The 53,767-nt window shown below is 49.4% G+C and overlaps 2 protein-coding genes across 4 annotated transcripts; one reads left to right on the top strand and one right to left on the bottom strand.

Moving 5' to 3' along the window:
• Window positions 1–18,180: 18,180 nt before the first annotated feature.
• On the bottom strand, window positions 18,181–30,612 carry LOC117098385 (homeobox protein SEBOX-like). Of its 2 annotated transcripts, none has more exons than XM_033236884.1 (4): window positions 30,504–30,612; window positions 24,152–24,312; window positions 21,991–22,096; window positions 18,181–19,323 (listed from the first exon to the last, which is right to left on the bottom strand). In XM_033236884.1, exons 2-4 carry the CDS (start codon window positions 24,248–24,250, stop codon window positions 19,067–19,069), a joined length of 462 nt encoding a protein of 153 aa, XP_033092775.1. In that variant the 5' UTR covers window positions 24,251–24,312; window positions 30,504–30,612; the 3' UTR covers window positions 18,181–19,066. The 2 variants fall into 2 exon arrangements, with proteins under 2 accessions (XP_033092775.1, XP_033092774.1); XM_033236883.1 differs by lacking the exon at window positions 30,504–30,612 and adding an exon at window positions 25,273–25,383.
• A 6,529-nt stretch (window positions 30,613–37,141) lies between these two features.
• Window positions 37,142–50,222, top strand: LOC117098387 (putative serine protease 47). 2 transcript variants are annotated; one of them, XM_033236885.1, is made up of 6 exons: window positions 37,142–37,501; window positions 38,598–38,760; window positions 40,212–40,489; window positions 43,444–43,610; window positions 47,188–47,279; window positions 50,157–50,222. In XM_033236885.1, the coding sequence occupies exons 1-6, from the start codon at window positions 37,288–37,290 to the stop codon at window positions 50,176–50,178; spliced, it is 936 nt and encodes a 311-aa protein (XP_033092776.1). In that variant the 5' UTR covers window positions 37,142–37,287; the 3' UTR covers window positions 50,179–50,222. The 2 variants fall into 2 exon arrangements, with proteins under 2 accessions (XP_033092776.1, XP_033092777.1); XM_033236886.1 differs by having other exon boundaries at window positions 40,212–40,441.
• The last annotated feature ends 3,545 nt before the right edge of the window (window positions 50,223–53,767 follow it).

Consider the following 53,767-nt stretch of genomic DNA (forward strand, 5'->3'; position numbering starts at 1 on the left):
CAACAGGCTAACTGATATAAACAAGAGTTAAATTGCTACAGCACACTTCTCCCTTTGCAGGGCGCACTCACACAGGCCCACCCTCACTCACATTGGGACCTTGTAGACACATCAGTTCACCTAATGCGCACAATCTTGGGATCAAGGAGGAAACGAGGGCACCCAGAAAAAACCCCCACAGACAGGGGGAGCACATGCAGACAGACTCCCAACACAGGTAGTGGCCCCAGATGAGGATCAGTCTTTTCTCATCGACCTTATAACAAAGCCCTGTTGAGGCCAGGGGCGGTGGCTCATGAATATAATCCTAGTATTTGGGGAGGCTGAGCCGGTAGGATTGCTTGAGCCCAGGAGTTTGAGACCAGACTGGGCAACATAGGAAGACTCCAGTTTCTACAAAAAATAATTTTTAAAACTTAGCCAGGAATAGCGGCACGGGCCTGTTGTCCCAGCTGCTTGTGAGGCTGAGACGGAGGAAGATCACTTGAGCCATGATTGTGCCACTGCACTTCAGTCTGGGCAACAGAGCAAAACCCTGTCTCAAAATAGATAAAAACAAAATGACCTTATTCTAGGACCTGCTGCACTTTGTTACAATAGCCCAAGCAAACTGAGACACCATGTAAAGGCCAGTTTTCCTCTACAATAAAGAAGACAATACTGCACCTACCCCAGAGGTGACAACTGTAGGATTCCATTTGAAAGAGCAGGCAGGCTGGGCGCGGTGGATCACGCCTGTAATCCCAGCACTTTGGGAGGCCGAGGTGGGCAGATCATGAGGTCAGGAGTTTGAGACCAGCCTGGCCAACATGGTGAAATGCCATCTCTATTAAAAATACAAAAATTAGGCCGGGCGCGGTGGCTCAAGCCTGTAATCCCAGCACTTTGGGAGGCCGAGACGGGCGGATCACAAGGTCAGGAGATCGAGACCATCCTGGCTAACACGGTGAAACCCCATCTCTGCTAAAAAATACAAAAAACTAGCCGGGCGAGGTGGCGGCGCCTGTAGTCCCAGCTACTCGGGAGGCTGAGGCAGGAGAATGGCATGAACCCGGGAGGCGGAGCTTGCAGTGAGGTGAGATCCGGCCACTGCACTCCAGCCTGGGCGAAAGAGCGAGACTCCGTCTAAAAAAAAAAAAAAATACAAAAATTAGCTGGGCGTGCTGGCGGGCACCTGTAGTCTCAGCTACTCAGTAGGCTAAGGCAGGAGAATTGCTTGAACCCGGGAGGCGGAGGTTGCAGTGAGCCGAGATGGTGCCACTGCACTCCAGCTTGGGCGACAGAGCAACTCGATCTCAAAGAAAAAAAAAAAAAGAAAGAACAAGCAATTTTCACCTTACAGTAACCTGTGATTGAAGATCTCAGTTGCCCCTCTCAACAGATTTTCCTGTTTGATCCTTCAGTTCTTCTCTGCCCCTGACTGGAGACCAGACATAAGCACAAATCTGAGGGTTGAGCCCTTGGGTGGAGAGGAACCATTTCCTCACCCCCACCACCCTCTGTGCGCTACCACTTCCTTCCGCCAAGAATCATCCTGGCTGTGAGCTCCTTCCTTACTCATTATTTTTCTTCTTCCTTGCAACATGCAGAATTTCTCTCTCCTCATCCTGATGTTGATGAAAGGCAAGGCAATAGTCTTTGCTAATTTGAAGTGTGATGAAACATACCGAAGAAAAGAGTTCTGATAAACACTCTTTGCTAATTAAGTATTTGGAAATCTGCTTGTACCAAAAGAATGACATTCCTCCCTCTGCCTTTTATTTCCTCTAATAGAATTGTTTTCCTCCACAGGTTCTTTTTTCTTTCTTTCTTTCTTTTTTTTTTTTTTTAGACAGAGTCTTACTCTGTCACCAGGCTGGAGTGCCAGGCGTGAGCCACTGCTTCCAGCCAAGAGAGGTGCCTTCGTGATCATTAATTTCTCCACCTCACTTGGAAGATTGTTAGAAATCACAAATCAAGTTTGTAATGTCGTTACATAGCTTTCACTGAACATTTTAAATACTTAAACAAAAAATTCATGAGGATTGCACATAACCAAGCCCATCCTAAACTTTTTGAAGACTTCATTTGTCAATCCCCCCATAGTTAATATTGTATTTTTTCATGACTCCTCCTTTTAATCATTATACTGACTCATACCACTCAAAACTGCAGTTTAATTATATTAGTTTTCTCTAATATAAAATTAGTTACATATTTAATTAACTTCCTTTCTCCCAAAATAGCAACCATCCTCTTTGATTAACCTAGCTGAGTCATGCAAAACCTTATGCTTATCTTGCTGTCAATTACAAGCGTATTTTAGTTTTAGGCAGAAATAGGTCACATTGTACCATGCAAAAATTATGGAGTTAGGGCTGAGCACGGTGGTTCTCGCCTGTAATCCCAGCACTTTGGGAGGCTGAGGCGGGCGGATCAACTGAGGTCAAGAGTTCAAGACCAGCCTTGTCAATACAGTGAAACCCTGTCTCTACTAAATACAAAAATTAGCCGGGCATGATGGCAGGTGTCTGTAATCCCAGCTACTCGGGAGGCTGAGATGGGGAGAATCTCTTGAACCTGGGAGATATTGGTTGTGGTGAGCCAAGATCGTGCCACTGCACTCCAGCCTCGGCAGCTGAGTGAGACTCCATCTCAAAAAAGAGAAAAAGAAAAAGAAAATTACAGAGTTAGGAGGAAGGATGGCAGATGGTTAGGAAATTAATTTCACAAGTAAATGGATTCTCTATTGACTCTGACAGACAAAATGTAAGAACAAGAATGCAAAAGTAAGACTTTTTTTTTTTTTTTAGATGGAGTTCCACTCTTGTTGCCCAGGCTGGAGTGCAATGGCACAATCTCGGCTTACTGCAACCTCCACCTCCCGGGTTCAAGCGATTCTCCTGCCTCAGCCTCCCGAGTAGCTGGGATTACAAGGCATGCGCCACCATGCCGGCTAATTTTGTATTTTTAGTAGAGACAGGGTTTCTCCATGTTGGTCAGGCTGGTCTCGAACCCCCGACTTCAGGTGATCTGCCCGCCTTGGCCTCCCAAAGTGCTGGAATTACAGACGTGAGCCACCACGCTTGGCAGGAAGACTCTTTTATATTCCTAGACTTTTTTTGCATGTATGGATCACTTTGATAGCAAAAGGTCCCTTATTCGATAAAGACAGTTCATGACTATTTTATTCATTACCAGTTTATTTCATTTATAATTTTATTAGTTTTGAAATCTGGATGTCACAGATGAGGCTGTGTCATAACAGTTTAAGGTTAGAGTCCTCCTGCAAGGACAAGGATGTGAATGAGAGGTAAGGAGGGTTCCAGGTGCATTGGTGCCCACATAAAATAGCGAGCTAGGGACCTGGTGCAGTGGCTCATGCCTGTAATCCCAACACTTTGGGAGGCCGAGGTGGGCGGATCACCTGAGGTCGGGAGTTCGAGACCAGCCTGACCACATGGAGAAACTCCGTCTCTACTAAAAATAAAAAATTGGCCGGGCATGATGGCTCATGCCTGTAATCCCAGCTACTCTGGAGGCTAAGGCAGGAGAATCGCTTTAACCCAGGAGGCGGAGGTTGCGGTAGGCCGAGATCGCACCATTGCACTCCAGCCTGGGCAACAAGAGCGAAACTCCGTCTCAAAAAAGAAAAAAAAAAAAAAAAAAAGAAAGAAAAAGAAAAAGCGAGCTAGGACCAGGCAGCTTGAAACACAGCGGGAGCAGGGATCGCCCAGGCCAGAGGCGCTCCCACAGCGCCCCCTGGTGGCCTGCCTCTGGAGTAGAAGGATGAACTGTTCTCAGTAGTTCTGGAAATCTGGCCCCTGACCAGCAGCATCTGCATCACCGGGGAGCCTGTCAGAAATGCAAATTATGGCCAGGTGCGACGGCTCACGCCTGTAATTCCAACATTTTGAGAGGCTGAGGCGGGAGAATCGCTTGAGCCCAGAAGTTTGAGACCAGCCTGATTCACATAGCAAAACCCCATCTCTAACACCAGTGCACGTTCCAATTTGAGAACCACTGTTCTGTTCTGAACGTGAGCTGGAAATGTAGGTTGAGCCACAATGACTACAGCTGCAGCCAATACATAAAGTTACAAGAGAATACCAGCTTTTTAACCAGGCGCGGTGGCTCACGCCTGTAATCCTAGCACTTTGGGACGCCAAGGCAGGTGGATCACAAGGTCAGGAGATCAAGACCATCCTGGCTAACACAGTGAAACCCCATCTCTACAACAAAATACAAAAAACATGAGCCAGCATGGTGGCGGGCTCCTGTAGTCCCAGCTACTCAGGAGGCTGAGGCAGGAGAATTGCTTGAACCTGGGAGGCGGAGGTTGCAGTGAGCCAAGATTGCACCACAGCACTCTGGCCTGGGTGACAGAGCAAGACTCCATCTCAAAAACAAATAAATAAATAAAAATAAGAATAGCAGCTTTGTAAAGGAAAAATCATTTGGGATCCAGGTCTAAAAGCAATTCTCTAGGAGAGTGGGTCCTAACAGAGCAGACCCTGAGTACTGAAACTAACAGATGATGCTGTGTGTTGGGCTGCATAGTGCCTCTCAAATGTCATTATGTTGAAGTGCTAACCCCAAGAACCTCAGAAGGTGACTATATTTGGAGGAGGGGCCTTTACAGAGATAATCAATTTAAAATGAGGTCATATGGATATGGGGGCCCTAATCCAATCTGACTGGGTCCCATAAGAAAATGCTGGGTGCGGTGGCTCACGCTTGTAATCCCAGCACTTTGGGAGGCTGAGGCAGGCAGATCACCTGAGGTTGAGAGTTTGAGACCAGCCTGACCAACATGGAGAAACCCCTTCTCTACTAAAAATACAAAATTGGTCAGGCGCAGTTGCACATGCCTGTAATCCCAGCTACTCGGGAGGCTGAGGCAGGAGAATCGCTTGAAAGGTTGTGGTGAACCAAGATTGCGCCATTGCACTCCAGCCTGGGCAACAAGAGCAAAACTCCGTCTCAAAAAAAAAAAGAGAGAGAGAGAGATGAGGACATAGACCCACACAGTAGGGACAACCCTGTGAGGACACAGGGAGAAGACAGCTTCAGCCTTCTGCAAGCCAAAGAGAGAGGACTCAGGAGGAATCAACTCTGCCCACACCTTGATTTTGGACTTCCAGCCTCTAGAACATGAGAATATAAATATCTGTTCTTTAAGCCTCCTGTTGTGGCACTTTGTTACAGAAGCCCTAGCAAATTAACAAATGCATGCAACAATATTCCTCAACAATGCAAAAGTAGCTTTAAATAGGAATTTGTTAATCCCATCTTCAGGGTATCGTAAGGTCAAAATGTCTGCATTTAAACTGATGAATGCAATTTTCAAGGAGGGGCATCCCTTTTTTTTTTTTTTCTGTCACCCAGGCTGCAGTGGCGCGATCTCGGCTCACTGCAACCTCCACCTCCCGGGTTCACGCCATTCTCCTGCCTCAGCCTCCCAAGTAGCTGGGACTACAGGCACCCGCCACTATGCCTGGCTAATTTTTTTTTTTTGTATTTTTAGTAGAGACAGGGTTTCATCGTGTTAGCCAGGATGGTGTCGATCTCCTGACCTCATGATCCGCCTGCCTCGGCCTCCCAAAGTGCTGGGATTACAGGCGTGAGCCACTGTGCCCAGCGGGACATCACTTTCAAACAAGTGAGATTTGCAAGTTCCTCTACCCATTGCACGCTTCTCAAGATCAGAGTTAGGAAAGAGAAAGGGGTGCCCCCTCTTCGTGGCACACACAAATGACCCCAGGAATGATGCTAAGCAAATAGGCCCTCCCCATGGGGAAGCCCCTGCTGCTGACTCTGCCTCACGAGCGGCAGTGCCACAGAATTAGACTCTGACCATGCCGCTTTACAGTGGTGGGTCTTCCCTGTGCATTGACACACTCATCCCAAGTGAAATTGCTTATGGAGAAACAGCTCTTCTCTGGGTGCTAACTTCTATGGGGCAACTAATTAGTGCTACTGCTCAGCATAATAAAGAGATACATAAAATATTTGAGATGGGAAACGTGACCATGACATATCAAGGCTAAAGACAACAGCTGCTTCTTGGAGGGCCAGAGCCTTTGCCAAGTATCAAAAGGACTGGTCTGCGGCAGGAACTCGACTCCTCCCCTCCAGAACCCAGGCTCTCCACCACTTCCCAGTTCCCTCCCCAACTGCCAGAGTGCCACCTGCTGGGGGCTCAGAGGAATTGCCCTCTGCCCCCATGAATTGCCTTCTGCCAAATTTTGTCCCTTTCCTGGGAGCAGCCTGGATCAGATGGTTGCATGTGCCGCAAAGCCAGGAATTCAGAGAGGCCAATCTCCCCCAGAATCCATTCCAGACAGCCAGCTACGGAGAAGACATATTTCCTTGGGGTGGCACTGGATTGAAAGTCCTTCAGCCCGGGCGCAGTGGCTCACGCCTGTAATCCCAGCACTTTGGGAGGCCAAGGCGGGCGGATCACGAGGTCAGGAGATGGAGACCATCCTGGCTAACACGGTGAAACCCCGTCTCTACTAAAAATGCAAAAAATTAGCCGGGCGCGGCGGCGGGCAGGCGCACTTGGGAGGCTGAGGCAGGAGAATGGCGTGAACCCGGGAGGCGGAGCTTGCAGTGAGCCGAGATCGCGCCACTGCACTCCAGCCTGGGCGACTGAGCGAGACTCTGTCTTAAAAAAAAAAAAAAAAAAAGAAAGTCCCTCAAAAATGCTACATGAGAAGTGCCAAGTTGTGTTAAACAAGACTAGGATTTAGGGGCAGCAGGTAGTAAGCCAAGAGCCCCAGCCCGCCCCCTCCTCCTACTGCCCTTGCTTTCATAGGGAACATTTGCATTCTTCTCTGGAAGTGGAGAAAGTAATGCATAATAACTTTCTTTGACTGACAAGTATGTGTTTCTGCCAGGAGCTAACAGGCACTGGACTGAGACACAGGAAAGCTTGCAGCGAATCCTAACAGTTCACTTCCCTCTTACAATGTGAATTCATTCAAATTAGACCTTCGAGTGAAAGCCTCTTAATTAGATGATTTCCTAAGTCCCCATTGATGTCTCTTTTCCCATACAAAGGCATCTACAAATGACTGCCTATTTGGTCCTGAACTAGTGGCTTTGAGAAACAGGCTTCAGAGACAAGTGAAACAACCAAGTTAGCAGGCCATGCATCAGCTATTGACTGAATGAGTGCCTGGAAGTCACCTGAGGAGATATCATCGAACTACTGCTGCTCTTGCAGCCTATTATGCAGACAACAGGAGCAAAAGGCTGCAGGATCTGGAGCCATTTTCAAATAGTCTTCAATGATCACCAACATGTGATCCACAAGCAGGTCCCTTCCTCGTCCCCAGAACATATCTTACCTTTTATTATCACTTATGGATTTTGCATGAATTTGCATGAAGTCTCTCCCATTACTCCTCAAACCTAATAAAAAGTTTCCAAAGCCCTTTCTAAGCCCTGCAAATCAAAACAACTTTGACTTGGCCAGGTGCGGTGGCTCACGCCTGTAATCCCAGCACTTTGGGAGGCCGAGGCGGGAGGATCACCCGTAGTCAGGAGTTCGAGACCAGCCTGGCCAACATGGTGAAACCCTGTCTCTACTAAAAATACAAAAATTAGCCGGGCATGGTGGCCCGCGCCTGTAATCCTAGCTACTCGGGAGGCTGAGGCAGGAGAACCACTTGAACCCGGGAGGCAGAGGTTGTAGTGGTCCGAGATTGCGCCATTGCACTCCAGCTTGGGTAACAAGAGTGAAATTCCATCTCAAGAAAAGAAAAGAAAAAAGAAAGAGAATTTTTAATCAAACGATCTGGCTTATTATTTTTGAATATATTACTTAAGTCTTCCTTCAGGACCCAGACAAAATTCCCATGGGATACCCACACACACACGCCTTCCCCCTCCCCCGCCCCCCTACCAACAGCCAGCTTCTCCCCTTCCGGGCACACACAACGCACAGACCGTATTCTGCCCGTGTGTTCTTTGGCTTCATTTTCTCATACATAGATCAAGACCAGAACCAGCCGCTTGTTAAAGGATTTCAAGATGTTTAGCATATGCATGAGGAAGAAACTCCCAGGGCCTGGAAGATGACTAGATTGCCCATTTTCTTCTTACCTGTGTATTGAGTAATGGGCGGTGACTGCTTTCAGCCTGTAAGTAGGAAGTCAACTGATGCAAGATGACTCTTGAAATAAAAATAACTTTTAAAATGTATTTAAATTGCCCCTAGATCTCTTTACTCAATGTGTGTATTGGCCCATTTTGCATTGCTAAAGGAATTCTTCAGACTGGACAATTTCTAAAGAAAAGAGGTTTCTGGGCTCACAGTTCCGCAGGCTGCATGGTACCCGCATCTGCTCAGCCTCTGGGGAGGCCTCAGGACACTTTCACTCATGGCGGAAGATGAGCAGGGAGCAAGTGTGTCACATGACAAGAGAGGAAGCAAAAGAGATGCCAGGCTCTTTTAAACAGCCAGCTCTTGCATGAATTAATAGAGCAAGAATTGACCCATTACCACAGGAAGACCACCAAGCACTTCTGGAGGGGTCCACTCCTTTGACACCTCCCACCACGCCCCACCTCCAACTTTGAGGATTATATTTTAACGTGAAATGTGGAGGGGTCAAGGTCCAAACCATGTCACTCTGACTGGAAATTGAGCTCAGAACCAAGTACATTCTGTCAGGCCTCTGAGCCCAAGCCAAGCCATCGCATCCCCTGTGACTTGCACATATACGCCCAGATGGCCTGAAGTAACTGAAGAATCACAAAAGAAGTGAAAATGCCCTGCCCGGCCTTAACTGATGACATTCCACCACAAAAGAAGAAGTGAAAATGGCCAGTCCTTGCCTTAAGTGATGACATTTCCTAGTGAAAGTCCTTTTCCTGGCTCATCCTGGGTCAAAAAACTCCCCCACTGAGCATCTTGTGACCCCCACTCCTGCCCACCAGAGAACAACCCCCCTTTGACCGTAATTTTCCTTTACCTACCCAAATCCTATAAAATGGCCCCACCCTTATCTCCCTTCGCTGACTCTCAGCCCGCCTGCACCTAGGTGGTTAAAAAGCTGTATTGCTCCCACAAAGCCTGTTTGGTGGTCTCTTCACACGGACACACATGACACATTCTTTCTTTTATTTGCTTGCCACTGCTTCCATTTTGTTACAAAACAGCCCTTACAGAAAATCAAATTGGCCGGGCGTGGTGGCTCATGCCTGTAATCTCAACACTTTGAGAGGCTGAGGTGGGTGGATTGCCTAAGGCCAGGAGTTCGAGACCAGCCTGGCCAACATGGTGAAACCCCATCTCTACTAAAAATACAAAAAATGAGCCGAGTGTGATGGCATGTGCCTGTAGTCCCAGCTACTCAGGGGGCTGAGGTAGGAGAATCACTTGACCTGGGAGGTGAAGGTTGCAGTGAGCCCAGATCTCACCACTGCACTCCAGCCTGGTGACAGAGAAACTGTCTCAAATGTATATATGATATATATGTTACATACATGATATATGTTACACATATGAGATATATATCATATATATTTTATATGTTATATATGAGATGTGTTATATATATGCTATATATCAAACTGTCTTTTTAGAACTCGCAGTCTTTAGTTACAAAAGTGAGATTTCCAAATTTAAAGGCCGATCTTTAAAAAAAATCAGATCTGGGAGAGAAGTGGAGAAAACAATTGGGCTAACTCCCAGACATACATCTATTGTTTCTTGTGCTTGTCTTACAAAGGTGGGTCAGGTAAAACCAGAGGTGTTGATGTGGCGGGATTGACCACTGAGTTATTTGTGGTGAAGGAAACTGAAGCAATAAGAGGAAAGGCAAACCACTGATTTTTCTCTAAAACAAGACTCTTTCAAAAATGGAAACTCATTTCTTTGAAGAAGCTGCGGGATTTTTTTATTCTGCGCAAGCTCTGTGGGGTGCCTGGTTGAAGAGCCGCGCACATTGACTTGAGGGTTCAGCCTGGAAGGCCCGGTGAAGGGGCGCTCATTGCAGAGGAGATGGGGCAGTCGTCAGGAAACTTGGCTGCAGGTGAACAACGCCCCTGAGAACCATGAGAAGTCCCCCCAGACGCCCGGCTAAAAGACAATTAGCTGGGTTCAGAATAAACAAGTCGGTTCACACATAACTGTAAGTTCCTTGCCCGAAGGATTCATTTTCAAAGAGAAATGAGAGGCTCTTTCTTACCAGAAGGCTTTAAAACGGAGACCCAAGAATATGGCAACTGTGGCAGCAGCTTGGTTTTTCCGTCTTATAACATCTTTCGAAGAGAGAAAGAGAAGGCCGGGCGCGGTGGCTCACGCCTGTAATCCCAGCACTTTGGGAGGCCGAGACGGGTGGATCACGAGGTCAAGAGGTGAGACCAGCCAGGCCAACATGGTGAAACGCCGTCTCTACTAAAAGTACAAAAATTAGCCGGGCGTGGTGACGGGCGCCTGTAATCCCAGCTACTCAGGGGGCTGAAGCAAGAGAATTGCTTGAACCCGGGAGGCAGAAGTTGCAGTGAGCCGAGATTGCACCACTGCACTCCAGCCTGCAACACAGCAAGACTCCGCCTCATGAAAAAAAAAAAAAAAAAAAAAAAAAAAGAAAGAAAGAAAGAAAGAAAAAAAGGGGGAGTTGAAAATTGGGTACTCGGCCGGGCGCGGTGGCTCAAGCCTGTAATCCCAGCACTTTGGGAGGCCGAGACGGGCGGATCACGAGGTCATGAGATCGAGACCATCCTGGCTAACACGGTGAAATCCCGTCTCTACTAAAAAAAAATACAAAAAACTAGCCGGGCGAGGTGGCGGGCGCCTGTAGTCCCAGCTACTCCGGGGCTGAGGCAGGAGAATGGCGTGAACCCGGGAGGCGGAGCTTGCAGTGAGCTGAGATCCGGCCACTGCACTCCAGCCTGGGCGATAGAATGAGACTCCCTCTCAAAAAAAAAAAAAAAAAGAAAGAAAATTGGGTACTCATGGACATTAAGATGGCAACAATAGAAACTAGGCACTAGGACACTACGGCGGGGGTGCGGTGGCTCACGCCTGTAATCCCAGCACTTTGGGAGAACGAGGCAGGCGGATTACCTGAGCTCAGGAGTTCGAGAACAGTCTGGGCAACACGGCGAAACCCCATCTCTACTAAAATACAAAAAAATTAGCAAGGCATGGCGGTGTGCCCCTGTAGTCCCAGCTACTTGGGTGGCTGAGGCAGAATTGCTTCAACCCAGAGGCAGAGGTTGCAGTGAGCCAAGATCATGCCACTGCACTCCAGCCTGGGTGAAAGAATGAGACAGAAAAAAGAAAGAAAGAGAAAAAGAGAGAGAGAGAAGGGAGGAAGGGAGGAAGGGAGGGAGGAAGGAAGGAAGGAGGGAGAGAGGGAGGGAGGGAAGGAAGGAGGGAAGGAAGGAAGGAAGGAAGGAAGGAGGAGGGAGGGAGGGAGGGAGGGAGGGAAGGAAGGAAGGAAACAGGCACTACTAGAGAGGGGAGAAGGGGTAGGGGGTAAAAGCTAACTATTGGGTACTGTGATCAGTACCTGAGTGCTGGGATCAATCGTACCCCAAACTTCAGCATCACACAATATACCCAGGTAACAAACTTGCACAGGTACTCCCTGAATCGAAAATAAAAGATTTTTTAAAATAAAAAATAAAATGTCAGGTATGATTTGACAGTGTATCTACTACAAACTTCACAATGGAAATATGACAAACTTAGATATCTGGCGGATCCATTCTTCTTTACTTTGCTGGTCAGAATGAGAGCTAATGGGGTCAAGTGGTTGCAGGGGCCAAGGGAAAATTTCCCCTTCGCCCTCTGAAGATTTACTAAAAAAATCAACTCACAAAAGGCAGATTAATTGGAGAGAAGGCACAGAAGTTCATTGGTGTGCACAGGGGAGAACCACAGAGTGATTGCCTGGTATCTCAATGGGGTGCAAATGCTTATACACCCTACTGCTTAAGGGAAAGGGAGATGGGAAAGTGTCGATGATTTTAGGGGAATAGTAAATGACTTTTAGGGGAATTCAGTGGATATTTAAAACATACAATGGTAGCCAGGCACGGTGGCAGGCTCCTGTAATCCCTGCTACTCAGGAGGCTGAGGCAGGAGCTTGCAGTGAGCCGAGATCGCACCACTGCATGCCAGCCTGGGTGACAGAGAGAGATTCCATCGGAAGGAAGGAAGGAAGGAAGGAAGGAAGGAAGGAAGGAAGGAAGGAAGGAAGGAAGGAAGGAAGGAAAGGAGGGAGCGAGAGAGGAATTCCCATTACTATTGGTGCATCATAGACCATCCCCAAATTTAGTGGTGCAGGTATGCCACAATCATTTACTATACGCACAAATCCTATGACTCAATAATTTAAACTGAGCAGACCAGGGATGGCTTGTCTCTGTTCCACAGTGTCTGGGGCCTCAGCTAGGACAACTCAATGGCTGGGGCTGGATCATCCGGAATCACCTTCATTCACATATTAAGAATAGATAAGGCCGGGCGCGGTGGCTCAAGCCTGTAATCCCAGCACTTTGGGAGGCCGAGACGGGCGGATCACGAGGTCAGGAGATCGAGACCATCCTGGCTAACATGGTGAAACCCCATCTCTACTAAAATATATAAAAAACTAGCCAGGCAAGGTGGCGGGCGCCTGTAGTCCCAGCTACTCGGGAGGCTGAGGCAGGAGAATGGCGTGAACCCGGGATGCGGAGCTTGCAGTGAGCCGAGATCCGGCCACAGCACTCCAGCCTGGGCGACAGAGCGAGACTCCATCTCAAAAAAAAAAAAAAAAGAAAAAAAAAAAAAAAGAATAGATAAGGCGGGGTGTGGTGCCTCACCCCTGTAATTCCAGACCTTTGGGAGGCCGAGGTGGGCAGATCACCTGAGGTCACGAGTTCGAGACCAGCCTGGCCAACGTGATGAAATCCTGTTTATACTAAACATACAAAAATTAGCCGGGCGTGGCAGCAGGCTCCTGTAATCTTAGCTACTCGGCAGGCTGAGGCAGGGAGAATTGCTTGAATCTGGGAGGCAGAGGTTGCAGTGAGCCAAGATTTCCCTGTTGCACTCCAGCCTAGATGACAAAGTGAGATTCCGTCTCAAAAAAAAAAAAAAAAAAGAATTGATAGCCAGGCAAGGTGGCTCATGCCTATAATCCCAGCACTTTGGGAGGCCAAGGCAGGAGGATCGCTTAAGCCCAGGAGTTCGACACCAGCCTGGGCGACATGGCAAGAGCTCATCTCTATTTATTTAAAAAAAAAAAAAAAAAAAAAGAGGCCAGGCACAGTGGCTCACACCTGTAATCCCAGCACTTTGGGAGGCCAAGGTGAGTGGGAGGTCAGGAGTTCGAGACCAGCCTGGCCAACATGGTGAAACCCCCGACTCTACTAAAAATAGAAAAACTAGCCGGGCGTGGTGGTGGGCGCCTGCAATCCCAGCTACTCGGGAGCCTGAGGTGGTAGGAGAATCGCTTGAACCCGGGAGGCCAAGGTTGCAGTGAGCCGAGAACGCGCCACTGCACTCCATCCTGGGCAACAGAACAAGACTCTGTCTCAAAAATAAATACATAAATAAATAATAAATTAAATTAAAAGAATAAAAAACAATGATAATGCCTGTTGACCAGGGCTTCACTGGACTTTGGGCTGAAACAAGTACACAAGCCCCTCCATGTGGTGTCTCTGCATGGACTAGTTTGGGCTTCTTCATGACACAGCTTCCCAAGAAACCAGGTGGCAATAACCTTCTTTTATGACCTCATCTTAGAAGCTGCAGAGAATCAATCCTAATCAAAATCCCATGCAAATCTGAGGGAGAAAACAGAGACTCTAGTTTTCAAGTGTCCAAATTATTGCAAGAAGAAGGTATAGAGTTAGAGATATTGTAGTAGCCAACATTGGAAAAATCTAATATGCCCTTAACAGGAAATGAGAAAACAGCAATCAACTTTGAAAGCTGGAAAAACCAAGAAGAGTAGTGATTCATTTTGCAAACCTAAGAAAGATTTTTTTTTTTTTTTTTTTTTTTGAGACAGAGTCTCACTCTGTTGCCCAGACTTGGAGTGCAATGGCACAATCTCAGCTCACTGCAACCTCCACCTCCCAGGTTCAAGCGACTCACTTGCCTCAGCCTCCCAAGTAGCTGGGATTACAGGTGCGTGCCACCACACCTGGCTAATTTTTGTATTTTTAGTAGAGACAGGGGTTTTGCCATGTTGGCCAGGCTGGTCTCGAACTCCTGACCTCATGTAATCCACTTGCCTCAGCCTCCCAAAGTGTTGGGATTACAGGCGTGAGCTACCACTCCTGGCCTCTTCACTATTTAAAATTGTGTTCCTTTTAAAATTTAGAATAACTTTTTTTAGTAGGCTGGGTCTATCTGTGTTTTCCAGGCTGGGGTGTAGTGGTTATTCACAGGTGCCAGCAGAGTCCACTGCAGTCACCTCAAACTCCTCGGTTCAAATGGGCGCCTCAGCCTCCTAAGTAGTTGGGACTCCAGGTGCCTCCTGAGTAGCTGGGACTCCAGGTGAGCACCACTATGCCCACCTTTAGTATGATTTTTTTTTTCTTGAGATGGAGTTCCACTTTTGTTGCCCAGGCTGGAGTGCAATGGCACCATCTTGGCTCACCGCAACCTTCACCTCCTGGGTTCAAGCGATTCTCCTGCCTCAGCCTCCCAAGTAGCTGGGATTACAGGCATGCGCCACCATGCCCGGCTAATTGTGTATTTTTAAAAGAGTCAGGTTTTCTCCACGTTGGTCAGGCTGGTCTTGAACTCCCAACCTCAGGTGATCTGCCCGCTTTGGCCTCCCAAAGTGCTGGGATCAAAGGCATGAGCCACCACAACTGGCCTAGCATGATTCTTTCAATGTTTCTTGCCCATTTATAGATGTGCTTTCATTTTGAGGGGTGCTATTTATGGTGTCAAAAGACAAAATTACAACAAATTTAGTCAACTTTTATTTGAAATTCATAAATCGGGGCAGCCTCCATTCTACAAAATAGAACGAGAGATCCCACTGGGCAATGGAAGAACAGTGGGTTTTGTAAAGTGAGAACGGGGAAACAGAACAATAGGAAAACAAAAAAAAAAGCTGATTTGTTAACATCAGGTTACTTCCGGTTACTTTTTTGTAAGAGCTACAGCAGAGGAATCTTCCTTATTAAGCCAGACTCAGGAAGACTGGAAATCTCTTGTTTTCAGAAAAAACAATTGGCCTTTTGAGCATCTATTTGCTTGCATAGATCAGTTTCAGCCTAAAGTTTCAGTTCGATTATATGGCATTTAGCATGAGTTACTTCATATCAGTTTGGTTTGGTCTGCTGGGATCCAGTTCAGGAACTCAGTCTAAAACAATAGTTTTTCAGGACTTTTGTTTAACAGTCATTATCTTAGCTGGGCATGGTGGCTCATGCCTGTAATCCCAGCACTTTGGGAGGCTGAGGCAGGTGGATCACCTGAGGTCAGGAGTTCAAGACCAGCCTGGCCAACATGGTGAAACCCTGTCTTTACTAAAAATACAAAAATTACACAGGCGTGGTGGCATACATCTGTAATCCCAGCTACTCGGGAGGCTGAGGTAGGAGAATCGCTTGAACCTGGGAGGTGAAGGTTGCAGTGAGCCGAGATTGTGCCATTACACTCCAGCCTAGGCAACAAGAGTGAAACTCCGTCTCAGGAAAAAAAAAAAAAATCATTATCTGAACTTGCTAATTTATCTGCCATTGTAAATGTTTTAATTTTTTTTTCCAGCTTGTCATTTGCCTTTCTTTTTTTTTTTTTTTGAGACGGAGTCTTGCTCTGTTGCTCACACTGGAGTACAGTGGTGCGATCTCGGCTCACTGCAAACTCTGCCTCCCGGGTTCACGCCATTCTCCTGCCTCAGCCTCCCCAGTAGCTGGGACTACAGGCGCCCGCCACCACGCCCAGCTAATTTTTTGTGCTTTTAGTAGAGACGGGGTTTCACCGTGTTAGCCAGGATGGTCTCGATCTACTGACCTTGCGATCCACCTGTCTCGGCCTCCCAAAGTGCTGGGATTACAGGCGTGAGCCACCGCACCCGATGTCATTTGCCTTGCAAGTTCTATGTATCCCATCTTCCATTAACAGCAGAGTTGGCTCTTTTCTATTGTTTTTCTTATTTTTCTGCTTTTCTCTTTTTATGTATTTCTTTATGCTTTTATTACCCCCTAACTGAGCTGGTCACTCACAGGCCATCTTGTAGTTCAGAAACCAGGCTCCATGAGAGAAGAAAGCTGGCCCAGGTCCCTATGTCAAGAAAGTGTGGGAGCCAGAATTGAAACCCAGGCCTGTGGAGGGAAGAGCCTGCAAGGGCCCTTCTCAGATCAGACGACATCTCGGTTCAGAAAGAGCCTAGGAAGTAAAGGGTAGGCTTCAGGGGGCTGCTAAAGTTCCCAAAGGCCATGGAAGAGCAAGGTGACTGCTGCCCACTCCCGCTGCCGGGCAGCTCTGCTCTCATGCCTTCTTGTGGCATTGGCAATGACATATCCAGAACCTCTCCTCACTCAACAGATTCCTGAAAGTGATCACGGTACACTGTACTGTGGGACTCTGCCTTCCAGGATCTCACAGTCTGGTGGGAAATCCTATAGCCCGCTTCAGCTTAGACTGTCATTTTAGGAAGGTAAGTGGCCATAGATGTGCCGGAGCCGCAGCTCCAAAGATGTCTACTGATGAACACATGAGCCCTTTGGCATCAGAGCCTGCAGCACTGATGTGGGTCCAGTGTTGGACTTCAGGCTGTGTGGCCAGAGCCTGACAGCCAGGAGCCCCACCCCACCGACCAATCCCTGCATCAGACAAATGGGGAGGACAGATGGATTACATGTACAATTACATGTCAGTTACGTGCTCAATGCCCGAATGTGTCAGCTCTTTCCTAACTTCCCAGGTTGATAAGTAACCTGAGGATGAAACATGGGAGTATGGTGACTCACGCCTGTAATCCCAGCACTTTGGGAGGCAGAGGCAGGAGGATCACTTGAGTTTGAGATCAGCCTGGCCAATATGGCTAAACCCCGTCTCTACTAAAAATACAAAAATTAGCCTGGCGTGGTGGCACGTGCCTGTAATCCCAGCTACTCGGGAGGCTGAGGCAGGATAATCGCTTGAAATCGGGAGGCAGAGGTTGCAGTGAGCCGAGATCATGCCACTGCACTCCAGCCTGGGCGACACAGAGAGACTTGTCTCAAAACAACAACAACAAAAAAAAACCAAACAACAACAACAAAAAAACAGGCTGGGTGCAGTGGCTCATGCCTGTAATCCCAGCACTTTGTGAGATTGAGGCAGGTGGATCACCTGAGGTCAGAAGTTTGAGACCAGCCTGGCCAACATGATGAAACCCTGTCTCTACTAAAAATACAAAAATTAACCGGGTGTGGTGGCACACGCCCGTAATCCCAGCTACTTGGGAGGTTAAGGCAGGAGAATTGCTTGAACCTGGCAGGCGGAGGTTGCAGTGAGCCGAGATCGTGTCATTGCATTCCAATTGCATTCCAGCCTGGGTTACAAGAACGAGACTTTGCCTCAAAAACAAGACAAAACAAAACAAAAAATATGGTAGTGACAAGCATTTCTGTGGACAAGCAGCACTGAGCTTGGCTTCTGGTTTTAGACTGTGTCAGGTCACTTGTCTCCCTAATTTCATCTCTGACTTACACCAGATCCTTATTCAGTAACCCCAAAGGTGTAGTCTCCTGAAAAATGAAAGGGGTCTTTATTTCCTGGACCAGGAGGGAGCACTGTCTGCCCTCCCTGTCAGGTGAATCACCTTTGTGCTGGCGTTCTCCCCTTCCTCCATCCCCCTTCTCTCTTTCCGTCTCCCTCTCTTTCAGCATGACTGACAAATGTTGCACGGGGCAGAAACACTATTTGCTAGACCCTGTGAACCCTTAGACAGAAGAAATGCATTTCTTTCTCTCTACTCAGACCCACCCTTAAATTTTACTGTGGAGATTACTGTTAGGCCCCGAAAGGTGAGTGGCAGGGAGGGGACTGTTTCAGAAAACTGTTTGCCCAGCGGCAGGGACAGGCTCAACTTCCAGAAAGAACTCCGTTTGGCTGGACGCAGGGAAAAGAAGGTTGGTGAAAGCTGGAGAAGCAAGGATGGATCAGGGAGCAGCACAAACGCCAGGCCGGGAGAAGTCACCAGGAGGCAGAGGAGAGGGAGCATCAGCGGGACACAGAAATGGCGAGTAGAAATCATTGCTCTTTACTGATTACAAAATAATACATTTCTACAAAGTTGTCCTCACCCTGCCGTGCCCCTTCTCTCTAGTGGACCTTGTACATTGTAAGTGCTCCATGTTTACACGGTTAGTAAATGGAAGGACACACGAATTTATAAAGTCAATCCTTTCTTATCCTATCTAAGGAAAACCCCTAGGTCCCATGCACTCCGAGGCCCTTCTGCCCTAACAGCTTCATTTCCCTGAAAAGTATGTCTGGAAGCCTTTCTATGACAAAGTTATATAAATCGTGATAGTCCTCTTCAGTTTTCATAATGTGAACTCTCACGATGAGCCCTAGCTTAGTTCATCTGTCTCCCATCGCCCGACACTGAGAGGTCATTTCCAGGGGTTTGCTGTGCAGCCCCCAGAGGTGCAGATCCCACAGCCGCCGCTGGGGCGGGGATGCTGGGGCCTCCCGCGCGGGTTGGATTCAGGAGGAAGAGAATGAACCTGCTCCTGTTGCTCAGCGGGACCCTGCGAAGGCTGTGGCTGTGGCTGCGGCCAGGAAAGAGCCTGAGACGCGGGGTGGGGCCAGAGCTGCTGGGGCGGGGACGGAGAGGGTTCGTCCCAGGTCCCCGCGCACCCAGGCGCCTCCCCTGGCTCCCAGTCCCACCTCGGCTGCTGCTCCGCGGCCGGAAGGCGCGGCCCCGGCTCCCGCAGGACCCAGGCCCGGTGCGCGGAGAGCAAGCCGGGTGCCCCGGGACGAACTTGCCCAGCACTGTCAGCTTCCAGGTGCGGGAAGGGCTGGTGGCAAGTGGGACCTGGAAGCAGTGCTGAGCCCGAGAGCAGAGAGCAAGGGACGTCTGCGTAAGGCTGGCCCGGCGCGCTGACTGCCATCTCCAGGTCAGCGGGGGCCGCATTTGCGCCCGGGACACCAGCGTGCCCCCAGAGGAGAGTTTGGCCCGAAGCGACCTCCGATTCCCAAGAGAAGCTGCCCACGTTGCTTGGGACCCCTGGGAAGCCCTGCTGGCAGGAGTAGTCGGGGGCCAGCACACCGGACTGACCGGGGCCTAGGATCGGGGCCTGCGCCCAGGCTGCCTCCACGCTGGGCCTCCTCTGGCTTCTCTTCGGTGTACGAGCTCTCCGGTTCTGAAACCAAACCTGGGAGGGCACGAAGGAGAGACGGAGATGGGGAGGGAAGGAGAGAGAGGGAAAAAAGGCATTTTCTAATCAAGCCCATTCCCATAATTATCACCAAGTAGCATGTGACTGGGGTTAAACACCTACCAAATAAAACAACGCCTGGAGCCTAGAGCAGGAGCAAACTCCTGGGCTAGGCTGATTCAAACCTCTCCCTGTGTGGCCCACCTTCCTTCCAGCCAACTCTCCCCAAAGCCCCACCTTGCGGCCGCACGGCTGCCCTGCGCCCCAGCCCTTCTGAGTGTCCTGTGTGCCGACACCTTCCTCGGACCGCTTCTCTACCTGCCAAATGCAGTTTATCCCTTGCTATCCCTGTCCTCTCTCAAAAACACCTCTTCTGTTCTATCAGACAGATTTTGTTTTTGTTTTTAAAGCCGTGAGGATCTTTGCCTTCTTAAAACATTGTTATTCATCGTGTAACTGCCTCCCTTTTAAACATATACATTCATTATTATCAAAGACGTTATTAAAAACATACTGTGTCCTGCCCAGCCCCGGGAAGAAGTCGAGGGCCTGACTATACAAATTAACCACGTGGGCCTGGCCACCTGCAACACCAGGACCTGGACCCATACCTCTGCAGCCTCCGCGCGGAACTGCTCTCCCCTGCTTTTTACTTACACATCCTCTTCGCTTCCTTCCAACCCAGAACCAACCAAGGAAAGCCAAATGTGCTGCCCTACCAATCCCATAGAACTACCCAGTCTAGTCGGCCACCCCAGCTCCCCCAGACCCACAGACTCCCTCAGAGCCTTCCTGGGACTTCCCTTGTCCCACGATGAAGCTTCCCGCTCCTAGACCTGCTGGGAATCTCTGCAAACGCCAGCAGTGGCGGACTCCCTTGCAGTAGCAAGATCTGAATAAACAGCTTTTGCAGCCCTGCAGGGTGGCTCATGTCTGTAATCCCAGCACTTTGGGAGGCCAAAACAGGTGGGTCATTTGAGATCAGGAGTTCAAGACCAGCCCTGTCAACACGGGGATAAACTTATCTCTACTGAAAATACAAAAATGAGCTGGGCATGGTGGCGGGTGCCTGTAATCTCAGCTACCCAGGAGACTAAGGCAGGAGAATTGCTTGAGCCTGGGAGGGTGAGGTTGCAGTGAGCCAAGATTGGTCTACTGCACTTCAGCCTGGGCCACAGAGCAAGACACTGTCTCAAAAAACAAAAGAAAAACAGCTTTTGCCTGATCTCATGGGGGTGGTCTCATGTCCACAACAGCAATGCATAAAACAGACACCCCTCTGAGTAAATGCCTCTTGCCACTACAAATATCTTAGTTCAGTTTCTTTTCTTTCTTTCCTTTTTTTTTTTTTTTCTGGGACATTGGTTGTCTTACTCTATTGCCCTGGAGTGCAGTGGCACCATCTCAGCTCACTGCTACCTCGACCTCCTGGATTCAAGAGATTCTCCTGTCTCAGCCTTCCAAGTAGCTGGGATTACAGACATGTACCACCATGCCTGGCTAATTTTTGTATTTTTAGTAGACATAAGGTTTCACCATGTTGGCCAGGCTGATCTTGAACTCCTGACCTCAGGTGATCTGCCTGCTTGGGATTACAGGCGTGAACCACTGCACCCAGCTTTAGTTCAGTTTCAGTCCCTGTGGGTTCCTTCTTTGATTCCATCTCAGGCAAATATATCCTGTGTGCAAAACACACGTCTCCTTTCCCAAAACAGTCAGCCCCTTCTCCTCCTGAATTTCGGGGCAGGGCATCAAAATCACTCAAAAAGCTGAGTCATGAGTCCTGGGAGGGCTCAGCCAGGCCCCCAGGAGCACAAGGGCAGCCTCTTCCCTGTCCCAGCCTCCAGGCAGCTCCGAAGGCCTCAGACTGAGCAGTGCAGTGACAACACAAACAACTCACCTGCTGATTACAAGACAAAGACCCAACAATTCTCAGCCTGGCATTCCAGTAACCTCTGGACACACCCAGCCCCAGCCGGCCCAGCTGCTGGCGTCTCACCAAACCCAGCCTGCCTTCCTCCCTCAGGGTCTTTGCTTTAGGAACTTTTAAGGATTTGGAAAGAAAGAAAATTTTTTATTTAATTTTTTTCTTTCTTTCTTTCTTTTTTTTTTTTTTTTTTTTTTGAGACGAAGTCTTGGCTCTTGTTGCCCAGGCTGAAGTGCAGTGGTGCGATCTCGGCTCACCGCAACCTCTGCCTCTGGATTCAAAGGATTCTCCTGCCATAGCCTCTCGAGTAGCTGGGATTACAGGCGCCCGCCACCAAGCTCAGCTAATTTTTTTTTATTTTTTAGTAAAGACGGGGTTTCACCATTTTGGCAGGCTGGTCTCAAACTCGTGACCTCAGGTGATCCACCCACTCCCAAAGTGCTGGGATTACAGGCATGAGCTACCATGTCTGGCTATTTAAATTTTTTAAAAGGGCCTCTGCAAGCACAGAGCCATCTTCCTGTGCAGCAAACTGCCAGACTCTCGGGGTCAAATTACCTGTGTCTCCCAAGTGCCCCCTGAAGAGACATGCAGTGTCACATCTAAGCTGCAGAATTTTGGGGTTTCCCATTTCAGTTCCAGGAAATACAAGCAAGAGCCAGCCATAACCCCAAACCATTTACTGAACTTTTGAGGCCAGTTTTTTGTCTGTAAAGTGGTCATGAAATTGCACCTGCCTAGTAGGGGTGTTTGGGCTTCCAGGACACAAGGAGTGGAAAGTCTGTGGGTGCTGTGATAAAGATCTGGTGGGCTGAAGACTCCCTCCCGCACAGCTGCATTTTCCTAAGGCCAGCAGATAAGGCTGTCATCCTCTTTGCTTCCAACCCGTAGGGCTAGCTCAACTTTTCTGTCTCCTAGCAAACACTTTGTAAAGTTGGAACAGGAGAGATCCACAGGAAAGAAGCTATGGAAATTACTCTAGCTACTAATTCCAACATTAAAAAACCCTACCCCGTCCCCACCCTCACCCGGCTCTACCATGTTCTTGATTCTCTGGTCAAACCTTTCCCCTCTAGGTTGTGTTGGTTTAAATATCTCTGGGGTTATATAGATTTTTAAAATAAAATTCTTCACAGAGCACCTTGCACATAGCAAATCCTCAGCGGATGTTCATTCTTACTTGGTTAGGTCCTGACGTATTGCACCATCTTTATCAAGCACCTCTCCAAGGCAAGAAGGAAGAAAAAAGGGAAAAGAAACAATAGCTGCCTGGGAGAAGCTCTCAAATGACTAGGGAGATGGGGGCTGATGGCTGGAGGAGGGGGTGTCACAACAGCAGGCAGAGAAGACGGGGTGAGACAGGTCACCCCCTGTCCCTGTGAGGCAGCTGTGGATGACTCAACTCTGCTGCACCTGAGAACCGCCTGGGGGAAGCTCAGAACTCCCTGGGCCCAGGGTTTGAGGCCTAGACTAGTAAATTGGACACGCATTGTACAGTTTAGTCCACAGTAACGCTTTCCAGTTGATGACAACGAGCAGTCACAGCCAAGAGCCCCAGGTGTAGGGCCTGAGGTCTGCGTGCTGGAGTCATGTGGAGCTGAAACGCTTAGACATGCCTGGGCCAGGCTCCCAAGGATTCTGATTCCAGTGCTTTGGGGCGGGGCACTGATGGAGCCTAGGGTTGAAAACCTTTGGTCCAGTCCTAGCTACACATCAGAATCACCTGGCGAGCTTCTCAAGTAACCTGTGCGTTCTCAGCCTCCACTCTCAGGGACTCAGAGAGTTCATTTTGGGCAGCCACTGTCAAACCTGACTACATGCGTCAATCACCTGGGGACAGGGAGATGAAAATTCCCAGGCTGTACCAGACTCATCACCTCAGACCTCCTGGGATACAGACTCGGTGCCCTGAATGACTACAATGTGCCTCAAGGCTGAGACCCAGAGGACCAAATCCCATGCGAGCCCTGGGAGCATCAGGGATCCCCCTCCTTCCAGGGGTTCCTGTGAGGCTACAACTGTGTCTGTATCACACTCAGTGATTTGCCTCTGCCTTTTCACTCCCTATTCTCTGAGTGGATTTTTCCAGAGGCTGCATGAGGTGGGGCAAGGATAAAATTCACAACATCTGAGAATTTTCTATTCCCTAGTCTTCTGATGCCATTCCTCTTGCTACATGTTCTGGCTTTGACGATATAGTTGAGTTTCTTGAAAAAAATGTTACTTAGGTTATGATGTAACAGGTTTTTTTTTTTTTTTTTTTTAGTGTATTAGTGAAAACTTTTCAGTTTTACACTATTTTTGTTTTTTCGCTATTTCTTTTTTTTTTTCTTTTTTGGGGATCTCCCCGTGTCACCCAGGCTGGAGTATAGTACCAAAATCACAGCTCACTGCAGCCTCAACCTCTTGGGCTCAGGTGATCCTCCCACTTCAGCCTCCTGAGTAGCTGGGACCACAGGTGCATGCCACCACACTCAGATAACTTTTGGTGTTTTTTTTTTGTAAAGATAAGGTTTCACCATGTTGCCCAAGCTGGTCTCAAACTTTTGGGCTCAAGTGATCCATTCACCTTCACCTCCCAAACTGCTGGGATTACACGCACAAGCCACTGCACCCAGCCCAGTTGGGCAGCTTTAATTTGTAATATGGTAACTATTTGACAGCTATAACCCACATAAACCAATTTAGACACCACCCCTTTCCAGAGTTGTAACCTAAATTACTAAACCTGGCTTATCTTTATTTTCCCAATCCAGTGAATGCGGATAATACTGACCTCACAGGGATATTGAGAAAATTAACTCAAAAATGGTTTTTAAGCCTGTGGAAAAACAGATGTACAATATATGCCCCCCCTTCCCAGTTAGAGAGACCGAAATAGCTACATTTATACTTTACCTGGATTTGTGGCTCGGGAATCTGTGTTTTTCTGGCCAGTTCTTCTCTGACAGTAATTCCAGGATAGGGGTCTGTTTGGAAGGCCTCTATAAGAATCATGTATTGGTATTTGTCAAACTTGGTCCTCCTACGCCTCCGGCCTCGCTCAGGTTCTGGGACAGCTACACAGTGTGAGGCAAGAGAAGGAACACTCAGAGGACCGCTGGCTGAGCTGTGAGATCCAAGACTTTACCTCCCATCCCAGCTCAGCAGAGGGCCCGCAGCCTCCCCAAAGGAAGGGGTCTGCTGTCCTGCACGAAGCTTAGGCCACTTGGTAGGGACCTCCCCACTCTCCCCTGCCATGTGGGTTGTGTTGTATTCCTCTGAGTGAATTCTATTTTGAGCCGAGTCACAAGTCAATAGTGAGTCCAAATATGATGGACTTGGCATCCACCCCAAAATGCTGCCCCTGGGCCCCTTTGCAGAATCCCGTGAAATGGACTCAGCCTGCGCTCAGACTCCCTTCAGCTCCAACTCGGGGGCTCCACCTGCATGTCTTATGAATACCAGAAAAGTCAGAGCACCCCAAACAGTTTGGGAGCATTTGAAACGTAAAATATAGCTACAACGTTTAGACACATGTCCAGATACTGATGTGAGTGAGATAGGCTCTTACAGGGCTCCTCCTAACAAGCACTGTTTGCCCATAAGTTACTTTTGTCCTTTGCCAAGACCCAAAATATACAAATATTAAGAGATGCCAGAAAACAAAGCATAAGTAAATTTTTGTGTTTAATGGGAGAAAAACCATTTTAAAATCGAGATATTGTTATGCATTACTTTGTATTTTCCCTTACGACCTGGGAAAGCTCCAGCCCTCAATTTGAGCCTTGGGCCCCCTGAGTCCATCAAACTTGAACTCAGTATTAACCGGTGACTCAGCTCAAAATAGAATTCACTCAGAGGAATGGAACACAACCCAAGCAAAGAAGCTAAGGCTGCCTTCCCCTGAACGACCTCCCTTTCGTAGCAGAGGAGAAAGCGCCTCTGCCCAAATCCAGAGCTCCCAGGGGTGCCGCCCCGCCCTGCAAAAGGGAAATTTTCCGCTTTTCTACACTTTCCATTTTGAAAAAGAACTGTACCACGCATGGATGTCTTCCACTTTTTGAACTCATCAAAGGTGGCTTTAAGGGTTTGGCTTGATTTCTCAGCCTTTATTTTTTAAGCCTTCCTTTTTTATTGTTTTCTGTTTGTTTGTTTTTAATCAAGACAGGGTCCCACTCTATCGCCCAGGCTAGAGTGCAGTGGCATGATCACAGGTAATTGCAGCCTTGACCTTCTGGGCTCAAGCGATCCTCCCACCTCAGCCTCCCGAGTAGCTGGGATTAGAGATGCACACCACACCTGGCTAATTAAAAAAAAAAAAAACTTTTGTAGAGGCCGGGCGCAGTGGCTCACGAGGTCAGGAGATCGAGACCATCCTGGCTAACATGGTGAAACCCCGTCTCTACTAAAAGTACAAAAATTTAGCCAGGCGTGGTGGTGGGCACCTGTAGTCCCAGCTACTAGGGAGGCTGAGGCAGGAGAATGGCGTGAACCCAGGAGGCGGAGCTTGCAGTGAGCCGAGATTGTGCCACTGCACTGCAGCGTGGGCGACAGCGCAAGACTCCGTCTCAAACAAAAAAAAAAAGAAAAGCTTTTGTAGAGAAATCATCTCACTATTTGCCCAGGCTGGTCTTGAACTCCTGAGCCTTCCCCTTTTTAAGCCTCAGCACTGAATGTCATGTCAGACAGTAAACTTTAAGCTAGCCACATCAGGCAGGACCTGCCGCTGATAGTCCACGATATGTCACCAAAAGAGAGGCTTCGATCCAGTTCCCCAGCTTCTCCCACTTCCAGAAAGAAAGCCCTCCTGACCCTCAGAAAGAACTCACTGTCTGAAGCCATGAGCCGAGCTCGCTGTCCACTGGGAGCGTCAGTGGAAACAGATCACCTCCCGAGAGGCTTGTTAAAATGCTCTAAGGGACCCACCCAGGTAAGCCCCTTGTTATCACTTTGCAAGGTCCGCCTCCCTTAATACTGTCGTTCTCTGGGAAGGGATGTTCCCAAGAGCGGTCAAGGAACACTTTTCTAGCTTCCCTTGAGAGCACAGAGATTTTTCTTCATCTGCTCCCCTGGCCTTGCAGAATTGTTGAGATGAGCACGCCTAAATCAGGGCTTCGAGAAACATTATGTAAGGTTGCCAAGGATGACCCCAGAGTAGTGTAGAACCAATCTGAACATCATTAGTCATCAGAGAGTGTTGTTTTGAAGGGCATGTCCATACATGAATTATTTACAGATGGAAAAGGAAACATCTTTGCATCCCAAATGTGTTCCTCCTGTCCTGGTTGGGTGCTGCAGACTCCAGAGAACATGCCCTGGAGGAAAGTTGAGCTTCAGCGTAACTCGGTTACATGGAACTCTCCACTGCTCCGTTTCCTCATCTGAGTCCTCATTATTACCATGTACCCCACGTGATGTTTTCATCATGAGACGAGGTCTTACAAAGCAGCTACCGTTGTGCCCACCGTTGTGCCCACCTAGCACACAGATGGTGGTGAGTCAAGATTCAGATTCGTGCCATATCAGAGCCTGTTTCTCTTGAATTTGGATGGACTGATCAAGTTCCAGGGTTTCCTAGTAGCATGTAAACCGAAGTAAATAGGACAATGCTGGCCAGGCACGGTGGCTCACACCTCTAATCCCAGCACTTTGGGAGGCCGAGGCAGGCAGATCACTTTAGGCCAGGAGTTTGAGACCAGCCTGGCCAACATGGTGAAACCTCCATCTCTACTAAAAATACAGTAATTGGCCTGGCACCCTGGCTCACGCCTGTAATCCCAGCACTTTGGGAGGCCAAGGCGGGTGGATCACTTGAGGTCAGGAGTTCAAGACCAGCCTGGCTGACATGGTGAAACCCCATCTCTACTAAAAATACAAAAATTAGCTGGGTATGGTGGTGAATGACTATAATCCCAGCTACAGGGGAGGCTAAGGCAGGAGAATCGCTTGAACTCCATAGGCGGAGGTTCTCGGTGAGCCGAGATCATGCCACTGCAATCCAGCTTGTGGGTGACAGAGCAAGACTCTGTCTCAAAATAAATAAATAAATAAATAAAATTAGCCAGACATAGTGGTGGGCACCTGTAATCCCAGCTGTCTGGGGGGCTGAGTCAGGAGAATCACTTGAACCCAGGAGGCAGAAGTTGCAGAGAGCTGAAATCACACCACTGTACCCAGCCTGGGTGACAGAGCAAGACTCTGTCTCAAAATAGGACAGTGCCCTGAAAACTGCCTTGAGCCACAGGCAGCAGGAAAGGAAGAAGTGAACAGAGGCCCAGCTGGCAATCTGCATATCTACCAGTTTTAACTCACTCTGAGACTGGCAGGGTGGGACATTATTTACAATCACTTTATTTTTTTTTTTGAGATGGAGTTTTGTTCTTGTTGCCCAGGCTGGAGTGCAATGGTGTGATCTCAGCTCACTGCAACCTCCGCCTCCCGGATTCAAGCGATTCTCCTCCCTCAGCCTCCCTAGTAGCTAGGATTATAGGCGCGTGCCACCACGCCCTGCTAATTTTGTATTTTTAGTAGAGACGGGCTTTCTCATGTTGGTCAGGCTGGTCTTGAACTCCCGAACTTAGGTGATCCATCTGCTTTAGCCTCCCAAAGTCCTGGGATTACAGGTGTGAACTACCACGCCCGGCCTTACAATCACATTTTATTTTTTTTTTTTGTTTTTTTGTTTTTTTTGAGACAGAGTCTCGCTCTGTCGCCCAGGCTGGAGTGCAGTGGCGGATCTCAGCTCACTGCAAGCTCCGCCTCCCGGGTTTATGCCATTCTCCTGCCTCAGCCTCCCGAGTAGCTGGGACTACAGGCGCCCGCCGCTTCGCCCGGCTATTTTGTATTTTTAGTAGAGATGGGGTTTCACCATGTTAGCCAGGATGGTCTTGATCTCCTGACCTCGTGATCCGCCCGTCTCGGCCTCCCAAAGTGCTGGGATTACAGGCTTGAGCCACCGCGCCCGGCCTACAATCACATTTTAATGACCACAAGTGGTCTCTTTCAAGCTACTGTAAAGTTTTGTTTTGGTTCTAGCTAGATTAATTTGCAAATGAAATGTTTTTGGGCATCTTAATAAGGTATTCGGGAATTGCCTTAGAAAAGAAAAGAAAGAGGCCGGGCGCGGTGACTCAAGCCTGTAATCCCAGCACTTTGGGAGGCCGAGATGGGCGGATCACGAGGTCAGGAGATCGAGACCATCATGGCTAACACAGTGAAACCCTGTCTCTACTAAAAATACAAAAACTAGCCGGGCGAGGTGGCGGGCGCCTGTAGTCCCAGCTACTCGGGAGGCTGAGGCAGGAGAATGGCGTAAACCCAGGAGGCGGAGCTTGCAGTGAGCTGAGATCCGGCCACTGCACTCCAGTCCGGGCGACAGAGCGAGACTCCGCCTCAAAAAAAAAAAAAAAAAAAGAAAAGAAAAGAAAGAAAAAGAAATTATTCCCACCAAGGTCTGTACTGAGCTGGAAGATTTAAATACCAAAAGGAAGCTGGGCGCGGTGGCTCACACCTGTAATCCCAGCACTTTGGGAGGCCGAGGCAAGCGGATCACGAGGTCAGAAGATCAAGACCATCCTAGATAACACGGTGAAACCCCATCTCTACTAAAAATTGCCACCGTGCCCGGCCTGTTGAGAATTTTTGTATCAAAGTTCATCAGGGATATTAGCCTGTAATTGTTTATTATTATTATTGTGTTTGTCTGGTTTTGATATCAAGATAATACTGGCCTCATAGAATGAGTTTGGAGGTATTACTTCCTCCTCCATTTTTTCAAAATAGTTTGAGTAGGATTGGTATTAGTTCTTTAAATTTTTGGTAAAAGTCAGCAGTGAAGCCATTAGGTCCTGGCTTTTTCTTTGCTGGTAGACTTTTTATTACAGCATTGATTTGTGTCTTGTTATTGACCTGTTCAGGTTTTGGGTTTCTTCATGGTTCAATCTTGGGTTCACACGGACACAAAGATGGGAACAATAAACACTGGGGACTCCAAAAGGTGGGAGGAAAGGGGGCAAAAAATTACCCATCAGGGACTATGTTCATACTTGGTTGATGGGATCATTAGAAGCCCAAACCTCGGCTGGGCATAGTTGCTCACACCTGTAATCCCAGCACGTTCGGAGGCAGAGGCGGGAGGATCACCTGAGGTCAGGAGTTCAAGACCAGCCTGACCAACATGGTGAAACTCTGTCTACTAAAAATGCAAAAATTAGCCAGGTGTGCTGGCAGGTGCCTGTAGTCCCAGCTACTTGGGAGGCTAAGGCAGGAGAATCGCTTGAACCCGGGAGGCAGAGGTTGCTGAGATGGCGCCACTACACTCCAGCCTGGGAAACAGAGCAAGGCTCCGTCTAAAAAAAAAAAAAAAAAAAAAAATCACCAATAGGCCAAGCATGGTGGCTTGTGCCTATAATCCCAGCACTTGGGAGGCCAAGGTGGGTGAATCATTTGAGGCCAGGAGTTTGAGACCCAGCCTAACCAAAATGGTGAAACCACCATCTTTACTAAAAATACAAAAATTAGCCGGGTGTGGTGGCGCATGCCTGTAATCCCAGCCACTTGGAGGCTAAGGCACAAGAAATGCTTGAACCTGGGAGGCAGAGGTTGCAGTGAGCTGAGATTGTGCCACTGCACTCCAGCCTGGGTGACAGAGCAAGACTCTGTCTCAAAAAAAAAAAAGAATAAAGCACCAAGATCCTAATTGTCAATGGCCAAAATATATACTCTTTACATTTAAAAGACTACTACATTTTAGAACAATTTTAGAGAGCTCTCATTCTGAAAACTTGGCCCATTGATATTTACTTAAAAATCAGATAGCAAAACACTCAAAAAAGTATTACGGCTAGCTTTAAAAATTTCCTTAACAGGTCGGGCACGGTGGCTTATGCCTGAAATCCCAGTACTTTGGGAGGCCAAGGTGGGAGGATTTCTTGAGCCTAGGAGTTCAAGACCAGTCTGGGCAAAATACAGAGACCCCACTACTATTAAAAAAAAAAAAAAAAATCCAGGCCAGGCACAGTGGCTCACAACAGTAATCCCAGCATTTTGGGAGGCCTAGGCAGACGGATCGCTTGAGGTCAGGAGTTCGAAACCAGCCTGTCCAATATGGCATCTCTACTGAAAAAGTACAAAAGAAAAAACAAAAATCACTTAACACAATTAAAAAACAAAAAGCAGACCTAAAGCAAAAGGTGCAATCCACTCCCACTATAAATTCTCCTTCTCCACCCACTTACACGCCACATTATCCCAACTTCCTTCTCCTGACCTGCAGGGTGCTGACATTCAAGGCCTTCCAGTGGCAATGTCAGAGGCTTTCTCTCCTAAAGTGAATTGGTCTAAGGTTCAATCATGTATCCAGAAAGAAAAGCGCTCTCGGGAGGGGGGAGGAGGGAGGGAGTGCATTGGGGAGTTATACATGATATAAATGATGAATTGATGGGTGCTGACGAGTTGATGGGTGCAGCACACCAACATGGCATAAGTATACATATGTAACAAACCTGCACGTTATGCACATGTACCCTAGAACTTAAAGTATAATAAAAAAATAAAGATATAAATAAATAAATAAATAAATAATTTTTAAAAAAAGCACTCTCTAAGGCATCTGTTGAAAGATTTATACAAGTTTTTCAAAAACATTCTATTCTACATTAGATCCTAAAATTCCCAAGCATGAAAATCTTCTAATTTCTGCTCTGGCTGATAATCTTCTTCCTTATATATTGACAAACCCAAAGTAGTATAGTTAGTTGGGCTCATCAGTCTCTAAACATTATAACAAAAACACCTACACAATTCGTTGTTGTTGTTTTTTTTTTTTTTTTGAGACACGGTCTCGCTCTTGTTACCCAGGGTGGAATGCAGTGGCGTGATCTTGGCTCACTGCAACCTCTGCCTCCCGGATTCAAGCAATTCTTCTGCCTCAGCCTCCTGAGTAGCTGGGATTACAGGCATGTGCCACCACACCCTGCTAATTTTGCATTTTTAGTAGAAATGCGGTTTCTCCATGTTGGTCAGGCTGGTCTCGAACTCCCAACCTCAGGTGATCTGCCAGCCTCAGCCTCCCAAAGTGTTGGGATTATAGGTGTGAGCCACTGCATCTAGCCACAATTCTTCTACAATAGCTTACACATTTTTTTTCCCTTAAAACAACAGTCCTTACCTTACAGTTTAAATTGTGACAGAAACAAAGACAGGCCTCTACAAATAACTCAAAGTGGCCGGGTACAGTGGCTCACACCTGTAATCCCAGCACTTTGGGAGGCTGAGGCAGTTGGATCACTTGAGGTCAGAGGTCAGGAATTTGAGACCAGCCTGACCAGCATGGTGAAACCCTTTCTCTACTAAAAATACAAAAATTAGCCAGGCATAGTGGTGGGTGCCTGTAATCCAGTTTCTTGGGAGGCTGAGGCAGGAGAATCACTTGAACCAGGAGGTAGAGGTTGCAGTGAGCCAAGATCACGCCACTGCACTCCAGCCGGGGCAACAGAGTGAGACTCTGTCTCAAAAACAAACAAACGAAAAACCCTCAAGTACTGTCCTTTGCTCTTCTAAAGTCGCTGGAAAGGAATTCCCCTCCACATTGAAAGCAGGGATATTGCACCTTCTTTTTTTTTTTTTTTTTTTTTTTTGAGACGGAGTCTCGCAGTCGCCCAGGCTGGAGTGCAGTGGCCGGATCTCAGCTCACTGCAAGCTCCGCCTCCCGGGTTCACGCCATTCTCCTGCCTCAGCCTCCCGAGTAGCTGGGACTACAGGCGCCTGCCAACTCGCCCGGCTAGTTTTTTCTATTTTTTAGTAGAGACGGAGTTTCGCCGTGTTAGCCAGGATGGTCTCGATCTCCTGACCTCGCGATCCACCCGTCTCGGCCTCCCAAAGTGCTGGGATTACAGGCTTGAGCCACCGCGCCCGGCCAATATTGCACCTTTCTTAGGTCACATCCAAATGAGGCACTGCAATCAAAGCCTGTGGTTCGACTCCACGGATGCCCATCCTTGAGCCTCTTGCTAAGGTCGTGAGCAGTCCTGACACTGCCTGTCCTGGGGCAAACACGTGCCAAATCACCAGATGTTATAAAGGGCTCCCAAGTCAGCCCTGTGTAACTTGGAGACGCTCATTGCCCCCCTTGTTAGCCTAGCAGACACCAGAAATTACATATGGATAGACCAAAATTCTGGACTAACTTGGCCAGATGAAAAAATTAAGCCCTGTAACAGCCAAAATCAAACTAAAGGCTTCCTCTATCAGTTATTTTGCAACCCATTCTGTTCCCCTCTGGACTGAGAGAGACACATGGAGGATGGAGATGCACAGCTGTCACTCTGGCAAGCCTGGCAGAATAAACCCCAACCTAGGGTCACAAAGGCCACTCTGACCTTATCTGTGAACTATAGGCCTTTCTATCTTTTTTTTGTTTTTGAGACCGAGTTTTGCTCTTGTCGCCCAGGCTGGAGTGCAGTGGCACTCAGGCAGATCACCTGAAGTCAGGAGCTTGAGACCAGCCTGACCAACATGGAGAAAACCTGTCTCTACTAAACAATAAAAAAATTAGCTGGGCATGGTGACACGTGCCTGTAATCCCAGCTACTTAGGAGGCTGGGAAGGAGAATCGCTTGAACCTGGGAAGCGGAGGTTGCAGTGAGCCGAGATCACACCTTTGCACTCCAGCCTGGGCAACAAGAGTGAAAATCAGTCTCAAAAAATAAATAAATAAATAAGGTAGTACCATACAAATGTACTGGATAGAATATTTAAAATCTACTGATTACCACAATTCTAAGTTCTATTCAATATTGAGAGCCTGGCCGGGTATGGTGGCTCATGTTTGCAATCCTAGTACTTTGATTGGCTGAGGCAGGAGGGTCGCTGAAGGCCAGGATTTTGAGACCAGCCTGGGCAACATAATGAAACCCCATCCCTACAGAAAATCCACAAGTTAGCCAGGCATGGTGGGATGCATGCACCTCTAGTTCCAGTTACTAGATAGGCTGAGATGGGAAGATTATTTGAGCCCAGGAGGTCAAGGCTGCAGTGAGCCATGAGCGTGCCACTGCACTCCAGCCTCCGTGACAGAGCAAGAGCCTGTTTCAAAAAAAGAAAAGAAAAAATACTGCTTGTATGTAAATTGTCCTGGACAAATAGAGTAATCTCAGCACTTTGGGAGGCTGAGGTGAGCAGATCACCTGGGGTCAAGCATTTGAGGCCAGCCTAGGAAACATGGTGAAAGGTTGTCTCTACTAAAAATACAAACATTAGCCAGGTGTGGTGGCATGTTCCTGTAATCCTAGCTACTTGGGAGGCTGAGGCAGGAGAATGGCTTGAACCTGGGAGGTGGCCTTTGCAGTGAGCCAAGATCGCGCCACTATAGGCCAGCCTGGATGTCAGAGCGAGACTCTGTCTCAAAAAAGAAAGAAGAAAGAGAGAGAGAGAGAGAGAGAGAGAGAGAGAAGAGAGAGAGGAGAGAGAGAGGAGAGAGAGAGAGAGAGAAAGAAAGAGAGAAAGAGAGAGAGAGGAGAGGAGAGAGAGAAAGAGAGAAAGAGAAAGAAAGAAGAGAAGAAAGAAAGAAAGAAAGAAAGAAAGAAAAGAAAGAAAGAAAGAAAAGAAAGAAAGGACGTTTTTCACAAAATAAATGAGGGGAAAACATTTTATTGGATGAACTTACTCCCAGCAAGAGGAAACTGGCTTACTGGAGTGTGGGAAACTTCCTTAGATTATTCTGTTTGTCCATTCTCCTCCTAATTGATGCTCTTCTCTCCCTTTTCAGATCCCTTGTAACTCAACTCTTCTCTCCACAGCCACCAACTCAGATTTTAATGTTCGAAAACATCTAGTGAAGTTCCAAGCCAAGGAAATGAAGGAGTGAGGGACGTGCCATCCCAAAATATGTCAGATTGGTATATGGATTATTTTGAGTTGATAATATTGGAGAAACTGTAGTTTCAGAAAGGGCGAGCTGACATGTCTCTTTTTAACGAAATAAGCCATAAAGCTTCCTCTGGAAGGGGCACCCTCACCATACCAGGGTGAAGACAGAGCCCTATCCCCAGAGACCGGGAATTGGAGGCCGCAATGGACCTAAATACATGTGCTTAATGAATAACCCTTGTCTTCCACTAGTTTGACACCCCCATACCTCCTAGTGACTCCCTGGGAAATTTACTGCCTGTGGCCAGATTATCTTTGTCCTGTCGTTTTTCTTTTGTTTTTTTTTTTTTTTTTGAGACGGAGTCTCGCTCTGTCGCCCGGACTGAAGTGCAGTGGCCGGATCTCAGCTCACTGCAAGCTCCGCCCCCGGGTTCCCGCCATTCTCCTGCCTCAGCCTCCGAGTAGCGGGACTACAGGCACCGCCACCTCGCCCGGCTAGTTTTTTGTATTTTTTATTTTAGTAGAGACGGGGTTTCACAGTGTTAGCCAGGATGGTCTCGATCTCCTGACCTCGTGATCCGCCCGTCTCGGCCTCCCAAAGTGCTGGGATTACAGGCTTGAGCCACCGCCCCGGCCCTGTCGTTTTTTCTTAAATTATCGCTCTTTATCTAAAAAGTATAAAAGCATCTTGCTTTGGCCAATTCTTCAGACTTCACTCTCTGTAAAGATCCTCATGTTCATGTAAAACTCATGAAATTTGATACTTTTCTTTTGTTAATCTACGGCTGTCAGGATGGGCAGTGGCTCATGTCTGTAATCCAACATTGTGGGAGGCAAGACAGGAGGCTTACTTGAACCTTAGGGGTTCGAGACCAACCTGGGCAACACAGTGGGACCCCATCTCTACAAAAAATGAAAAAAATTAGATGGGCGTGGTATGTACTTGTAGTCCCAGCTATTCAGGAGGTTGAAGTGGGAGGACCGCTTGAGCCCAGGAGATCAAAGCTGCAGTGAGCTGTGATTGCACCACTGCATGCCAGCCCAGGCAACAGAGACCCTGTCTCAAAATAAATGAATAAATAATAGGTTAAAAGAAATAAAAATGATTTGTTACATATAAAAAAAACCAATCTGCCTGGTGCCAATTTGGTTTCTAGATCCAGATGAAGAGCCCATGAGAACTAAAAGGGGGCTACAGGTGATCTCTGGCTCCCCTAATAGTCTTTTTTTTTTTTTTTTTTTTTTGAGACGGAGTCTAGCAGACTCTGTCACCAGGCTGGAGTGCAGTGGCGCGATCTCGGCTCACTGCAAGCTCCGCCTCCTGGGTTTACGCCATTCTCCTGCCTCAGCCTCCCGAGTAGCTGGGACTACAGGCGCCCGCCACCTCACCTGGCTAGTTTTTTTTTGTATTTTTTAGTAGAGACGGGGTTTCACCGTGTAGACCAGGATGGTCTCGATCTCCTGACCTCGTGATCCACCCGTCTCGGCCTCCCAAAGTGCTGGGATTACAGGCTTGAGCCACCGCGCCCGGCCAATAGTCTTTTTTTTAATTTTTTAATTTTTTATTTTTTTTGAGATGGAGTCTCGCTCTCTCCCCCAGGCTGGAGTGCAGTGGCCTGATCTGGGCTCACTGCAAGCTCCACCTCCCAGGTTCACGCCATTCTTCTGCCTCAATCTCTTGGGTAGCTGGGACTACAGGTGCCCGCCACCAGGCAGGCTAATTTTTTGTATTTTTTAGTAGAGATGAGGTTTCACCATGTTAGCCAGGATGGTCTTGATCTCCTCACCTCGTGATCCCCCCAACTCGGCCTCCCAAAGTGCTGGGATTACAGGCGTGAGCCACCACGCCCGATCACATCTCCATTTCTTCAAGAGAGGAGGCCAGAGTCCAGACTGAGCTTCTTCCCTCAGAGCAGCCCTGGGATTCTGGCCCGTCTCAGCCACCATGAACTACCACACTGAACCCAGGAAGGGCTGCTTTCTCCTCTTACAGGCTAGCAGGTGTGGGAGAAGAGCAAGGAGGGAGTTTGTGTTCACTTTTCCTGTGCTGTCCAGGACAGGAGCCCTGGGCCACACATGATGATTGTGCACCTGAACATCGCGAGGCCAAATTGAGCTGTGCGGTGAGTAAACAACACAACACACACCACATTTTGGAGACTTACCATGGAAAACAGAATGTGAACTATCTCGATGATTTTTATCTGCATTATATGTTGAAACAATAATTTTTTGACATATTGGGTAAAATAAAAAATATTAAAATCAATTTCACCTATTTCTTTTTAGTTGAATGTTGTTACTGTAAAATTTAAGGTTGCATATGTGGCTCAGATAATATTTCTTCTGAGCAGCATGGCTCCAGGAGTGTAGACATTGAAATTACTCTCAACCCACACGGTTGTGCAGTGGAGCTGTGCTGCCAACTCAGACCTGGAGACTGGTGTCGTCCCCACAGTTCCATGGAAACAGGTATTCCTAAGAGAAACACCAAGCCTCTTCCACCTAGGGACAGCTGTTTGTTTTATTTTATTTTATTTTTTTCTTAGTTGAGATGGGGAGGTCTAGCTATGTTGCCCAGGCTGGTCTTGAACTCCTGGCTGCAAGGTGAATCTCCCGTCTTGGCTTCCCAAAGTGCTAAGATTACAGGGGTGAGTCAATGAGCCAGCTGGGGACAGATGTTCACGTCTTCCTCTCATCTTTTCCCCAAATTGCCCTTGGAAACTCTTGACACGTCTTGCCCCAGTTCTCCACCTCTTCCTCACCTATCTAGAAAAGCCAACTGGAGCCCAGAACACTAGGAGAGATGACAGCTTTCAAGGTGCCGAGATAAAGAGTTCCCAGAAAGGAGATGCATTTGGAGACTGTGAGTTGTCTCCGTAGTGGAGAGAAGGACAAGCTCCCGGCACCTTTCACCCTCTCCTTTGTTCTGGGACTGCCGCTGCCTAAGGAATTCTTTGGCAAAAGACTGCTTCCTGGGTGTCAGGGGTCGGACGTGGGGCGGGTCAGGGCGGGGTCAGGGGCTGTCTTGGGACGGGGTTAGGGACTGGGTTCAGCGCCAGTCTGGGGCTGGGGTCAGGGCGAGGTCAGGACCTGTTTCCCAGGAGTCAGGGCCCGGAGTCACCGCCTGTTTCGGGGGTCAGGGTCGGCTCCAGTTCCCCTTCCTTCTGTCCTTGCGTCAGGCGATGGGTGTGGGGTCAACGCGGATCAGAGCCCAGCCGGGGCCCCTGCTCTGGTCTCTGCTGCCGCTGCTGCTCCTGAGCCCAGAGGCCGCCGGTGCCCCACAGTCCCGCGCCCCCAACCCCTCGCAGGCTCCGGGGGAGACCAGAGAGAGCTCCGGGGTGGCCACCGAGAGCTTGGGGTCGCAGCCGGGCCGGGAGCCCGCAGTCAGAGCCCAAGGTCCGTTTGAAGCAGAGGGTGTGGGGCCGAGCCGGCCTCGGAGGCAGGGGGCAGGGGGCAGGGGGCATTCGAGGGGGCCACTGGGCCACGGGGACAGGGGTCGAGGGCTCGGCAAGACCGGGTGGGGTGAGGAGTGTCCGGGAGAGGCGGGCGTCACGGAGAGATGGGGGAACCGCAGGCCGGAGGCGGTGGGGGGGAGGGCGGGGCTCTGGGCCTGGTGCCAGGGCCCGAAGTCAACCGAATCCGTTGTCTGGCTCCCCTCCCCTCCCAACCAGGTGGCTCCAGAAATGACATCGAGCAAGGTGGGCCAGGCTGCCCGCTCTCGGTCCCAGGACTGAGTGTGGGGCCCACGGAACTGGACGGGGCACCAGGGCCTGGTGCCGGGGCTGGGTGGAGGGAGACAGCACCAGGACTGCTGCTGGGCACCGGGAGTAGGGTGGGCCCTGGGGTCTCATGTCCCCTTCTTGAGGCCTGGAAGCTAGGCCAGGGAAGAGGACGCTGGGTCTCAGGGGTCCAGGCCCACAGCTCTCCCTCCCAGGTGTGAGTCTCAGAACCAAGGTTGTCCACATCAGCCACATCCCCTCACCTTCTAAAAATCAGGAATCAGAGAGGGGGAGCAAGTTTCCCCAAGTCACACAGCACAACAGACTCCTGCCTGAGAATCTCTCTCCCTGGGGTGCTGGGGTGAGATGCAGGGGGCACAGCCACTTGGACACCCCTGAGACCTTCAGTTCTTTGATCTGCAAAGTAGGCATACAGGTGTTCTGAGGGAGGGAAATAAAGTCCCAGGGCTGGATTCCAGTCCACCAGTCCTTGGCAGGTCCGGATGAGCTGCTGTGGCCACCCTGGGTCAGCCTTGCCCTGCCTGCCAGACCCCTGGGCCCTCATTCCCACAGAGCCTGCTCAGTTGTACTCTCATCTGGTCCTGGTAGTGGCCATAGAAGGCAGACGCTGGGGAAGCCCTCAGTCATTTTGGCCAGGTCACCTATTCTTTGGCCTTGGTTTTCCCATCTGTGAAGACAGCAGAGGCCTCACTGGGGTGGCATTCATGGGCACCACTAGTGTCTCTAGCAGGTGGACCGGGGTGTCTCCACAGTGTGTGGGAAGCCTAAGGTGCTGGGGAAGATCTACGGTGGCCGGGACGCAGCGGCTGGTCAGTGGCCATGGCAGGCCAGCCTTCGCTACCGGGGCTCGTACCTCTGTGGAGCTGTCCTCATGGACTCCCGCTGGCTGGTGTCGACAGCCCACTGCTTTCTCAAGTGAGTCCTCCTTCCCTGGGCCCCAGCAGAGGGGCTGATGGGGAGGAAGATGCAAGGGACAAGGGTTAGCGGGCTGGGGGGTTATGCCTTTCTCCTCTGGGCTTTCCTCTGGGCAAGTCTGCTGCCACCAAACTGACGCAGTGCCTGCCTTTGACCCGCAGTCCCCTCCACCAGGACTGTCCTCCCCACTCTCCACCCACTGTCCCTCCATCTGCCCAGATCCTCCTCATCCTTCATCCTCAACTCTGGCAGGGAGTCCCCTGGTCCCTATGTCTGTCTGTTCAATCCAGACACGCCTGAGAGCATTGGCAGCGTCTGTGCTGCCCGCCTCGCCAGTGTCTACCATGCTCTTGTGAGTCAGACTCCAGGCAGGGACTGGGGACTCTGCATGTAGCCAGCAGCCAGGCAATGCTTTTTTTCTGTAAAACTGTGTGCCTGGAAGGAGCTGTGCCAGACTGCATGCATGGGTGGGAAGAGTGGGGCCCAATGACATGGACAGTCAGGGGTGCAACTCCTCTGACCCTCCTGAACCTGACTCTGTGCCCAGCTTCTCAACAGTCATGGAGGGACCCAGAGGGAGAGGAAGGCATCACAGTCCAGGTATGGAGTCAGCTTGGGCACTTAGTGGCTTTGAGACTCCAACTGGGCGCTGTGAGCATCTCCTGGGTGTCACACCACCCAAGACTGTCTATGGCACAGGGTGTGGCAAGACCCCAAGTGAAGGTGCCTCTATGGGAAGGCGAGGCACAAGCTCCAACAAGCAGGATGCAGGAGAGAAAGCCCACAGTGAGTGAGAAGAGCTGACGTGAGGCCGGGGCATCCAGAGAGATGCTGCAGTCTTGAGGGAGGACGAGGAGCTGCAGGCACTTGCCAGAAGGGGAGGCTTTGGCATGGGGAGTGTGGCAAGGGCTTTCCTGGTGGCTGACCCATGTGAACAAAGTCACAAAGGTCAGAAGTTTCATCACTTGTGTTCAGGAACAAGGAGAGCATCAGTTTCATGCACTCATCTGGACATTGAACAAATCCTTTATGAGTGCTTACAACAGTGGGGAAGACACCCTTGGGGAGGGCAGGAAAGGTGGTTAGGCCAGGAAGCGGGTCATAGGTCGCCTTCGGAAGGGTCAGGCTGGAGCCAGAATTAAGCCAGAGCTCCTCTTGTGTAAAATAAAAGGGCTCGATGTGATGACTCTGCCAAGGACATTTCTGGCACTGGGATTCTCTGCTCCTCTGATTCAAGGGTGTGCTGGGGAGGCCACATGTCCTGAGGTTGTGAGTAGAATATCCATTAGCCTCAAAAAAAGAAGAGCTCCTGAAAGGGGGATACAAAGCTACCTGGAATCGTGTCAGGGGAGAAGGACCCAGAGGTGTGTGGGCAGTTACACGTGGATGTAAGAAGAGAGTGCTGCCCCGCACTCCCAGAGGATGGTAAAAATGGGCCCTTCCTCCTCCAGCAAATCCCAGGCCCCAGAGAACTATCAGGTTCTGTTGGGAAACACCCAACTGTATCATCAAACCCAGCACACCCAGAAGATGTCTGTGCACCAGATCATCACCCATCCAGACTTTGAGAAGCTCCACCCCTTTGGGAGTGACATTGCCATGTTGCAGCTGCACCTGCCTGTGAACTTCACTTCCTACGTTGTCCCCGTCTGCCTCCCATCCCAGGACCTGCAGCTGCCCAGTAACGTGTCCTGTTGGATAACCGGCTGGGGAATGCTCACCAAAGACCGTGAGGAGGTGTGGGAGAGGCGGGAGGATGAGGGAGGGGAGGAGAGGGAGGCAGAGAGGAAGAAGGAAGGATGGCTTAGCCAGGCAAAGAGGAAGCCACTGGACTTGGCCCTCTGTGCCTCATTTCCGTGACCGGTAAGGTGAGGACCACCACGCTGGGGCCCTTCTGGTTCTGAAAGTGTGATCCCGTAGCTTTGAGTCCCAGGCTCTGAAAGTCTGGGAATCTTAAACTTTTGAGACTCCAGAATCTGGGTTCTTTGAGTCTTCGTGGTTCTTCATCTTAAGGTTTTATTGATTGATTGATTGATTGAGATGGAGTCTCGCTCTATTGCCTAGGCTGTAGTACAGTGGCATGATCTCGGCTCACTGCAACCTCCTCCTCCCCGGTTCAAGCAATTCTCCTGCCTCAGCCTCTCGAGTAGCTGGCATTACAGGCATACACCACCAAGCCTGGCTAATTTTGTCTTTTTAGTAGAGATGGGGTTTCTCTGTGTTGGTCAGGCTGGTCTTGAACTCCTGATCTCAGGTGATCTGCCCACCCTGGCCTCCCAAAGTGCTGGGATTACAGGCATGAGCCACTCTTTTAAGGTTTTAACCAGTCATGGGTCTGAGATGACTCGACTGAACTCCAAAGACATGCTTGGGAGCTGGCCCATTGTAGGTCACCACCAAACACTTGGATCGTCCCTTGCTTGGGAAGTGCTTGGGAAGAGTGGAGAAAAAACACGTGGTGGCTCTGCACTCTGAGGCTGCGTGATCCCGTTAGAATGATTGCGACGTAGAACTGTTGACCATCTCTAAACCTCACTTTGCTCTTATCCTAACCTGGGCCATTCATCTACTTCACAGTCTTGTTATGTGACTGAATGACAGAGGAGAGAGTCGTGTGTGTTTTCACTGTTAGATGGGTAGAAAAGAAATGTAGGCAAAGACTTATACACAAGAGCATTTATTGAAGAAAGGAGTGTTTATAGTTTAGGGAAATGCTTATGGTATGATGTTAAGGAAAAAGGAAGAACATATGTTTAATTATGTGTAGGGTTAGTATTTCTCACAGAGGTGCTGTATGTATTTTTGATAGAACATGTCTTCACTGAGCGGGGCTCTGCCAGCATCCATGACCTTTGACTACTAGATGGAGGGGGCTTTCCCTGATCATCTGCTGGCTGGCTCCCAGCATTCACACACACAACTGCTTATGACTTCAGGGTAGAGGCAACATATACTTGTTTTAATATCCCAACTGGCGCTCCTGGGCTGGTACCACTGTGCTGCATGACACTGATAGACCAGCATTTCTTGCCTGTAGCTTCAGAACTGGTCACCCAGCTTCCATTCTTCTGTGCCCCCACTTTAGGCTCCACGTGGATGTCAGAGTGTTACTTTAAATATTAGTCATGTCACTTCCCTGTTCAATACTCTACAGTAATTTCTCATTTATGCCTAGAATGAAATCCAGACACCCGGCCAGGCCGGGTGGCTCATGCCTGCAATCCCAGCACCCTTCACATCCCCCACCTCCCACTGTGCCCTTCACGTCCCCCACCTCCCACTGCGCCCTTCACATCCCCCACCTCCCACTGCGCCCTTCACATCCCCCACTTCCCACTGCGCCCTTCACATCCCCCACTTCCCACTGCGCCCTTCACATCCCCCATCTCAACTGCACCCTTCACACCCCCCATCTCAACTGCACCCTTCACATACCCCATCTCCTGCTGCAGTCAATGACATATCCCACCTTCCAATGCACCCTTTCCATTCTTCATTTTTTACTGCAGCCATTACATACCCCATCTTTTACTGCAGCCTTCACATACCCCACCCCATCCTCTTGGGCCTCCTGGGTACTCCTTGAATATCTCAAGGCTATTTCTATCTCAGGCCTTTAGCTGCGGCTTTTTTTTTTCTTTTTTTTCTTAGCTTGCTTGTCATTCTCATCTTTGCATGAATCACTTCTTTGCATTTACTATTCAGCTTTTTTTTTCTCGGTTTTACTTAATCATATGAGCTAAAATAGGCAACCCCCTCTATCACATCTCCCTGTTTTATTTTCTTCATATCACTTAATCGAAAATATTTTTAAATTTATTATTTCATTTAATCTGTCACTTTCTACTAAAAATTATCTATATCATTAGCATGTAAAATATAGCACCAGGATAACTGAATAGATGAGTGAATAGATCAGTGATTGGGTTAGTAAATGGGTGGATGGATGGATGAATGGATGGATGGATAAACGGATGGATAATGGATTGATAGAAGGATGGGTTACTGCATGGATGGAAGGTAAGTGGAGGGATGGGTGGATGGATGGATGATATTTGAGTTGGTAGATGGATGTTTGGATAGATGTGTAGATAGAAGTATTGGTGAGGGGGGATGGATGAAGTGGATAGATGTGTCAATAGGTGGAGAGCAGGATAGGTGGGTGAGTGATGGAGGGCTCGATGGAGAGATGGATGAAAGGATGGATGGATGGGCAAATGTGTGGAAAGTGAGTGGAAGAATGGGCATGTGTGGGAAGATAGATAGATGGAGGAATGGGTGAGTGGAAGGGATGATGGGTGGAGAAGAAAGGTTAGTGATAGATGGAGGGAGAATGGATGGGACGGTTCATGAAAGGATAAGTTGGTCAGTGAATAATTGCTAAGTCCCAATAAATGAGTCATGTGTTGGTGGGATTTGCCTCTTGTAGAATAAGAGGTGGATCTATTGCTATGAGAGAGGTAGAGGGAATAGGATGACTATGTGCAAAGGTTTGAGAAAAAGAAGAGAAGCTTATCAAGGATGGGTAGCAGAGTGAAGCAGCGTTGAAAGCTCAGCAGTTCTGAGAAAACCTGCATTTGGGGGATTGTGGTTAGCAGTCAGGCAGAGCAGGGGCTCAGAGTAGCCTCAGCTTTCTTAGTTAACCTGCAGGGCATGTCACTGACCTCCCCCTTATCTCTACAGTGCAACTGTCACCACCCTTCTATCTCCAGGAGGGCAAGGTGGGCCTCATTGAGAACACACTCTGTAATACCTTATACGGGCAAAGAACTGGCAAAGGCGAGACCTACGCTGTGCATGAGGAGATGCTGTGTGGGGGGGACTTCTCGACAGGAAAGTCCATCTGCAAAGTGAGTAAGGTCATTTCCACTCTTCCTTTGCATATTCTCTTGGCCTCAGTTTCCCTTGGGACAGGTCTCTGTGTTGCCTCTGCTCTCTTTGTGGAGTCCTGTGGACTTCCTGTTTCCTCTCCTCTGCGTGTCCTCCTGGGCTCCATCCCTCAGAAGTCTCCCCTAGACTAGCCCCTTCCCCAGCCCCCCAGCAGGAACATCTGCTGGAAGGATCCTCAAACAGCATTTTAAAATACATTTTAAACTTTTTATTAAAGCATAATATATACACACGAGAGTACATAATTAATAAGCATATAGTTTGATGAACTTTCCTGCACTGACACAACATGTTACCAGCACCCTAGAAGCACCCATGTGCCTCCTTCTTATCACTAACGCCCAAGGGTAACCAACACCTTCACTTTTAACACCTTGTATTCTGAACTTCCTATAAGTGGAATTTACAGTCAGCACTCTTTCGTGTCCTAACAGTGTATTTCTGAGATTCGTCCATACTATTACACGTTGTTATGGTGTGTTCCTTCTCATTGCTCTATAGCGTGCTGTTGTGTGAACTGAATTCTACATTGGATAAGTATGTGAGTAGTTTCCAAGTTGGAGGTATTATGAGTAGCTGTGCTATGTACATGTTTGTATGTGTCTTTGGGGCACAGAGGAATATATTTTATTACATAGAAGTCCATGAGTAGAGTTGCTAGATAAAAAGGTGTGTCTGTGTGTTCAGCTTTGGCAGAGGATAGCAAACAGCCTTCCCTCTAGCAGAGGATAAGAGCTTCTTTTTTCACCACTTATTCCTTTTCATCTTTTCTCATTTTGGCCATTTTGGTGAGTGTGTAGTGGTTTTTGGCTTAAATTTTTTTGTATGTTTATTATTATTAGATATCTTCTATGAAGTTTCCCTTCAAGTCCTTTTTCTCCTCTCATTTTTCTGTTGGGTTGTCTGTCTTTTTCTTCTAGGAGCTCTTTATATATTCTGTACATAAGTTCATTGAATTGAGGCCCAGGGAGGAAAAGTGGTTAGTCTAAGTGAGGCAGCACAACCTGGGCCCAGGTGTTGTGACTCCAAGGCCAACCCTGCCTCCACAACCTCTCCCACAGGTTGTAGCCTCCTGAGCTGACATCTGTGGGCTGAGCTTTTGCGTAGACACCACTGTGGGGCAGACAGGAAAGCGCTGGGACCCTGGAATGAGAGACATTGCTTCACCACATGTGCCTGCGCTGTGACCTGGGATAGGCCCTTCACCTCCTGAGCCTGGGTCCTCATCAGCTGTGTCAGGATTCCAAGGCCTCCTCCATGAGGTGGTTGGAAGGATAGCGTCCACTTGGAACCTCAGAGTGTGACCTTATTTGGAAATAGGATCTTTACGGATGTAATTAGTTAAGAATCTCAAGATGAACCCATCCTGGATTTAGGGTGGGCCCTAAATTCAATGACTGGTGTCCTTAAAAGAGGGGAAGGGGCCATAGAGACACACATGCAGAAGATGGCCATGTGCGGACAGACGTGGAGAGGGCAGGGATGCCACCACGAGCCAAGGAGTGCCTGTGCTGCCAGGGGCCGGAACAGCCAAGGGAGAGTCCTCCCCTAGAGCCTTTGGAGGTAGTGTGTCCCTGGAAGCACGCTGACTCCAGATTTGTGGCCTCCAGAACTGTGAGAGAATACATTTCTGTTGCTTCTAAGCCACCAAGGTGGTGGCAGTGTGTTATGGCAAGCCCTTGGAAATGAATATGCTTGTCTAAGGCCTCAATGCTAGCAAAACGATAGATTGAAAACTAGAACCAGGTCTTTCCTGCCCCCTAGTCTGAGCCCTGAATCCCCCGGCCCATGGGTTGGGTTCATTGGCAGCACTGTTTTCGATACTGCCAGGCAGGCTCGCTGAGTAGTGGGAGGGAGCTCGGCCCATCTGCCTGCCCAGCGGGAGCCAGCTCCAGGCTTGTTGGTTTCCCGTCCACCTCCACATACTTTATTGTTCCTCCTTTCTGGCTGTGGCCTGGCCCCTTCTCCTCACAGAGTCATCTGTACCCCAGGGGGAGCAGGGAGCTTGCCCAGTGCCCAGCCCTGGTGCAGTTCAGCCAACAAGTCCTTAGTCCAGCTCCCTTCCAGCCTTGTTCTCCATCAGCCTCTCTTGCGAAAGCCATGTCCCTGGAGCCTCAGGACCAGCACACTTTGCCTGCCTGCTGGACATCCCACAGTGCCCTCAGCCCTGCCCCTCCTCTAGTTCCTTGCCCAGGCTGAAGACACCACTGAGGTGGACATCTCCTGAGCCTTTCAGCCACCACTGCCTGTCTGTGAGATTCCATCTGGATTCATCTCCTGCTGAGTCATCTGCTGTGGTCCCCGCCTCCATCCCGTGGCTCTCTTCTCTTCCCTGCATGGAGCACGCAAAAACAGCTTTGAGGAGAGACAGAGCTGAAGGGTGACTCAGTGCTCAGACTGTGGGCAGGACAGAGCTGGTTGCAGTCTTCACTCTGTCACTTGCATGTGCTGTGACCTTAGCCAAGTTTTCTCACCTGTGCAGTGGGCTTGCTAACAGCCTCCACTTCATAAGGTTCCTGTAGAAAATGTAGCACCATGCCTGGCATTAAGCAGGTGCTTAATAAGTGTTGGCTTGCATGTTCTTGGCCTTGCCTGTTTTCCTCTATCTGAGTTGCACTCATTCTTCTGGGCCTATCTTAGACCTACCCTTTCACTCAATGTGGAATTCACCACCAGGCCCACCAGTTACACGTGGCTTCCTCTGTCTCCACAGTAGTCATTAATGTTGGGACTTCCTCTGCCTACTCAGAGCTCCCAGGGGTCAGGGCCAGGAGACCCTTGGAGTCCTTCCTGTCTTTCCCAGACTGGCCCAGAATCAAGCGTGATGTTGGCAAGCAGGTGGTTCACCTGCATGGATCGCTGAGGCCTGGAGTAGCCAGGGACCATTGCCTGGAGGACCAGGCCTCCTCTTGCCCTCAAACAAGCTGGGTGGGTACTCTGAGGAGGGAAGCACTGAGGGCGGATCTGAGACAGCGAAGGCACTTTCCACTCCCAAGAAGACCCCGGGCATGAATTTTCCAGGGCTGCAGGAGCAATCCCCACAAACTAGGTGGCTGACACCACAGATACATGAATTTTCCAGGGCTGCAGGAGCAATCCCCACAAACTGGGTGGCTGAGACCACAGATACATGAATTTTCCAGGGCTGCAGGAGCAATCCCCACAAACTGGGTGGCTGAGACCACAGATACATGAATTTTCCAGGGCTGCAGGAGCAAATCCCCACGAACTGGGCTTCTGAGACCACAGATACATGAATTTGCCAGGGCTGCAGGAGCAAATCATCACCAAGTGGGCAGCTGAGACCACAGATGTCTATTGTCTTGCAGTTCTAGAGGTCAAAAGTCTAAAATCAAGGTGTCTTCTGGAGGCTCTAGAGGAGATTCAATTTCCTTTTCCAACTTCTAGAGGCTGCCCGCACTCCTGGGCTCGTGGTCTCTTTCTCCATCTTCAAAGCTGTCAGTGTGACCTCTGTGTCTGTTGTCATATCTCCTCCTCTGACTCTGACCCTCCTGCCTCCTGCCTTCCCTTATAAAGAGCTTTGTGATGATGTTGGGCCTTTTGAGACACTCCAGAATAGTCTCCCATCTCAAGAGTCTTCACTCCAGCTGCAAAGTCCCCTATGCCATGTAAGATAACACAGTCACAGGTTCCAGATATGAGAATGTGGATGTCTATGGGAGCATTCTTTAGTGACGGCCCCATGTCACCCCTTCCCTCTCCCCTGGCCTCCACTCCCCTAGACCAGGCCCCTCCCTGTCAGTGTGCTGTCTTGCTTCTCATCAAACTGAGAAGATGAAGCAATGAGAAGCTCGCTCCTCTTGGCCCCACATCTGCCCACCCCGATCTGTCTAGTCTCTCCCCCTTGCCCTGATGGCTCACCCTGGGCCAGCCCATCCTTGAGCACTGGGTCGCTGGGGCCTTTCCCCTGCTCCTGTGTCCCCTGCTCTCCCTCTCATGCCTCCCACGTCAAGGCAAGGCAAAAATCTCCTCCAGCTACTGCCCATTTCTCCACCTTTCTTCCCTGAAGACTCCTCCCAGGGCTGACTGCACTGAATCACCCAATCCAGGCTTGTCCCTCTCATGCCACCAGAGCCACTTTGTCCACAGCCTCTGCCTTGCCAGAGTCACTGCTCCCTTGACACATCAGTGTGTCTTGCACTCAGTTCCTGCTGCCAGGCCCCAGCTGCCTCTGGGGAGATAGCAGACTGGAGGCCCCCCGGCATCACCCTGAGGACAAAGAAAGAGGAGTTAGCTTTGGGCGCGGGGGCTGAGTGTGTCTGAGACACCAGGTGGCACGGTCGGACGCTCTGTGCCTCTGCTCTCTGAGTCAGGGTCCCACTGCAGACCCACCAGATAGAAATCTCCAGGCATCAAGCTCCTGAACGGACCCTCAGAGTGGACAATTATGGATCTGAATCCATCACACGTGGACCCACCCTCTGCCCTCTACCCCTGGGACAACACACTGCTTGAAGCCTAGAGGGGACAGCTGTGTGTACAGGGCCTGAGAGGGGCTGGGCCTCCTGGCCTTTCAGTGCTGGAGACCCCGGAGCTGAGTTCTCAGCCTTCTTCCTTTTGTCTCCACACCATTTCCCTGGTTGTGAGAAAAGGCCAGAGTCCACAAGTCCTTTGGCTCCTCCTTCAAAATGCCATCCCAAATCTGACCATTTCTTCCTCCTGTAGTTGCCTCCCTGGTCCCTCCTCTCTACCTGGTGCTCAGCAACTATTCTCTCTCTACATGGCACCAGACTGATGGTTTAAACAGGTGCTGTGTCCCCCACCCTCCGACACACAGTTCTCCAAGCTGCCTCTCTGCGGCTCTGGGACCTCCCTCTGCCCGCTCGCTCCCTACTGCAAGGTTTGCCCCGTCCTCTCCTGGTTTGTACCAACTGGGCCCTCTCTTCTGGACCTCACAAAGGTGGATTCTGTTTCCTATTTTCAGTGTAAGCTCAGGAAAGCTTTTTGTGATCCATGGATATGAAATGTCCTCCCACTTCCACAGGGTCGGTTGGCTTATTTCTCTAAGCACCGTGGGGAGGGGTGTGTCTTTTCCCGGTGTTTCCCAAGAGCACTGCCCGCACTGGCTGCCCCAGATGCACACTGGACTAACAGGTGGAAGAGCCGGCTGTGGGCCCTGCCTCCCACCACCCTGAAGATGAGACCCTTTCCCCTTCCCCTTCCCCTTCCCCTTTTTCTTTTTCTTTTCTTCTTTTTTCTTCCTTCTTTTTTCTTTCTTTCTTTCTTTCTTTCTTTCTTTCTTTCTTTCTTTCTTTCTTTTCCTTTCTTTCTTTCCTTCCTTCCTTCCTTCTTTCTTTCCTTCCCTCCCTCCCTCCCTCCCTCCTTTCTTTCTTTCTTTCTTTCTTTCTTCTTCTTTCTTTCTTTCTTTCCTTCTTTCTTTCTTTCCTTTCTTTCTTTCTTCCCTCCCTCCCTTCTTTCTCTCTCTCTCCTCCCTCCCTCCTTCTTTCTTTCTTTCTTCTTTCTTTCTTTCTTCTTTCTTCTTTCTTTCTTTCTCTCTCTCTCTCTCTCTCCCTCCCTCCCTCCCTTCTTTCTCTCTCTCTCTCTCTCTTTCTTTCTTTCTTTCTTTCTTTCTTTCTTTCTTTGTCTGTCTGTCTGTCTTGACAGAGTCTTGCTCTGTTGCCAGGCTGGAGTGTAGTGGCATGTTCTTGGCTCACTGGAACCTCTGCCTCCTGGGTTCAAGCAATTCTCCTGCCTCAGCCTCCCGAGTAGCTGGGAGTACAGGCACATGCCACCACGCCCAGCTACTTTTTGTATTTTTAGTAGAGATGGGGTTTCACCATGTTGGCCAGGATGGTCTCCATCTCTTGACCTTGTGATCCACCTGTCTTGGCCTCCCAACGTGCTGGGATTACAGGCGTGAACTACCATGCCTGGATGAGACCCTTTCTTTGGGTCTCACTTTTTGGCCCATGATATAGGGGGCTTTCAACTGCATGATCCCACCCTGACAGCATTTCAGGACTCCAGTAACTCCCAGCAACTTTCTGGAGACGGCTGCCTGCTTCCCTAGTGATGTGGACTGTCTCCACGGGGCCTGGGCATAGGCACTTTCTAAAGATACTTTACCAAAAGGTTGAGAGAAAACCAAGGCCCAGATGAACAAAAAAAGGAAGGGGCCCCCGGAGGGGATGTTCTGCTGCAGCTTAGGGTGCACAAGAGCTGTGCTCTGCGCAGAGCTTTCAGCTGGCTGCGCTTTGCTAACAGACTCGGCCCCTCTCAGGCCCTGTACATACAGCTGTCCCCTCTAGGCTTCAAGCAGTGTGTTGTTGCGGGTGTAGAGGGCGGAGGGTGGTTTCACGTGTGATAGATTCAGATCCGTGATTGTCCTGAGGGTCAGCTTGGGAGCTTGATGCCTGGAGATTTCTATCTGGTGGGTCTGCAGCGGGACCCTGACTCAGAGAGCGGAGGCAGAGCGTCCGACGGTGCCACCGGGTGTCTCAGACACACTCGGCCCCCAAAGTGAACTCTGCTTTCTTTGTCCTCAGGGTGATTCCGGGGGGCCTCTAGTCTGCTACCTCCCCAGTGCCTGGGTCCTGGTTGGGCTGGCCAGCTGGAGTCCAGGATGCCAGCCTGGACTGCTGGCATCCTGCCTACCCCAGCATCTTCACCAGGGTCACCTACTTCGCCAACTGGATCGACGAAGTCATGAGGCTCACCCCTCTTCCTGACCCCGCGTTGGCTCCTCACACCCACTCTCCACCCAAGCCTCTGAGGGCTGCTGGCCTGCCTGGGCCCTGCGCAGCCCTTGTGCTGCCACAGACCTGGCTCCTGCTGCCACTTACCCTCAGGGCCCCATGGCAGACCCTGTGATGACCACAGTGCCCCTTGACCCCTTCTCTCTGCTCAGGCCTGGGTGTCCATGCTGGACCCTCCCTCTCCCCAGCCCACTGTCCCTCTAAATGGTTCCTAATCCTGGCTTTTCTGTCTGTCAACTGCCATTCCCCAAATCAAGCTTGGCAACATAAAACCAAACCCAATAAAAGTCATCTGCTCCTCCTCCAGCCCGCACCACCCTCCCAGGCCCCTCCTGCTCCTTAGTGCTTGCCCTTTCCATAGGATTCATTGTCTGACTCCCAGGGCAGGAACCTGGGACCTCACAGAGAGAATCTCAACTGTGGGCTCCTAGGAGGAAAGCAGGGGTCAGGGGACACTAGGGATGCTGAGGAAGCTGAGGCCACCAGCTGGGAGGGAGGGGTCAGTCTGCATTCACACCGCTCCTGCCACAGGAAGCGCCCAGGCCTTCAGAGGAGCTGACACTGCAGCTGGTGTCCACAGCGCCAGGGAGCAAGGGCTTCTCTGAAGTAGAGGAACAGCGCTCCTGGGGCATGGAGGAGGGAGGTTCGACGCGACTCCCAGTGGAGACGGGAAAAGGGAAGTGGCTGGTGCACAAAGTAATTGAGCAGGACTGAGGAGCAGGATCCCAGCCATGAGAAGAGGGTTCCAGCCTATAGCTAGAGTGCTTTCAAAACATGAGGGTCTGGGAAAGACTGACAGAAGCAGATGGAAAAGGGTCCTGATGCCAGGCCAAAAGCTGAGGTCTAGGTCAGCCATGCTCAGAGCTCTGCCCCCAGGAACGATTCCTGCTCCTCCTCACCTGTCCCCATAGGCCCTGCTTTCCCCAAGTCTGCAGGCACCTGACCCACTGCCCATCTCCCCAGCCCCCAGTCCTGCATAAACCTGCTCCCTCCTGTCCACGGCCCTTGGCGAACCCTGCCCCAAAAACTCTGCACTCCTCCAGCTGGTAGAGCCTGGTGTTACCTTATTTACTTAGCTGACCCAGGATTTCGTGCCCCGGCAATAAGCCTCAAAATAGTGTCCTAGGCCATCCTTCCTGCAAGCCTGCTGGACACAGACCTGTGCAGCCAGCAGGACTCCTAGAGGTCTCTCAGCACAGCCTACCCCCAGCCTTCAGAGGCCACAAGAAAACGGGAGAGCTCCCATTTAGCACATGTCCGTGTGGACAAGGCACCATCCGAAAGGTCCAGTGCACATTGTCCCCAGTCTTGGTATTGGCCACATTTCCTGTACCCTCACAGGCAAGGGGCACAGATGGACTCACACGCACGTCAACACCAGGACCGCACTGGCTTAAACCCTCTATTACTCATGCAGGAACTCTCATCCCAAAATAATATTGTAAGGCCTGAAGAAAGTGTCTTCAAAGTATCCACTCCTGTAGGGGTATTTCCAGCAGTCCCTGCCTCTGATCAGAGTTCCATTGCTGAGGTACTGCTATGCCTAGTAATATGTCCACTAATAGTGTCCAGCCTTGGAGCTCAGCGGTCTCCGGAAGTGGAAGAGAAAGTGTTCCCTGCCCTGGCGGTAAGCTCAGTTATGGGGTCTCACAGCAGGGCTGCTCGGGACTCTGAGAGGTCAGTGAGTTACCAAGACAGCATGTGCTCCACGCATGTTCTCCACGAGGCTGGGGGAGCTTGGGCAGTTCTGTTTAGAGTATTAGCCACTCCACTGGCCCCAGAGCCACTATTCCCCTCCTTCGTGGCAGCTGCAGGCTGGCTGTGTCCTGAGGGCCTGCCTGTGATACACCTTGTTCCAGGGATTAGGTGATTTCCTGTCCTCCCGGATGCTTTCAGGCCTCTAAACCAAAGGATGGGGATACATACCTAGCCCACACGACAGATCAACCAAGTCTTAGTTCCCACACAGTTAGTTTCCCTATTACTTGAAACCAACATAAGTGCTCAGTATGCTTATCCTGGTTTAGTTTCTTTCTAAAGATAAACTGCAGCCTGTTAGGGTTGAGTAGCTTTTTTTTTTATTGAATGGAGTCTCGCTCTGTTGCCGAGGTTGGAGTTCAGTGGCGTGACTGGAGTAGGGCATGGAGGGGCCCTAGAGGCATCATCAGGGCCACCCTATTTTCCCAGATGGTGCACTGGCATGGGCTGCTGCTTTTGTTGCCAAAGTCATCCCCAGACAAGCTATGGGAGGGAAATGAAATGAACCAAGATCAATGAAAGACTTCCAGTTTCCAGTCTGGAGAATAAGAAGCTTGGAAGTCATTACTCCCACTCTCAAAACAAGAAAAAAAAAAAAGCTGAACAAACTGAAAATCAACAACTCTTCTTAGATCTGTCAGAGAATTGAGGTCACAGGGCAAACTACTACCCTCAAAACTGGAGACAGGCAGATACAGAGAATCCCAGTCAATCTGAAGGGAAGCTGAGATGTAAAAGCTGGCCATTGGAGCCAATCCTGGGGTAGGAAAACCTAAACTGTAATTGACAAAGTGCTGAAGGTTCAATGTGGATGAGCTTGACAGTTAAAAACTCCACATCCAGTCTTAGGAGAGCCTCAACTTTCAGGAGTTTTACCTTCGGTAGCCTTACCAGATTCTCAGGGTGTAGATCAGAGAAAAATCCCCTCCTGATTTTGGCAGGACTATGGGAAAATAACCATTTTGAAATAAGGGCAGAACATTAGTTCTACTTTCCTAAAGCCTATCCTTAAGAGAAACTATTTTTACCAGAGCCTAATGTATTGGGGTTTTATCAGAGCCTAACTGACTTGGGGAAAGAGAAGTGTTAAACTCCAGTTCCCTGTGCCTTCCTGTCCCACCAGGGACACGGGCTACTGAGAAGCACATGTGCAGGTCACAGCCTGGGAGCATAGACTCACTGTGCACTGTGCCTGGGACCTAATCACAGGACTACGGAACATTTCTTCTCCCACATAAGCACCTCACCACCACATCAGTAGGACTTTTGTATAATAAGGGAATTATAAGGGAAGGAATTGACTGCCTCAGCACTTATTTAATAAGGAGTCTCTAGGGAAACTCAAAGACAACAGGGGAGATACTAACAAGGACACAAGAGTAAATTTTGCCTCTGATACCTACAGCAACACCAAACATTAAAGACAGTCTAACTACCAGCTAGATAAACACAGAGCCTTACACAAACAACCTCTTCACCTCTGTTCCTTTTGCCCAGTATATCATGTCTCGCTTTCAACCAAAGAAAGGGAACTAAAAGGTACTAAAAGTGTACTAAAGTGTACATTTAAATCTATGATTCATTTTTAGTTAACTTGTGTATTTCTTAGAAATACAATTCCTTTTTCCATTATAGTGCTTTTC

The sequence above is a fragment of the Trachypithecus francoisi genome, unplaced genomic scaffold (assembly GCF_009764315.1).
Source record: "Trachypithecus francoisi isolate TF-2019V2 unplaced genomic scaffold, Tfra_2.0 Lachesis_group16, whole genome shotgun sequence".
Taxonomy (NCBI): Eukaryota; Metazoa; Chordata; class Mammalia; order Primates; family Cercopithecidae; genus Trachypithecus; species Trachypithecus francoisi.

Excerpts from the sequence above, each read along its gene's own strand:
- LOC117098385 (XM_033236883.1), bottom strand. Across the intron at positions 22,097-24,151 it reads TTCCCGAGCCACAAATCCAG|GAAAATGCAGCTGTGCGGGA; the intron begins GTAAAGTATAAA and ends TGCTGGCCTTAG. Across the intron at positions 19,324-21,990 it reads AGCCCAAACACCCCTACTAG|GTTTGGTTTCAGAACCGGAG; the intron begins GCAGGTGCAATT and ends GTGCCCTCCCAG.
- LOC117098387 (XM_033236885.1), top strand. The coding sequence starts at position 37,288 with ATGGGTGTGGGGTCAACGCGGATCAGAGCCCAGCCGGGGCCCCTGCTC. Across the intron at positions 38,761-40,211 it reads ACAGCCCACTGCTTTCTCAA|CAAATCCCAGGCCCCAGAGA; the intron begins GTGAGTCCTCCT and ends TTCCTCCTCCAG. Across the intron at positions 47,280-50,156 it reads TGCAAAGTCCCCTATGCCAT|GGTGATTCCGGGGGGCCTCT; the intron begins GTAAGATAACAC and ends CTTTGTCCTCAG.